The sequence below is a fragment of the Anoplophora glabripennis genome, unplaced genomic scaffold, assembly GCF_000390285.2.
Source record: "Anoplophora glabripennis isolate ALB-LARVAE unplaced genomic scaffold, Agla_2.0 scaffold51, whole genome shotgun sequence".
Lineage (NCBI taxonomy): Eukaryota > Metazoa > Arthropoda > Insecta > Coleoptera > Cerambycidae > Anoplophora > Anoplophora glabripennis.
Genome location: NW_019416324.1, coordinates 1,658,917 through 1,731,005, shown reverse-complemented (window position 1 = coordinate 1,731,005; position 72,089 = coordinate 1,658,917). Strand labels below are relative to the sequence as shown.

General features: G+C 33.8%; 4 protein-coding genes across 4 annotated transcripts; all 4 read left to right on the top strand.

Moving 5' to 3' along the window:
- The first annotated feature begins 35,743 nt into the window (after window positions 1-35,743).
- LOC108907622 (prostaglandin reductase 1) lies at window positions 35,744-39,248 on the top strand. Its single transcript, XM_018711370.1, has 6 exons — window positions 35,744-35,878; window positions 35,941-36,043; window positions 36,098-36,277; window positions 36,386-36,659; window positions 38,471-38,573; window positions 38,873-39,248. Exons 1-6 carry the CDS (start codon window positions 35,773-35,775, stop codon window positions 39,109-39,111), a joined length of 1,005 nt encoding a protein of 334 aa, XP_018566886.1. The 5' UTR covers window positions 35,744-35,772; the 3' UTR covers window positions 39,112-39,248.
- Window positions 39,249-45,232: 5,984 nt separating this feature from the next.
- LOC108907623 (prostaglandin reductase 1-like) lies at window positions 45,233-47,450 on the top strand. Its single transcript, XM_018711371.1, has 6 exons — window positions 45,233-45,395; window positions 46,067-46,169; window positions 46,222-46,410; window positions 46,469-46,742; window positions 46,935-47,037; window positions 47,188-47,450. The coding sequence occupies exons 1-6, from the start codon at window positions 45,287-45,289 to the stop codon at window positions 47,415-47,417; spliced, it is 1,008 nt and encodes a 335-aa protein (XP_018566887.1). The 5' UTR covers window positions 45,233-45,286; the 3' UTR covers window positions 47,418-47,450.
- A 7,538-nt stretch (window positions 47,451-54,988) lies between these two features.
- Window positions 54,989-59,911, top strand: LOC108907610 (prostaglandin reductase 1-like). Its single transcript, XM_018711353.1, has 6 exons — window positions 54,989-55,111; window positions 55,324-55,426; window positions 55,482-55,673; window positions 57,255-57,528; window positions 59,448-59,550; window positions 59,650-59,911. The coding sequence occupies exons 1-6, from the start codon at window positions 55,006-55,008 to the stop codon at window positions 59,877-59,879; spliced, it is 1,008 nt and encodes a 335-aa protein (XP_018566869.1). The 5' UTR covers window positions 54,989-55,005; the 3' UTR covers window positions 59,880-59,911.
- Window positions 59,912-60,999: 1,088 nt separating this feature from the next.
- Window positions 61,000-64,710, top strand: LOC108907617 (prostaglandin reductase 1). Its single transcript, XM_018711361.1, has 6 exons — window positions 61,000-61,195; window positions 61,365-61,467; window positions 61,590-61,769; window positions 63,210-63,483; window positions 63,965-64,073; window positions 64,428-64,710. Exons 1-6 carry the CDS (start codon window positions 61,090-61,092, stop codon window positions 64,655-64,657), a joined length of 1,002 nt encoding a protein of 333 aa, XP_018566877.1. The 5' UTR covers window positions 61,000-61,089; the 3' UTR covers window positions 64,658-64,710.
- The last annotated feature ends 7,379 nt before the right edge of the window (window positions 64,711-72,089 follow it).

Sequence of the window (72,089 nt, the reverse complement as noted above, 5' to 3'; positions counted from 1 at the left end):
AATTGTCCAGGATGAGAAACATGCTAGGGCTAGAATCAAGCTAGGTGATTAAATTTGAATTCTTGCAAAAAAGCTTTAATTTTGCAATGAACTATTTGTTTACATTTTGTAATCGTTTGTTACAAATAACGATTTTAGGATGGCTTCTAGTACTATCTAAAAGAAACTGTTATGAATTATGAAAACAAGTCAAGGAAGACTGATTTATCTATAAATTAATTAAAAGGAAATTAAAAATAAAATCCCAGAAGTTTGACAGGGTTAAAAGGAACTATGACACTCAAGCAATTTTATTGCATGAATCGTTAAAAGGGTCATTTTGGATAAAAAAAAACGCGGAATGCTATTACAGTAGAGGGTGGAAATTGGAGATAGAGGTGAAAATGCACACCTTTCAGTTTTTTAATTGTAGCTCGAAAACTAAGCAAAATTTCGCTATAGTTCTTTGGAAATATTTTTTAAAAAATTTAAAAGAAAAATTTTATGCAAAAAATTGTTAATAAACAATATGAAAAAAAGCAAAAATTTTTATTTTTTTAATTTTCTTACTTTTTTGCCCCTATTTTTTTTTAGTAAAGATAGGTATATGCATTGCTTCATAAAAAAAAGTAGATAAAATTTCCTTCGAAATAAGAGGTTGTAAAGTATTTTTGGATGAAAATTGACTGATATATGGCCTCTCAAACTTACAATTAGCCAATTTTCGTCGTGTTTACCCTTATACGTTTTAATTCTCATTTTTTGCAATAAAAGGAAGGAAATAAGACATTCAAGGATTTTCATCACATGACTTGTTCATTAAAAATGAAAAAACGCCGGGTGCTATTAAATTAGAGGGTTGAAATTGCAGATAGGGGTGAAAATGCACTTTTACAGTTTTTTAAATATAGCACGAAAACGATGCAAAATTTCGGTATAGTTCATAGGAAAAATTTTGTAGAGAATTGAATTTTCCATCGAAATGGCTTATTTAAAAAAATTAAAAGAAAAATTTAATGCAAACAATCGTTAATAAACAATTTAAAAAAAGGAAAATAAGATTTTTTATTTTTTTTTACTTTTTTGACTATACGTTGTGAAAATCTTTATTTATTATTAACAAATAAAACTATTTAAATAAAAAAACAATTTGTTGTAAAAATAATACATTATATTAATAAACATTATTATAATATTATTCTTTATTCTTTTTAAAAACGACGAAAATCTAAAAAATATTTAAGTTTGACCGATTATTATAACTCGGTCAATATTAGTCCAAAAACTTTTGAAAACGCATCATTTTGAAGGGAATCTCATCTAGTTTTTTTATACAGCAATTTTATTTGCCTATTTCTACTAAAAAAGAAAAATTAGTCAAAAATTTAAAAAAAAATCAAAACATCTTATTTTTTGCTTTTTTTGAAATTGTTTAACGATTTTTTGCATAAAATTTTCTTTTTAAATTTTTTAAATAAGCCATTTCGACGGGAATTTCAATTCTCTAAATAATTTTTCCTATAAACTATAGCGAAATTTTGCTTCGTTTTCGAGCTACAATTAAAAAATTGAAAGGGGTGTATTTTCACCCCTATCTCCAATTTCCACCCTCTAATTTAATAGCACTCAGCGGTTTTTTCATTTAAAATGACCATTTGAATTCTTCATATAAGATATCTTGAACGTTTCTTTTAAAATCCTATAATCAATAGCAGAGGTTGACGTTCAATCACATTCGTTGACGCATACGCTAAGGTCCTGTAGCGAAGTCCGCTCTGAGTTTGGACAATTGTTTCTTTATTTTTTGTCTGTTCGATACTGAGATAAAGTTTCTATTTTTGCAGTATGGCTGGGAGCTTTTGAGAACATTGTAGGAAATTTTCTAAACATAGTCGAGAGTGTTATTTTCCTTGCCGCGTCTTTTGCTTCTGGCAGAGGGTCCCTTCGTGGTTCCGACTGGAAAGATGAGCGAATATTTTAAATCCGCTCGGGACACAAAACCGATGAATAACTGAGACTCCAGCCACGCGTAACCGCCCGACGAAGTGACAATACGACACCTAAATTAAATTGTAACACGGATCCGTCGATAGAAATCTCGATCGAGGGCAAGAACAAAGCGGCCCTTATCTTAATCTTCATCACCTCGCGTAAGTGGACAAATATACGAGCGAGAGAGCGCCTGGCCGCCGAGATTGCCGTAGCCGACCTGGCCGATTCACCGAGCGCGTTATCTATCTCGGATTTGTTGAAATTACCGGAGCGTGCGGCTCCTAGCCACCGTATAATACAGATTACGGTAGTCACAAAGGAGGCACTATTGATTTGACAAATCAAACGCCGGCCTGGGTAATGGGAATTTACACGCAAGCAGTTTAATGAACTTTTCGTCGGTGCATTTAATCTTTAGTTCGGTCGGGACAATTAACGCAGCTATGCGCTCGCATTACCCGCTGCCTACGCCGTAATTGCACTTTAATAATAAAACTGCCGTTAATTTCGCCCGCAGCGTTGCCGAATGCGGAGGTGCGCGTGCAAAAGTCCTGTTTCAGGCGTGCTGAAGCGCAGGATGTTACGTAATTTAAGTTTCAATGAAAGTGAATGTATAAGCATTAGGGTGGCTTAAAAAACGAATTTTTTTTTTCGTGATTCTTGTGAAAGTATGTTAGTTTATCGTGTTTTAAGAGCCCCCTCAAAAAATCAGATAAAAAAAATTTTTTTAGAGGTAGCTCAAGATTTTTAAAAAATTTCCAAAATCGTCAAATATGGAATTTTTTTTCTCGTTATTTTATCATTTTCTAGGTTGAAAAAAATCTCGATTCTGAAAATTTCAAATCGATATTTTAATTTCTGAAAATTGCTCATAATTATTTTAAATTTAAAAGTAGTGTACCTAAAATGTTTTCGAGCGACCTCTAAAAATAAATATCAACGAACTGATAATTTTTTTTGTATTGAATTTGATGTAAAAAAGAATAGAAATAAATCACGAGACACTTAAATTTTAAAAAATTAAAAAATTATAAATATTTGATACAGTGCGGTGGTAAATTTTGCCTCTAGAAATTTTTTAAAAGATGAGATTCAATCTTCCAAAGCAAAATATTGAGCAAATTGTTACGTAAACCTACAACATATACATATACATTGTCGGAATCAGAAAAAAGCAGATATTCCGAAAATCGAATAATATACAGGGTGTTCCATTTAAAAAAACATAAGTTTGGTTCGTATGTTTGAAACGACCTGTACAATTTCTATTTTCAAAAACTCATTAAACTCATAGAAAGATTCCCTACAACTTTTATAATAACTATTTTTATCTAACTCAAAAAATAAAAAAGTTAAGGGGGGGGGGGTAAAATATTATATGAATAACCTGTACAGTTATTACATTTGGTAACATTTACAAAAACTGGATAATTATTCCTCTCACGTTTACTAATTGTCATATTTTCCTCAAAATGGTTTCACCGTTCCATTTCAGTCATCGGAGGCTCAATATTATCTGACTGATCCATGGCTATTTCATTTTTGTTACTTAAACTGTCAGCAACATCTTTCTGCAATTGTGGGTAATTTCCACCCACCATGTCTCTTGATTGCTAATACATCAACTCTTGTATTAATCAGTAACGTTGCCGATGTTCTTCGGAATGAATGGCCTTGTATATGTTTCAGGATGTTCTAGTTTCAAAAACTATACAATTTTATTAGGAATCATAGAAAGGGTATTCGTGCCGACTGGTTGGTTGTAACATCTACCTACTTGATGGCGCATAAAAAAGCGTGAAATTTCAGTTTTAATTTCCAATCTAATCTTGATATATTTATATAAATAAAAATTCGCAGGCAGCATTTGCTGCACTTTCTATTTGAAAATCACTCACCTAACCTTTATTTCATGAACCATAAAGGACTGTGGGAGCAAATAAAATGTTATACACCACGCAGCAGTAAAGTATAATTTACCAGTCTCGGACTCTATTGCCAGCCCTCGCTCCGCTCGGGCGCAAAATCATCCTCGACTCGATAAGTATTAGTGAACTAGGGTGTATTCAAATGAAATATGGGGGTTTAAGAGAATAGTGTGAGGTGGTAGAAATATGTGCAATAAAAGTTCACATACACTTTTTGAACCACTTCAAAACTACCAGCAATTTGTTTTAATAAAACCCAAGACGATTTTGCTGTGTTCCACAGCCTGAATTAAATTCACATTTTTGTCAGCAACGACCGACAGGAAAAAACTCACTTTCCTAGCCGTAAAAAACTAATCCACATTGCCCCATATCCCCATTTACCCCCTAATTCACTAATGAACAGAATCAAAGGAGGCTCCCCCTCCTAATGGCGACATAATCCATCACAGACTCCTAGATTTAAGAGACGCGCATTCGACACCCACGCACTACCGCGACGTCGCCCGGATCGCCCGCAATTATTTTCCCCCTGAGGAGGCGAGACGAAAAAGATGCTTAACAAAGTGGATTGATGTTCTGCGTTACACCTATCAATGTCTTTCCAGCCATTACTCAGTCGATTCCAACGACCGGCTGCAGATACGGCCCCGGATTCGGGGTAGCACCGCTTTCTCGTGAATAAAAGAGAAGGGAAAAGCATGGGAAAGATTAACTGTGTCACGTTGATTTATTTGCTCGGCTTCCACGTCGCGAGCTGTTTATGTCGCGAAATTTAATATTGCAGATAAATATTTTATTATTCCACGTCGATATGGGCATTTCAGAACCGTGCAGGTATTTTAATCCAAGTTGTATGCCGAGAGGGAGAGAAAAAGAAAAATTTCGTACCTACTGTGAAGGAATTCAGAAGATTCGATCGAACTCAAACGCTACAGCTGCAAAAATAGAAACAATTTTTTATCCATGTGCCTTCCTCTTGTGACTCCGCATAGCAATACGGGACGGATTAGTCAATCTCATTCAATCTATTCATATAGCTTGGAAAATCCGCCTAAAAACCAGCTATTTGACCTATTATTATTTTCCTGACAACATTCTAACAACTTATTCTTGGAATTCCTAAAAAGTATTGCTAAATTTTTCCGAAGGACGACGCTAAACCTACTTGAGAGCCCTTAACTTTCAATAATTAGTGTTGACTGAAATATTTTACTTTTTCGCCCATCCGTTCCGAGAATTAATAAATAAATTACCACGCATCCCGGCTTTTGTTACAATAATTTAAAAACTAGTAAGTGGAATAATTTGAAATTGGGCACATGTATTCATGTAAACATTGCCCAAAATCTGACGGCTTTTCCTAAAATTTACATGCACCAGTGATGGAGATACAGGATATCGGTGGCATATTTTTCTAAATAAATTAGTACGCCACTGCTTTACGGTAACAACCATGATATTTTCGGATTCGTCTTACTACTCTCTTATGTTTTTCAAAAAAGGCCAGATTTTCGAGTAAAACTTAAAAAACTAACTGAGAACACACTATAATATTCGTATACAAGGTGTCCACACTTATCGGCCCACTATTGCTAACTCCGTTATTATTGGAGATACGAAATCGATTAAATTAGCAAACTAGTAGCATTTTTCCTATTGATTCTAATAATGCAATCGAAAAAACAATTTCATAATTAAAAAAAACTTGTTTTTTTTAATAGAACACCCTGTATATATTTACATATTTTAAAAGAAAAAAGTATTGTGGACAAAAAGGTATTAATACATAACTCTTCAATTGAAAATAAATGAAAAATAGGCATCTGAAGTTCCAATAATAACGGAGTTAGGAACAGTGCGCTGATCAGTGTGGACACCCTGTATGGTGCTTTTTTAAATAACATAGTGGGCTCCGATAGCAACTTTGACATTCTGAGCAGTTAAAAGAAATAATGCTTTTCATCAGATTCAAGCAACAACAAATTTCGAACAAATTACATTTTCGTTACTAATGTTTGTCGTCATTTAAGGAAAAGTGTTTTCAGTTCTTTTTTTAAGTTTTACTCAAAAATCAAGCTTTTCTCGAAGAATTTAAGGGAGTAGTAATTTGTAGAAAATTGAAATACGAATCCGAAAATATCATTGCTGTTACCGTAAAGCAGTGGCGTACTATTTTATTTAGAAAAATATACCACCGATACCCTGTATCTCCGCTACTGAAGCATGTAAATTTTATGAAAAACCCTCAGATTTTGGATAATGTTTACATAAACACATGTGCCCAATTTCAAATTGTTTTACTTACTAGTTTTTAAACTATTTAAAAATTTTAAAATGTTTTTTGAAGATTATACACTAAATATAGTTCACTCATCACATAAAACTTGCATAGAGTGTTGCAGTATGTAAGCTTATTACTTTTCTTTGGATGTAATGTTTCATGTTTTCGTATTCGTCTTGCTGTCAGTTCGTTATGAAACACCCTGTGTAAGGCTCTCGAGAGTTTTCCAAACTCTTTATCAAGCATAATATCGATTCACTTGCCATATGTAGGTACTCATGGGATTCGAGAAAACTAATTTAAAATATATAAAACTTTAAAATGAGTTTCCCGAAGTTATAACTGCATTTTATAAACGACAAAATCTCGTAGGTTAGAAAAGAAATTTGTAGATTTTAGAAATTGAATTACAAGTTGCTTTTTTCGCCCTCGTTTTCCTCGCGTCGGATTCGTTCGTATCGATCTGATGCTTAGAAAAACACTGGCAGGAAAATAATAATAAAGAAGTTTTAGAATGAAAATATAAATTAATAAGATGTCATTAATTATAGAAAATCAGGTTAAGAATGAAATGTGGATAGTTTCAGCCTTTAAGTAATAGTTTTTTTAAGGTTGTGCTCTTGTCCACATCTGCGAGTGACATGACAAATTACGAATTTCTTCTGACATAGAAACAAGGTTTATTTTATGCCAGTTCTAATGGGAACATTGTAGTTAATAGTTATGTCATTAGCCTCAAACCTCTAGTGTCTAATTATTTTTTGTTTTTTGCATGTTCTTCACTGATAATTAAGATTTTACATGTATAAGGTGACGTACATACAAATATGGAAATACATTTCGTATAATTAAGTTTGGATAAATGTTTTTGGGTTCATTTTATCATTTTTAATTACTGAAAATCTTTGGCTTTTTGTATTTTAATATAAAAGGATTTACCGTACTGTCTTTCAGTTTTTCAAGCCGCCTAAACATAAACACTGGCATATTTTTTACGTTTTATCGTGTATACATGTATTTCCCCTCCCATTTCTGACGCCATCAGAATTTACGACAACAAATTTGAAGCAGTATTAATATTAATACAACTTGCTTGAACAAATTTCAGCTCATTTAGACCCCTCGTGCTTCTTCCGGAAACATCAAAATACAAAAATCATAAATATATTTCTATTTTCAGTCCGTTATAATGTTAACACATCTTTTATATGTTAATGCGAGTATGTTTACGGATTGTACCCCTCTAAAAGCACAAAGCGTGTCGACTTATAAAAATTTATTACCGTAATTTTGGAAGCGGTATTAGTACTAATTAATATGGGGCTACGTGAATAATTTCCATTTTTCAGAAAGGTGAAAATATGCCGCATAAATAATCTGCCGGAATATAAGCGGGATTTATTTTTTTAATCATTATTACCCACCATATCACTGTTACGCCAATTTTCCTGTAGATGCAAGCATTTGTCATTTGAATTTAATAATTACATTTCAAGAATCCAAAGGACGTTTCGCAAACTATATACAGGGTGTCTTTTCAGACAAAAATTGTAAGATATCAAGAAACCTGTATGCTGGTGACCTTGAATTCTTCCTAGACCATAAATTTCAAGGTTAAATTAACAGTCTAAGGAACCTTCTAGGGGGTGAAAAATAAAATATTCAAAATAACCACAGGAATCGATAAAGTAATCTATTTTAAGCAAAAAGTATCTTATGAACATTTTTCGATAAGTCAATATTTTCTTGAGTTATTGGTGATCAAAAATGTATATTTTTTATTAAAAAAAAAGACGTTTCTCAGTAGTTTTTCTCGAATAACTCGGAAAATAGACATTCTATGAAAAAAAACATCACGAAGAAAATGAAGCTTATAGAAAAAGAGAAAGATTGAGTTTTTTTTCATTTACGTAGGTTCAATAGGTGCTGAGATACGGCTGGTTGAAGATAATTAATAATAACTAAAAAAAATTATATTTTTCAAGAAAAAAAAGAAAAAAATGCAAGTAAATACTTTAAAATGAACCTCGACTTTAAGTCATTGGCATCAAAATTATCAGAGTTATGATCAATATAAAACTGTTAATTCGCTTTTTCGGAAAAAAAATCTGTACAAAATCTGATGCATTTTTCATGAGATTTAAAATTAAAGCTAATCCTTCTACAATTTAAATTTTTTATGTGTTCACAATATATTATACAAGTTTAAGCGGTTTAGAATGCAAAATATTATATTTTGATTGAAATTTTTTTTTTTAATAATTAAAGTTTAGATTTAACAGAAATGTCTGAACCTGCTAGAAGTTTGCAGTTGAGGACGAAGGTCATGTCTTTCAAACCCTTTAACCCCAAAAATCTCAAAAATAACGCCTTAAAAAATATTCAATTTTACAGTACTTTTAGCTGTCGAAATTTTCTGTAAAATCGTTTTTGAATCGTCTTAATAGCTTTAAAATTAAGAAAGTTGTTAAAAAACCAACGGTACCTTACCGCTTCAATTTTCGAAGTATATCAATATTTTGGTTATCCACAACTTTGGAACATTCATACGACACACTGTATATATTTGAAAATTTAAAATTACGAATATTCGAGAAAGTTATTACGAAAAAAAAAATTATTTTGCATTTTTATTGGATTAAAATAATGCGATAAATTATAAATTGTATTATAAACAGGTAAAAGAATCTAATTTATCCTGTTTGTACTATCAAATCATTTTAAAATATTAAAAACCATTTTTTAAATATTTTGCTATTAGGGGTTGAAATATTGTAATAAATTATTTATGATACCATAAACTATTGAAAAGATTTCTATCTATAATATATGCGCTATCAAACTATTTTAAGGTCAAACAAACTATTAATTTTATACTTTTATCACTGAGGATGGATTTTAAGGGTTGAAACAATATAAAAATAACGTAAATTATAACCCATAATATAAAACAATTATTTATTCTATATATTAAGATATTATTTTAGTATATTATAACACCTATTTTTATATTTATTCAGTTTTTTTCATCCCCTAAAAATAAGAAGCGCATATTAAGCATATATAATTTTTCAGCTACAGGGTGAAATAAGCTTAATTCCAAGTTTTCGTAAAATCGGATCTATCCGAAAGTATTCTGCGGTTTTACTCTAGTTTTCTCTTCGTTCCCTGGACTATAAGGTTGAATATATTAAAAGAAGCACCCTAATTTTATGGCAGCAATCGATTGAATATAGAACCAGAAATATTTGGAATCTTTTGCGATTTTGTAGAAATTTATTAAAAAAACGCCTAACACTAGTTTTTTTTTTTAATTAAAGTAAATCAGAATTACTTGAACCAAACTAGCAATACCAGTTTCACCTAAGACAGAATAATGCATTAGTACTGATCAAAAGCATGCATTTAATTGCCATAAGACATATTTTTTAATTGGCATAATCCAGTTATCTAAAATTACACATCGTCTTATACTAACATCGGACTTTTTATCATGCATGTTACTGATTCTCTCCACATAAAGTAAATGAAGGACCTGGAATAGCAGGTGGTTTCTCAAGCGCGGCTATGTTTATTTAGATCATATCAAAACCATAATCACAATAAATTTCTCTTTGGCAGATATATAATAACTCGCTTTCGCATGTTCCAATAAAAAGACCGTTCCATAAAACATTAATTTATGTTGTTTACAGCTAAATAAACAAGTACCATCTCGGCAAACTGCACTATGTAGCAGATCAGAGTAGCTGCTGGCTACCAAGAGCACAATCAAGTCTGTCCGTCGAGGCCCCACACACACACTGGCAACTGTTTTTTTCAGTGCCGCCCGATCACACCTGCTGTACGGGAATGCTGTACAGAGATTTTTTTTTCAGGAATATAACAAGGAGTACTGAAGCCCAGTGTGAGTCCGTAAGCACATATATCATTTTTTGATTGACGGCGGGATTGTTCTTCGTCTCCGTGCTGACAAAATAAATGGATTATCCCGTATACATTTATGAATTGCGCTTCAAGAGTATGTTTTTCGTTGAAAATCGTGTTGGACAAAGTTTGGTGTGGATTAGACATTCTGATTTTCGGTTAAAAAACTAAAATACGTAGCTGCAAGAAATTATAGCTGTTGCCTAAGTCTGATGTGACCCTAACTATCAAAAAGACACTTGTCAACTGGAACGAAAATATTTTGTGTTCTAGAACAAAAAATATTTTTCATACAACTGTTGCTTATTAATTTAATTGGATATATCGCTAGAATGGCCTACCATTTCGCCAGATCTTAATCCAATCACCTAAATATTTATATTTAGCAGTTTTAATTTGAAAACATTTGTATACAATAAATGACAACCTTTCATTTTTGTATCCACAACGGTGTATCTAAAGCGTGTGCTATCGGATGTCGAAGCCACTGATTATTATTTAGAATGCGGTTTTAATGTAATTTTTATGGCTCCCATTTATTAGGAGCAATAAAGTTCGTAGGTAATTTTTAATCAATAACTCGTAAACTTTCCACAATCGCAAAACGAAGAGATAAACGAGTTCATCCTACAGCATTTTAAACAGCAGTTTAAAGCTGGGAACGTTTTATAACAATCCCGCATTCCGTAGAAGGTATAGGAAAGATATGGAATAATATAATGTTTATTACATTATCATAATGCGGGCAAAATGTACGAGTTGATAGATTCGGGTATTGAAAGCTCCAAATTTTTATTTGTTTCGATAAAAGTGATTACAGACGACACTGCAAACCAACAAATATTCACACAAAAATCAAATTTTCTATCATCTTTCGAATACCAGCCGAAGCTGCCTATAATCACCAATGTTTCGAAATTTACAGAAACACTTTAGCTATCACTGACACACCATCATCCAGCGGTCTGAGGTAGCTGAAACCATAGAGAAAGGAAGAGAAATCCCTCTGTTCCAAAAGCGCACGAAACTGGCGAAGCCATCAAGCTATGCGATTGAACGTCGACTGTTGTTATCCTCAGATCATTAACCAGGATCAAGTACGCGTTGTACTACTCTTAGCTACCATTTTGAAGTCCAAACTTGAAGTTTTTAGTAATTTTTGATAAAAAATAGTTTTAAAAGACTGTTGCAATAAAAATCCACCTTGTTCCAGGTTCCATAAAAATTTTAAAATTCTTCCGATTTTATGCGCTGTTTTATTAACGGTAAATGCTTCAGTAAATCAGATTTAGTGGTCGCACAAAATCTATTCGTGCGCCTATTTAAAATTTCAATTAAAACTAGGAAATGAACAGCTGTCATATATGGACTGCGCCCATATAAATTACATTTTCACGTAAAAAAGTCACATAAAATTTAACTGCCTTCCAAAAGTTATTTCCTTACATTGTTCACAGCGCACTGGCGATAAATTCTAAAACGACTGTTATTAGAGCGTCAAACTAGCTTTAATAAGATACACAAAACGTGGCGACATGCAATCCGCTTACGTGTCGAATCATGCAAAGACAAGTTACTGTCTTTGTTACTTTGTCATAAACGCAACAAGGTTGAATAGGAAGGTGTAAGGCTGAATATACAAATGCAATAAAACGCAGTGCAATTTGTTGTTCGCCGAAAAGTGACCAGATGTCGGAAACCCTACCGAAGATTCACTTCAGGACTTCGTAAAGTCACGGTAGCGAGTTTGAACGTCGACTTGGTTTTCCTAGGATAAGTAACCAGAACCATTGGAAGCATATTGAACAACGAATACATTTTACTGAAAATTACTTTCAAAAAAGCTTCTACTTTTAACTGAGATAGAACAAAACTGCAGATCAAATGTCAGCCTATAAGTATAATATAATATAAACATATTTCTCATTGGCCCAACATTTCATTGATATTACTAGAAATTAATGAAGCATTTTGTAGTAAAGATATGCCAAAAAATGATACATTGTATCGAATGCCTTCCTTACAGCACACTTCTCCTAATAGCAGGCTAAATCTTCTTCAACCTGCTGATAAAAGTACAGTGGAATGTGCATTTACTACCACAATTAGTATAAAATAGTCGTAAACTAAGAACAACTTTCAGACTGAGGAATTTAACTACCTCAAGAAAATATCAAAGTAAATGAACAAATCTGTAATTTATTAGTTGACCCAAATGACCGAAAAGTTTCCAAAATAACTATTAAAAATATAATTATAGAAATTAATTATTATTTATAACAGTTTTTGGATAATACCTCATCAACAATGCATGAAATTAAATTCAAAGGTGTAGTAAAAAACACGTAGATCCTGACATATTTTTCTGTCATTGAAAATCCTTGCTCAACAAGCGGTAAAGTAAACAAGCGGTTTATATTGTAAAGATATACAGGGTGTTCCACTAAGGTCGGCGAGGTATGATATTAGGGAAAGTATAGGTCCTAGAACTTCGGGAAAAAAAATGCTCCAAATGTATTTCGAGCATTTATAAATATCTTTCCTTTTGTTTAATTTGTTTGTAAAATTTAATTGTTCTTTCTTTATAATTCTTTGTTTTATTATTGTTTTCTTATTGACTCACTTATTTGTGTGGGTTTAGGTAGGTTCTCTAATAAACGCATTTTGTTTTGGTAGTATATAATTTTCACTTTTATCTCCTTACCTAGGATTCTTATAATATTCAATTAGTGCATTTCTAACCCCGCTATTTTATTAATTTACTGCTAAAATCCATCACACTAAACTCTTTTAATAGCGTTGATTACCATTACCGTCTCATATTTGTCTCGTATAAAAAAGTTATTTATGTGCACTTTTAAAAACTTGCGTGTGTTCTCTTAAGCTAAACGTTAAAATTACTTCCTATATAACTCTTTCATGGAAGTAGCCATTAAATTTTATATTCTTTAAACACCTCCTTTGCTACTCTTACTCTAATAAATGGAGATTTATTTTCGCTAAATTATACTTTTAAGTGAGAACTAGTTTTTATTTGCATTATGTTCTACTCTGTTTACCAACGACCTAGAACGAGTTATTCATTAATTGGATAAATAAACTTGCTTCCTCTAAAAACTGCCGTGGTTATAAAAACTGGTTAGTACCTTAAGTGAAGAGGGTTATTATAGTTCTACCTTTGTTGATTGGTAATAAAATAAAGTATCTAACACTCCGTGATGATGGCATTAGTGTGGTCGTTTAGAACTGGAAGATAATCACGTTTGGTGATCCATTTATTATTTTATTCAAGATAACTTGTAAATATTATATGAGTTTGAATGCAGGGTAGTACAATACAGCCTCAACTATGTTTCCAGAAAATCTAGAGCGTTACAAGTTTATTCAAAATAACTGAAAACAAAACCTGCTCTCTCGGACGTGTCAAAAGCCAAACGGCATTCTCTTAATTAAATCCGCTTCACATGATGGTGCATACATTACTTTTATCTTTGATGTATAAACATTTACGGTCGGTTCCACGCCCATATATCTATCTATAAAAATAATATTTGCCTTTATTTTCAGTCCCGGACGGGATTATGAATATGTAAAAAGTAGTTCCCGCAATTAAGATAATGTCTGTTCCACAGCAGATTATCAATCTTACTCAGTGTGTTATCACGAACCGCAACGCAGAGCGAGGAGCAGTTTCGCGGTATCTGAATAAAATTTACATTTCGGGCTTACCTAGCCTTTGTCGGGGATTGTTGTCCGGAAAAGAAGGACGATTTTATGAATATGTTTAGTAACTTGTAAATTTGAGTTGGTAGTTATTTATGTACCAAGGCTTGCAAGTATATTTTGCAGATCGAGAATGCACGCTAAATGTTAAACGTAAAAAAATTACTGACCTACATTACTTAAAGCTTTTCTAGCATCATAATTCTTGCTGCCCAAACTTTTCGTTTTATCTTGAAATAAATATATCCAATAAGGCAGTATCTTCTACGTAGATATACATATTTATGCAGAGGTTTATTCCTTAAAACTAAATCTGTCTAAGCTATAAATTCTGAAGATTCTAAATGCTAATTAAACAAGTTATTCTCCATACTGAAGAGCTAAGTACATACATTAATCTTCCTTTGAAATAACATATATTTAAATTAATACAAATCTCATTAACATTTGTGACAAGATAATATCTTTCCGATGAATTACAGCATTGTAAGGCTTGAAATAAACTTTAATGATTCGATTAATTACAATTGTTGATAATAATTAACAGCTCATTTCTTTCCCCATTAATTTAATCATTTACAGAGTTATTTTTTGGTTGTTCTTTTGATGTTTGAAACTAAATCAAATACATCAAACGTGTACAATGTATAATTCAGTAAATAAACATAACAAAGTTCGTACAAATGCTCTGGCTTATATAGTTCTGGCATAAATTTGCTGTCTGCTGAAAGAAGTCGAAGAAAATTATTTAAATACAGTAATATCTCTGGAGATATTCCTATAGATGGTAGTTTTAATTAAGTTGAACAAGGATTTAGAAGCATTTCATAGATACTATCTATTTCAGTACTAGAAAAATATATGATATACCGCGTACTTATTTCTCACATATAAGAAAGTAGTTTGATATATCACTCCAGGAAAATGTAACGCACATCAATTTCACCATAAAGTACGTATAAAATAATACAGTACCACCAACAAGCATAAATTTTAATATCAGGATAAGTGGATAATCTTTAAAAGCCATTTATAACATTTCCTTGTCTCTCAATTTCAAACTTAACGTTAATAAAACTTCAGGAATTCAAATTTATGGTATCGGATTTATAAACGAGGACGAGTTTGTATTATATACTTACATAAAAATGCCATTATCCTAGCGTAAGCGAATCTCTTTATAACTAAGACGAGATTTACCGTCCTTCAGCATGTCATTAGTAACTTTTTAAAATATGTATGTACGTGGGCAGTTCATATTTGGAAGTATACTAAAAAGTTGGATAAACAAACTGTTATAGTTATAATGAAATGTGTGAAACAGCAAAGCGTAAATAGTTAGAGGATTAAAATATGAATAATTCATGCTGGTTTGTACATACGCCTATGAGAATACCCAGGAGATTTGTATGAGCTGAGGCTGTTCTCTATTCTAAGTTTTGTTAGGTACAACTTATTGACCATGTGGTATTCATATTTCGCTTTCTAGCCGCTTACATTATAATTTGCATTATTTAAAACGAAGGCATTCTAGAAATGTAGTACGTATAGTTTATTTTGACCTATAATTTAAAAATTCACATTTTTTGCATCAAAATTTAGTGAATATAGTCCAAATTCCAATTGAGTGTATTTCTATGCATTACTTAACATTGTTGACTGGTTAAACAGTTATATATATTGGTTTTTCTAAATATGTATTTAAAAAATTTACATCTACCAATATATTATTGGAGATTAAAAACTTTCCAAAATACAACAGTTTCTTACTACAATAACTGTTTTTAAATCTTGAATTTTGGGATCTGAATAATATTGACGGATTAATATTGGTAAATGTCAAATGTCGTTCGTGCTTTCTGTACAAGCCTTGTTTCTCTAAAGAATGCAGTAAACCTACGGTAAAAGTGCATTTCACAGTTATTGAGCAGCCTCTCTAGTGCAAAAACATTGCTCAACGATGACGCGATAAGAACTGTCAATTAATTTAATAAAATTACGTACACGCAGTATTGACCGAATACAATCCTTTCTTAAGACGATTAACGTTGTGGTTTCTGTCAATTATTATTTCAGTTCGTCATCCCTTTCAGTGAGTTATTTTAATGAGTCTTAGAGACTTGGGTCTGTAATCGTGATAAATTTATCGGAATTTTCATCAGAAATTACCAGATCGCATCTGTTTTATGCATTAGCATCAACTGTTCTTCTACCACGAATGGTAATCAATATTCTCTCTCTATGATGCAAAAGTGTAACAATGGTAACTTTTACTCTTCAAGAATATTGCGACATAGTAATTATACAGGGTGTTCCTAAATAAGTGTCGCAACGGAAAACTGTAAATTCCTCTAGAAACGAGAAACAATTTTTTCCTCTTCCATTTTTCTCTCCAGGCTTTCGTTTTCGAGATACACAGTGTCAAAACTTTTTTTCAGATATTTGCCAATATCTTAGGAACCGTTTGAACTACAGGACTGAGCTTTTGTACACACATTACCACTATCAATAGCTACTTGTTGCAAATGCTGTTAAATTCGTTAAAATTTTTAATTATTACTACCCATCTTTTAAATTACAAAAGATTTTCGAAATGTTAGCAAAATGTTTGTTTTTGTTCATAAAGTCATTTTTTTTTAAAACGGTTGACTTTAGAGCAATGAACCAAGAGAACTCTTTTTGTGTAAAATTCATTATCGCTTCAGAATTTGCTGTCAAATGTTAATTTTTCCAGTGGCGTAAAAGTTAGGGGGAAAAACCCTTACGATACCTTAAAATCTCCACCACTGGCACGTTCAATGAATTCGAGAAGGGTGCGAAAAAGTAGTTATTACTAGTGGTAATGCGTGTGCAAAAACTCAGTCCTGTAGTTCAAACGGTTCCTAAGATATTGGCAAAAAATTAAAAAAAAAATAAAGTTTTGACACCGTGTATCTCGAAAACGAAAGCCCGGAGAGAAAAATGGAAGAGGAAATGAATGTTCCTTTTTTCAAGAGGAATTTACAGTTTTCCGTTGCGACACTTATTTAGGAACACCCTGTATACGGTGCTGGTGGTTAGGCATCACATTTACCTTCCAAAGGACATAACAGACCTTACCTACTCTACGAAATCCAGATTCAAATTAATCTCATTATGGATGCTGCCTCCGCCAGAGGATAGTGGAAGCCGTTCGACCCCCACAGCAGCCTAGTTCACAAGCCACCGCTGTCCCCCCCCCCCTCCCAGATCTTGTCTGGTTGCACCTGCCAACTTGATCGGCGGGGTACTCGCCTCTCAGCTTCCCGTGGCCAGTGACTTGGCCCTTACTACGCCACCAACGAAGCGGGTGGCAGCAAATTCACCGTGTCGGAGTCAGCAGATCTCCGTTTTACGTTAATTTGTTTTTTTTGTTAATATTTAATTAATTACGTCACTATGTAGACACATAAAAATTGCGATATTTATAAATATATTACTTAATAATGGCCTCAAAGCGGAACCCTGAGGTACACCGGAGGGAGCTATTCAATTCAATGGATTTAAAGCCATTGTAAACAAAGTATCGGCTTATATTAGTTAAATATGATCTCAGTAACTACAGAGGTGATTTAGAAAGGCCTATTTCAGATATTAATGGGATGATAGTTTGCGACATTACTAAAAATTGCTTACAATGGCCTCAGTGAAGGTTTCAGTTTTTTTTATGTACTTTAGAATATCATTGTCATCAATATATTGACTACTTGTTATGTTACAGTATGCATATTTAGTAAAAACATCTCCTAAAACTCTCCTAGATATCTATAGCTAAAATTGTCGGCTTCTTCAGGCCTTTTATTTTGTAATTTCGAATTCGACAACTCGCAAAGTAGCTACTAGACGAATTTAGGAGCGTCCCCATCCAGCTGAAGATTATCGCTCGGCGCTGTAGCCTTCCCGGTGCCGATACATAACAGGTAGCTAATGATCTACGGTATTCGTTGATGCCATTGATGAATAATCAAGCTTAAGTTCTCCGCTTTATAGTTTCGTAATAACCAAGTTCATCCATTTCCCTTTCTACCGCGCGCTAGTAATTAATTACGGTGTTAACAGTCTTGGGTAAGAGATAACAGGAAAATTAAATCGCCCCACTTGTGTTTTTCAATTAGCTACACTCGATTAGGGAGAATATTTCTTTGTTGGGTGGCTCCTAAAAAGTTTGTAGTTTGCTCGGTACCAACGAGGAACGGATGAATATTAATTAGGGCCTTAAGTGTACGCCGGGATTTTGGAAATTAATCTAGAGTATTGATTAATTAATTACATTGATTTAATATACCGAGAGATCCAGAATGATTGATATTATATTTTGTGCCGCTCTCCTATTATTTTCACTCTTCCTAGTTGGCAACACTGGCAGTGATTTATTTCGCGCAGTGGCGGGTTAACTGCAGTGGCAATAGGATCACATATTCATTTTAATAAAAAAAATACAACAAAAAGCAGAATGAAGCATTAATTAATTTGAGGGGTTCAAAATACTAAATTGTAGTAATCTAACATTAGAAAACAATTATTGTTTTCATACATTTGTTTTTATTAACAAATTAATAATGCTTGTTAATATTTAAAATGTAAAAATGTATCTTATTATTCCTCGTCATTCAATACACATTAAAATCGCAGTAAAGACTAGGTTAGTGACCAAATAATACGGTAGGTCAGGATTCACTCTCGATAAACCTTTGTGGTCAACGATCAAGAGCGATAATTACTTGAAAGTACATTTTTTATGTTATGATTAAGTCTATTTCTAATAAAATGCCATTTATTCTTGCTTCATCCAGGGGATGACCCAGATCCGAATCGAATAAATAAATACAACAAACGTAATAAATCTGACTGGAGGCGCATCCTTTACTGCTCCTCGACGATATCCTCCATTTATCCTGGAAAGCCCCTCGGCCCAGGGCAACAATTCAATTTATTAAGTTGTCCATCGGGCCCGAAACATCGCAGATAACATTTGGTGAATAAATAAAAGCAAATAAAGCATGAAACAAATTTAATTTAATATCGGGTTGGTTATCTGATGAAGCGTTCAACATCCACTGGGCGGTAGTGGACTGAGGGGTGGCTACAGAGATCCGGGCCGTTCCAGCCCGATAGCCTGGTATCTTGACATCCAGGAATTGAATTCTTGATCCCGACGGTTTCCAGATAGCGGACGGCTTTAGTACAGATGGTCCACTCCAAAATAAATGGCGACCAAACTGGCCCTATATACGTCAGTTGGATAAAGCGGAATGCTTAACGCAAACGCGATATTTGTATTGGCTGCTATGCGAAACAAATGTCGATATAAATGTCCGAGAAATATGTCACCTTCAACGTTTCTTTCAGAAGTAAATGGTGGACAAGGAAAATTGAACATTCCATTGGGAGATACTTCTGAACCGCAATATCTGTTATAATAAACATAATTCACAAATTTAATCTCGGAATCATCAGGACGTCAACAGATATATGGGTGTACCAATTTACAAGAAACGTAGTAACGAATTATTAAACTAGCTTAAGCACACAAGTAGATTTAATGCGTTGGCTGCTTTAATAGACTCGGCTGCGCCTCGTCTACTAAATACCAGCCGCGACATTAAATCTGGTTGTTTTTTATTTCACATAGAGACAACACATAAAACCAAAATAACCCTTGACAAGTCCTTTTAAATGTAAAAACACACCTCTGTCATTTTTTTATAATATCCATAATGAGTTACTTGAAGTGGCTGCTTGAGGTTTTCTGAATAATCCTGTATACATCGACTGTTACATTCTTTTCCCTTTGGCTGGGCATAAAAGAAATAAAAGTACTTGTCGGTCCTATATAAAATCTTTCACTCATTGATCCACATGAAAGCTGCCAGGCTGATTGCTCCTCAACATTTGATTTCCATTCGAGGCACATTGCTCAGGGTCTTGTGAGGTTCCCGGTAATTTAGCTTTGGGAGTTCGAAGCGGACGACTTCTTCAGTTTGAGTAGCTTCAAATTGATATATTAAGTAAGTGAACAAAGGAAAAGGAGCAGGACAATCGTACTCGTTATTTGTATTTATGGTATGGGACATTTTTTCGTGTCGTTTAACTGTCTGTAATTACAGATGACTTCATTGATAATTGCAGTTTAATTTTTTGTAGAAGAAACGAAAATAAATGTTTCCAGTAGTGGTTATTGTATTTTTGACAACTTAAACATTGACAATAAATAGAACTCTCGGTTTCCTCTGGACACACTTTAACGAGAGTGGCAATATTAATGCACGAGCGGACGAAAGGTCTCGGTATCGCTGGGAATCCGACAACACGTTTTTGATCTTTCACCTCTCGACCGCAGTTATTACCTTAAGAGTATAAACGCAATTCATATTCTGCTAAATGCGCTGCTACCAGCTGACGGTTGACTGTAGAATTAATAGCACATGTGCTTCGAGGGGAAAGAATATTACACTACGATAATTGCCATGATTTAACGTATTTGTAGTGGTTTAATTCCAGCACGAATGGATAAGCCTGTCGATATAGGCGTATTTATATTGGACTGAAAAATATGAGGCATTGAATCAGTAAGTGGAGGGTAGCCAAGGTGCCCACCTAACTTACAAGGTTGCTTTATAATTGGTTGCAACAAAATTGTTAAAAAAAGGTTTTCCCTGTTAATATAATAAAATAGTTTGAGGACATAAATAATTAAAATATGTTGTTGATCAAATGAACATATAATAGAAATTTTCTACACATTATATACAAATTATTATAATTTTAGCCCTTTAACAGAAAATTTTTTTTAGGGACGCCTATGAAACTAATAAAATTTTATTGCTAGACGTTTTTATACATTCGACGACTAGTGAACTAATTTTATTAAAAGCAAATATACAGTGCCACGAGTTTGGACGAAAGGTCTCGCTCTCAAATTAACTTCCTTGTACTGCTTTCAGAACATATCCACTCGTTATAACTTGAATCGGTTCTCTAAGGTTCGGAAGGACAATAAATTCTTATCAGGTCAGCTTTGAATAATGATCTATTTGTCGACATCTCTATTACTCTGCTGTCGATGTTGGGCAAGTCAGAGCGTGTATTAAATGGTCTTTACAGCAAATCCAATTTTGTTATCATTCTTCGCACAAGTCCCTTACTGGCATTGTGTATACTTTAATCGAAATAATTGAATAATTGAAAGTTGAAGTGAGACTAATGTTATATAATTTCTAATTCATTAATAATAATAATATCAAATGCTTACAGATTTCTTTGTGTAAGGATCACACAAAGAAATCTAAGAGCATTTTTGTTTTTTTGCAAAATGTTACTCCTAATAATGTACCTAACTAAAAAAAAGCATGTGTTATTTGCCGCTAGTTAAGATAACTAGGAATACCATGACATTTGCTCACATTTCATTCTTTCCTTGCATATTTTTGTGCACACAATGACAGAAAGGGGAGTTTTTTGTATGTGAAATATTTACAACAAACTAATTTTCTTGCAAATTAGCACTTCACGAATTTAAAATAATTGTATAACATAACTGGTTAACACTAGACTATATTTTCAATACAGTTTTTATCATCAATTTGCTTTAGCTTAAACTTTTAAGCACTGGCGTTTTAAGATAAGGTTTTCCATCTTCTGGTGGTTGATTCTCTGGGAAGCATAATATTTCACAAATATTTCATTGATTAAGCCACAGGAGCGGTGCTTCCTTAATTACTACCCCAGGCAATGTGTTATCAATGACTTGACATGCTTCCAGAGCTTGTCTCAAACAGAATTTCCTCTATAAAATACTACTAGGTCTTTGAACTTAGTTCGGGAAGGTATTTTTGTCAAAATCACCCAACTCGGAAGATGAAGTGACAAACTAGGAACAACATGCTGTCAATCCTGCAGAAATGGACTTTGTTTCTTATAAAAAAAATTAAATTCAACAAATGTGATCCCAAATCCTTCATTCGCTCCGAGCCTACAATACCCCTAAAATCGATACTTTTTATAACACGAAATGGGAGTGTGGGGCCTGTCCCAGTCTATTAAAATCGCCATTCGTTATTTTAAAAATTCATTAATACACTTTATCTACATTATATCACGTCGGGATTCTGTGCAATGTACTGCGATAATTTTTAATTAAACCGGCCTGGATTTAGTTAACAAAGCCCATCACAGATAATTAATACGATTTACCAACTTATTGCCTGGATGTGTAATTAAATAATCTACATGATGTTATGTAATTAACTGATAACGATCAGGAAATAAAATGGTGTTCGTCGAATATCGATATATTTTTGTCGGGGTTTCCTTGGTATGATGGATTTACCCGTTATCATTGATTACATCTGCGTTATAATGGAATTACATTGCGTACTTCGAAAAGTAACAACATATAAATCAATCAGAGATAGATATATCTTTTCCCTGTGCAATGGTACTGTTTTTCATTCCACTCCCACATCCTGCAGCTTTCTCGTTATATCAGAAAGAAATGATTTTAGTTGATGAACCCTTCTATAACCTTTTCGTCCTAAACATTTGTCCCTTCAAAGGTTCAGAGGGTGCTGAATCGAAATATTTATCACTATCTTTCAGGTAGAAACCTGTAACAAGTGTTTGAATCCTGTAAAATAGCAATAGAGTGACTCTAGTTTGGATACCTGGTCAATCACATCTCTAGAAGAACAATGTGGCAAACTCTCTAGCTAGGGAGGCTGATAATCATCCATTTGACCGTAACCAGCTTTTGGTATAGCTTCGGCTATTACCAAAACGACGATCCTGACTCGGACGAGGAAAACATTGAAATACTGCAAGAACATTGAAAATTGCCGATTAAGAGACTGATCGAAGCGATGTTCACTGACCCTTAATAGACCACAAGGTGGCAGTGGAGATCTAGTTTCTAACCCACTCACCAGGAACTTAATTCAACCCAACCCCGAAAGCATCATTTTGTTTTTCAAACTCCATTCTTCACTCACCAAAGGAAGACAAATGAAATTTCTTCCAACGCTTTCATTTCGACATAATCTCCTTCAAAGCGTTCTCTTGACTCACTGATCTTTAACCCACAGAAACGTTCCAGAAAGAAAACTTTACCTTCCTGCATATCCTTTCCAATGCAGTGAAATATATTGAAGATTCAGTCTTCACTTTACCCGACAGGTAATTTATTATCTTCGTACGGAGCCTGTGAGGATATGGTTTGCGCTGATCTCTGAAGTTTGCACTTCTTTCTTTATGCTTTGCATTGTATTTAATTGCTTTGTTATTTCTGCTTCTAGTAATAATCTTCTATTCTTCTAAATCTGAACTGACACATTTTCAACAGCATTATATAAAATACGACTGCACGCAATACAACTATCTGCACAAATATGTGTATAAGTTGGTTGTAAATCATAGTTATTAGAGCGAATTGCTTTCGACACTTAAAAAAGGAATATAACAATAGCTACGTGCTTTTTACACGACATGTAGGCTCAAACGCTGAACATAGGAAACCGGCAATTACAGATGAAATAGATAGATATGAATTCTTATGACGGCGCGCACGATGTCTGAGTAGGAAGAGGAATCTAACAGGCCATGCTAGACACGTCGCGCCAAACAAGCTCGTCTACTGATTGTAAATGGAGGTCACGATATGTGCTTATTTCTCGCACACATCCCCCTTGAATGCATGCATGCCAACTGACGTCTTTTACAGCTCCTGTGCACTTAGTGTTGCGTTAACTATGAAAAATCAGGAAAGTTATTACTCTGCTGCCTGTCGCCAAGTACTCACGCGGTGACATACATTGTTTCGCTACCTGAATGGCGTTTAAACGGAAAATAGGGACGGTCTAGAAAGTTGCGGAGTTTTACGTGTTTCTTTGTTGCAACTAACTATTTGAGTACACTGAGAGAAACATTTGTTTGCCTTAAATCATTTCCGTTTGTCCAAACTAGTCCTAGGTCTTCCTCGCAAACTTTATTTTAGTCTTTGTGCATGAAATAACACGAGGCAAATAAATCTCGTTCAAATAAAACTAATTTGTTATTAAAATTAAACAGGTTCACTTCCTTTTAACTACTTATTAATTAATAAGTTTGCTGGTAACTGAAGGCATATTAATATTAAAATAAACATGTTCTTATTTATTTCAGTGCATTCTTAGCAATAATAGTTTATTTAATATGTACACTGTAAAAAAATCGATGTGAGTTGAAGCAATCAAAGAACGGAGTGAAATTCTGCTCCACATTAACTGACTTTAATTGTACAATCCCGGCAAGTAGTAGATCTGCGTTCTAGCGTTTCCACGAAAACATTTTGCACGTTTCGTTTAAAACTACGGCGACGGAAATAAATCTTGTTATTGGTGGCGCTTAGTAAATAGCGCTAAATATCCACGCCCATACATGTGTCGCCAGTCGACCATTAAAGTTTTTGTATAGCATTTACGTGCAATCCCTCTACAACAATCACGAGGCAATTAGAACCTTCTCGTGTACAATTTGTCAGGAATGAATGGTTTCTAAGATGCGTCTAATTTGTCTACAATTTACTACAAAGTGTACAGGGTTTATCGGTTCAACAAGGCTGAATAACGCCCAATGGCCAAAATGGAAATGAATTAAATGGAGATAAGTATATTAATATTGGTTCATAACAGGAAATATTTCCTATTGCTTTGTCTGCAAAAATAGTTAATTATTGTTCACAATTACAGTATGTCATGACAAAATGTTAACGTTTCAAAAACCTCTATTTCCATTCTTAAAACTGTCAAATACAAATACTGCAGTTACGTCAAAAGTATAAAATAAACTGTGTCCGTTGCTAAATAGTTTGTTTAACTAGGCAGGAAAGTACAAGATTTAATACCGCGGTTGGTATACAGGGTGTTAATGAACTTATATCAAAAATTTAAAGGGGGTGAAAAAGAGCAAAAACTGAGTTAACTGATGTCACAAACTTGTATCGAACGTTTAGGATCATAGAGAACAAGGCTAATTAAAAATGTGTTTAAAAAACTGTTTTGGAACTGCTGAAATACATGTATTTTCTCGCGGCGAGTACTTACAAAAAATTCTGTAACACTTTATACGAGTTTGTAGGTTTCCTATGAAGGCGGACTGTATTCGAAAGTCAGTTTGTAATACACTGTTGTAGTGATTTGTTGCCATTTCAAAAAATTTCGTTTTAGTAGCTACTGCAGAAATCTGGCAACACCGGAAAAAATGATTTGTAAATTTTCCTTAATTTAGTGTAAATGACGGTTAACTTTGATCGACTATAACTACGCAACTAATTGACCGATCGATCTGTTTTTTTTTTTTAAAGAAGCGTCTTTCCAAGAACGTTTAGAACCTATTTTAAAAAAGTTGATTTGGTTGAATATTCACAAAGTTATTCTAATTGTTTATAAGTACAAAAATTCGACCAATGTTTAAACAAGCGCCAGAGCTCTCCTAATTGACGGATTCGAATTTTTCAAAAAAAGTTTGAAAGCTTGAGAGCCCTTCTATATGTGATTAAATTTTCAAGTATCTAAGGGCCTTGGTTTTTGCTGTTTCCATTTTTTTTTCAAAATCTGGATTGCAAAATTATTATGCAAAATCTATAGAACCGATTTTGATGAAATTTGGTGTGATGATTCTACATAACATGAAGTTTTCTTGAGCCAAGTATAAAGGTCCTATACCCAATTTAAATACCCCAAAAAAATTCCCTAATAAGTATTGTTTTTTAACCCCATTTTTTGCGATTTTTTCGATTTTTACCATAATAATCATGATTCATTCGATTTGTAACTAATCATGTTTTGTAAAAAAATTAATTGGAAACATTTTTTTCCTCTTCCATTTTCGCCTAAAATCAACTCTTGAAAAGATACACAATTAAATAGGAAGAAAAATATGACATTTTTCGAATTTTTTTAACATATTGTGCCGCCAAAAGTTAAGCCCACTTTTTTTTTATGCGCATAGAAAAATTTTCATTTCTACTGATATTTGAAAGCCAAAAAGCCAAAAATCTCCGTGGATATACGATTCACCCAAATATGGCTTTTTGAAACAGATACAGTCTGGACTATTATACAAATACAGATGAAGTAGGTTTCAGTCGAAATGGTCTACGTAACGTCCACAGCACTCACCACTGGACTATCGAAAATCCACACGAAATACGTCGCGATACATTTCAGCGTGCGAGCGAATTGGATACCTCGCGCTGAAGCTTGTGTGCAAACAAATGGTGGGTACATTGAACATCTTCTATAAAAATCAGCAGCTCTCAAAAGGTGGCCGTATGTATAATATAATAGACTGTATAATAGACGAGGCGCAGCCGAGTTTATTAAAACAGCCAAAGCATTAAATTATATAAATAAACTGTATGATACTTATTTCATGAACAATAATAATTTCATCAGCTATGAGACGAGCGTTATTAAGTAAAATACTACACTAAAATATATTATAAATAAATAACAAGTTCTTCAAATTCGCTGTCAAATACATGACAGTACAGAACGTCTTCAAAATATTAAAAAAAAAAACATCAGAGAAATAAATAACCAATAAAACTTGAATGTTATGGCAAGAATGGCAACAAAATATTAAATTTTTAGTTATTATTGTGCTGATATGCGATGATACGGTTGAATGGGGCCTACTTTTAATCTCCGAAGGTAGGTAATCTACGGAGCCGTGTCGAGCAGTACATTATCCCAAGTGAGGAGGTCTCCTACTCTGAACTCCAGCAAGACTGTATAATCAACTAAAGTTCCGAACGTAGTCCGTAAACCGCGCTTCCTCTTCCTATGTGCTCTGCTAGAACGCTTCGTAATTTTACAGGAGGAATTGTATTCTAACAATGCACCAGTGATTTTGAGAAATAGTCGACACAACAAAACATTCCTATTGCTTTTCTTTGGCGCTCCGCGCTGCTGCCCTCCACAGGCGTAATACAATGGATGGAAAGCATTTTCTAATGCTCTCCTTAACTCTAATAGATTAACTGAGTAACGCTCGCGGGTTCCTGTTTAACGTGGCTCTTCAAGCCCTATTCCCTGCCAATAGCTACGCCCGGGGAATATCCGGAAGATAAATCGCCGATTCGGAAGTGAGGCGAAATCACCGATTCATTCGAAAACAGTCCAGGAGGCCATAAATTTACCCAGAATTTATGTTTGATAACAATTTTTTTGTATGTAGAAAATTATTGTCGATATTTTGAAACTAGATTGCAATAAATTCAAAAGTATACCATAATTAGTGTGCAATACTTTAGCAGTAGATTCTACAATCAAAAATAAGATTATTTTTTCCTATAGACAAAGGTCCTAGATCCATTTTCCGTTGTCCGTCCAGGTTGCCTCCGATTAGGGGACACCCTGTATAGATTTAAAAGAGAAGCTGTTTACATTTATCGTATCTCAAGAGCAAAGAAACACATTGCGCAGTGAGATTATCAATTAATTTAAGGTGGTGATTTTCAAAGGGGTGGTGCGTCGCCTGATTGAAAGGTGCTAAATTTCCCCATTAATTACCGGGCACATCGAGCCATCGACAGGATATTAATAAAAGGCGAAAAGTGCCGGCGCTTACCTGCACCCCCTTCAATATTTCAAGGCAGGTTGACGTTCCGCAGCTGTGTACATTTTAGGGTCTTTATTTACGTCGAATCAAGACGGCATCCGAATCTTAAAAAGGCAAAGTATTATGAGAGAGTCCTTGTTTGAAGTCGCTGATTTGTTTGTAGGAGAAGCGTGCGGATTTTTTTCTCGCGAAAGTCGCGTCGTCAAAGCGATCGTAATAAATTTATAGGGCGCTTCGTTAAAATTGGACGATTCGGGGGAAACACGTTCGGATGAATTGAAAGCGGTGTATGAAAGGGCATCGACTGGGGTAATAAAATTCGAACTGCGCCAGGCGAAAACATCTAATGTGAAGAGAAATACAAGGCACTCTACCTGCCGTACCTTTTTTTACCTTTCTATCTAAGAAAAATGGTAAACATCAACGATTTAGAAAATTTTCTTGGAGTTTCAAAGGTATATACAGGATGATTCACAGATACTGACCAAACCACCGATACCCTGTATCTCCGCCACCTAAGCATGTAAATTTGAGAAAAGCCCTCAGATTTTGGACAATGTTTACATAAATAAAAATTAATTAAATTAATAAAAAAAAATAAATTTCAAAAAATTAAAAAAATATTTTTTGAAGTTTCCCTGTATCTTTTTAACGAAGCGTCCTAGATTAAAATTTTATAGGAAAGTCACATTTGTGACTCACCCTGTATAAAAAAACATTTAACTCCCATTTCGAATGTAATATACTGGGTGTTCTACAAGCTCTATGACAAACTTTGATAGATGGTAAAGTAAATAATCCATCTCAAACAAATCAGTTTTGTCCAATTAGTATTTTGCCTACTATACTCCGCGGTAGAAATTATAGAGAGTGACTCATCGCTAGCTTTTGGACTAGTAAGGGGGATGAAACGTGCCGGGAACGAAAATCCATTGACGTGTCTGCGTAAAAGGCAACAAGATATATAAAATATTGAAAAAAGATAATAAAACATAACATCTAAGATTTTTTTACGGTTTGCTATAACCGGCACTTTGATCCATTTTAATTATTACAGCATTTTAAAACGTCCCAGTTGTGTTTTTTTAATTTATAAATTTATTATAGCAACGGAATTAGACCCCTCGTCTACGCTTATGCTATGACGTTTCTCAGGACGGCTAAATCACATAAATATATTCGATATCAACACAAAATCTTCATTCCAGATTGATATTAAATAAATTTAATTTCACTATTTGAATAATTATAAAAATTTGGCCATTTTAAAATTTGATAGATATTAAGATTTGAAGTAAGCTCAGTAACACATTGAGAAAGAAATTTTAAGACCAAAATTTATCGCTTAAGCTATAGGCAACCAACAATACCTCTGACATTTCACAGTTAATTTTGATTGTTATATATAAAAAAAATCTAATAAATAAATTAATTTCTAAATAATATATTTTGTGTGTTGTGTGGTTTCCTACAGAATTTGTACATCACTAGAACTCACTACTGAGAAGGGTCGAAAGCTAGCCAGGGTAAAATTGACAACCTAAATTACAGCATAAACATTTACACAGACATATTACATACTCATACATATCATTACTCATAAAAATATTGGCGCAAACACAAATACATATTTATACCCATAACAATATATTTATGTATTTTTTTTTGTAAAACGGACGGTTAGAATGCGTAGCTCTGCTAGATATCGCCGCCATTTATATTATTATGTTCAGTAATTTGTTTTATATGAAAATAAAGGCATATTATTATTATTAGATGGTAGCTGGGTTAATTTCAAGCAATTTTTCATATATAAATATAGGTCCTATGCGTTTCTGTTCAGAAGTTATAAGCGTTTAAAAAATTATAATATATTTCAATCAAAGTAGCCTGATAAATAAAAAGGATGCATGGATTTTCGTCAATAACTTTTAGTGGACAGGAAAAAACTGCAATTTTTGACACGGTCATAAATAGATGATTGTGATTGTGAATATTCAGATGCGTTTCTAATACGTGATCTTCGTCATAGGCGCGCAATATCTCGGTTTGTGTGCTTCTGCATGAGCTACCGCTTTGTCCCTGGTCCCTGTTGCGCCAAGGCCGCAATAATATCGAAAAAATCCATCAGACCCCGAAAAAAAATCCGGGATCCCTTTGATGAGATTACTTTGTTTTCGGCGGCCCTTCAAAGGAAATTTCCCAGAAACAGCCCTTACGCAAATCCTGCACTTACTGCATCTCGAAGGTAAAGGCGAAAAGGGGGCAAGATAAATTAGCATGCCATTAAAAGGGCATTAAAACCCTTAAACCCCCACTCCCTTAGGGTGACTTTGGCTTGAGGCCGCAAGACAAAGCCCTGCTGCCGGTCACAAAATCAACATGATATGAAATTTTTGTTCTCTCAACCGTGAAATACAAGACAAGCCAACCCCCGAACGCCCGCCCGCCTCCGAATCTCTCTCTATTCGGGCCGAAATCATTCCGTTTTCAAATATACGATCCCGCGCGAATCTTAAGTACATTTGGGAGATTTCAGATATCCATGTTTTTATAAAGAAGGGAATATCACATTTTGGGCCATCGAGCCCGTTCTGTTCGGCCTATTGTATAAAAGGTTCACGGAATCCTGTAAGGTTTATGAGGTATTATATATGTTATTGGATGATTTTATATCGAGACTTTATGTTTTTGCAATATGCTAAAAAATACTGCGCGTTCCGTAACGCGGAATGGTTGGGCAGAAACGCGAAATTAGGATTTATAATTCTAGAGTCCCTCTGGGTAAACAAAACTTATTGCTCCACCTACCGCTCGGAAAGTTTATTTTTATTTCTACAAAAATACACTGAAAAAAAAGTATCATTTCATCAAACTGTGTGAAATATTTGCTGTAATCTATAATTTTTCTTAAAATTTATATTATTTGTACCTAAATATATATAATTTAATTCAAATCTTTTATAGTTTTGAAATTTATTATCTCGGACCTTAGCTACAATATCTCTTACAGTTCATAATACACTGCAAATATATTTGCTTCAAAACTACCAGTTCCTTAAAATATGTATATTTAAAATTTAGTATTAATGTGGGAATTATTCAAGACAAATGTAGCATATTATAATCAAACTTAAGTTTCCTTGAAAGAAAATTGTAGCAGATCACAGAACGACGTAGCTAGGAGGTGGCACGATAGATGGAGCCACTTACGCTCTGTGTATACACATCTCCTTGTGAGTAACGACACTAAAGCAGCTGGATCGTTCTAAATTTTGCCTGCGGTGGTTTTTTTTATTGCCCACGGGCCTCACCTATTTACAATGTCACGACCCGCCACTGCTTCAAACTTAATACTTTTCTTAAACTTTCAGGTGTTCCTCAAGGCACCATGCTAGGACCTCTTCAATTTGTTATCTTTATTAACGATATTGCTGAAGACCTTTATATACAATGTCAATTATATGGGGATGCTATAGAAATACTTTCCAATATTAACTTTGTTTTGGACTGACAGTCTTCAGAGTTATCTTGCTTCGGTCAATAGCAGCAACAGAAAAAAAATATGTCTTCATATCATCAAAGAGAGGCTATAATGTCTAACATAGCACTATTCTTTAGAGCCCTGATGATGTTAAAGACATAAGCATCATTTTTTATTCTGAGTCGAGTTTGTCGACAGATTATTTCTTAGCTGACATGGTTGTTTGGTTTTTGTGAACCAATTTTTGAATGTATGTATTTATTTTAGAACATTTCATTTTGACAGCCCCTGTTATAATTGCCTCCTCACCAAAACAATTTTCTCGTGCAGTCACAAGAGCACCGTAAGCTTTATCGCATCAAACGAATCGTTCTCTCGGTGTATCAAGAACCTTTGAGCATCAACAGATAACCCCAAACGACGTAACGTGACGATAAAGCAAGTATGTATGGGGCTCGTCACCTGAAAGAGATTTATCAGTAATTTCGCGGCATGCAATATGTTGCTGATGTAGTAAGTCTGTCAAGATTTCGGTATTCTCGAGAACCATTAAATCGCTTTTGATGTATTTAATAAGACTACGTTGCACTCCGGTTAGGTATTTGTTCCGGGACGTCTAAAATAAATTTCGCCCGTCAGGGGGTTTATGCTAATTCTCGGTTTAATATCAGGTCCCCAAAATTTCAATATGTCGGCTGGGAGAGGAAGTGGAGAATCTCCCATTGCTGTTATTATCGACGTCATCTGAAAATATTTACGGAGATAGCACTTCCTTTTGTTTCGCTTAAATATAAAAAAAGAATAGCTTTTGAGACAAATGACCTTGACAGTACTAAAGACAATAGTTCGACTTATCGTCAGTAAAAATTTGGAATTTTTTATCAATCAAGAAAAAAATTACGACGAATTAAAGTGAGAGGTATCAATTTTGTAGGTAGAAAACCGTGATTTTTTCAACATTTTCATTAATAACTAAAAAATGGGATAACGAAACTAACTGAAATTTTAGCACACAATAGAGTAATAGTGAGACTATATATGGTCCAATTTTCGTTTTCTTAATATCGGTTTCCAAACTACCTCCCCTTGTCTACCTCTATTTCATTTATTTCGATAGTAGTTTGGGTCCTTTTCGAGTTGGTCCCCTCCAATATTCTTTGAGCCACCTGGTATATTGATTCATCTTGTGCTTGTTTGGGCCGCCTGGTATCTTGATTCTCCTTGCATTCAAGTGATAGCTAGATTGTCGCTAACTGTCGAACTTTCAATTTGAATTTTTATTTCAAATAAGCTTTCTCGTTTTATTTGGCGTTTGCTTGTATTATTTAAGATTCCTACCCCACTCTTCCCTAAATGTGAAACGCCCTGTTTACAATTTCAAGGAACATCCCCATCCCCCTCTTTCTGAACGTTCAAAACACGCCGATGATCCTCGTGCGTACGCCACAAGAGACAACAAAAGCGGTTCTACGTCTCTCACGTTGCAAACCACCATAGAAATAATTTCCCGCCTTGCATGCATTAACAGAATTAAAGTGTGGTCCGCGTGCCTCAAAGGAGCACCGCTTTCCCGCCGTATCCTTCATCCTTAGACAGACAGAGTGTGCCTTGAATGATTAAGATAATGGATTAAGACATTATAATCCATTCCTCGCAAGCTGATAAACTGTATCACTCGGATCTAGGTGCTTCCCAGGCAGATAACAATATTCCGAGATTTTGAATAATTACAGAGACCGACTGCCGTCTGGCACCGCGAGTCTGCACCCCCACACCCTTCCGTGTTTATGTATTCCTGTAATTAAGGGTCGTTTTCCCCCGCAAGAATATTGTAAGCGGGTATAATGGCAACGGCACTGATACGTAGGCTGTCTCGTCAACAGGGTGGCTTAAATTATGTCCTTCCTTTCTTCCGGTGTTGGAAAAGGTGACTGATGGATATAAAATTCATCCCAAATTCGATGCACGAATACTATTGGTGTGTTTCAAGTTATAGTTGTTACCATATCAATTGGAACCTGTGAATCTTAAAGCACAGGACCGTCTGCACTTCTCGTGAAATTTCTTCTTATGCTTTAGCCATGATGTGTCTCGTAATTTATACTCGAATTTATACTCGATTGGGCGAGTCCGGTATTGGTAGACCAATCCGCCTGATGTAGAATCGACGGCGACGCGCTGGTCGTCAAAGCAAACCTGTATTGGTTCACTAGGTCGTAAATAATTTTTTTGCATTGTTTTAAATATATATGAATGTTTGAAAAAAGAACAAGGTGATAAAGAAATTAGGAAACGGATTAGCGAAGTAACTAAGATATCAAAATCGACAATTTATCGCGTAATTAAAGAAAGGCGTTATTAATCATGGTACAAAGAGCAAACGGAAAAATATAAAATTAAAGAATATTGACGATTTTACCAGAGAATTAAGCGATCCTGATTATAATTATAAATCTTTAAATACTTTACGATATGTTTTATTACAATGCGGTTGTAAACATAAAAAACTTGACAATCGTATGGTAATTATGAAATCATTACGTACAGTTGCACTTCGGGAAGATTATTTACAAAAAATTAGAGAATATCGTCAACTAAATAGGAATATAGCTCGGAATATAGTATATCTAGACGAGACAAGGCAAAATTTTTCTGGACGCCTATGGATTCCGTAGAGTTTATGAGTTAAATGTTTTTATGCGGTTCCAACTGATATCGTAACGACTATACTAGCTCAATCAATATTATCCAAAAAAAACCTAAGTTTTAGTAAATCGATTAAGACAAATGGAAAAGTTTATGCAAAAGACGGTGGGTCACATATATATTTATTTATTTATTCTATTTGGGTCCTTTTTGAGTTAGTCCCTTCCAATCTTCGTAAAGCCACTTGGTATCTTGATTCACCTTATAGTTGTTTAAGTCACCTGGTAGTGCTGGCTGGCTAGACGATGACCAAATCTTCGTATAGTAATGTAAACTGCCTAATTAAAGTTGAGATTATAGTTTGACTTTTGACAACTAACTTGGACATAACCTTCAAAGATTTTTGCTTTCTTTCTTGGAACTCCTACGTCTTTTCTAATGCATTTCGAGCGTTATTAGAAATATCGATTTTTCCCTTCATCATGGGCTAAACCGTTGATACCAGATGCTAACACATAGCCCCGACGGTCTAAGTCAACTTGTTCAAAAACATTGCTAAATTTCATGAGGCCTTCTCCGAATGACGGCTTTGCAAATTTATTACTCCCGGTGTCAAAGGGCACTAGTCTCTCGACGACACTAAACCTACTTGAAAACCCTTAACTTTATATATCTGCCAAACAGGCGATATCATTAGTTAACAGAAACCACTAGACATATTTCGATTTCGAACTTATTTGGTCTCATCAGTACGTCATGGTTAAGCTATTTTTGACGTCTTAAGACATGGATGAAATATAAGATATAAAGATACAACATCTATGAATGTTCGCTGCTAGTCAACGCTTATCAGATTTTAATAAAGCCATGCTGTGGCATGGATGAGAACTAATAAGCTTGCAACCGGTATATGTATGGTGGTTTTTCCTGACGAATAGTACTACCCTTTTACCAGATATTTCGGGTCACGGAATTAGTATTAGAATTTCTCTATTAACTATTATATTTTTTCCTTGGTAGGATTAGAATCTGTTTAAATTTTTGCGGCCCATTTTTTTGTTCTAGCAGCATATCATACGTATTATTTGCGGTCAACGCTCATGTGTACCCAACACGGTATAATGATAAATGAAGATAAGGCACCTTTATACCAACTTCCGACGTCGTGAATATCGTGCCGGATAACAAATTATCTCTCCATCTATTTGCCAATATCACGATAGCAGACAGGGCTTAAACTGATTAAATCAGTTCTCCATGTATCAGCTTAGTGTAAAATATATAATATAATAATGTTGTCTTAATTAATATATGAATTTAAAAATGTTTAAGTAATTTAATTAATTTTAATCTTCAAATAAATAAAATAGTAGGTATATTTTTATATGTATAGATCCTAGAACTTAGCCCAAGAACAGACAGCAACATCATGGCGGATCTAAGGATCTAATAGCGGCGCAGCCCCCACAGTCTAGCCCGAGAACAACAAGAGCAGCTTAACCCATCGTACTCCCTGATTTTATTTAACTCATTGACAGAGATAAAGTATTTATAAATAACAAGGTTATGCAATACTTGTTATTTTTGGATGGTGCATATTTACTGAGAACTAAAGATAAATTATTATTGTTATCACGAAAGCAAATATGTTCCATTTCAGTGGCGGACAAAAATTTTTCGATCTCGAAAATTTGTAGTAATGCTTACTACAAGTTGTGAAAGATAGCCTATAAATGTTTAACCGTATAGAATGTTCCCAGATTGAGTTAACTATAGTAAAATTTTTAATTTTTCAACAAAAATTACTTTATAAAAGTGTTTGCTTACCAGAAACTTTGACAAATAATCTTACAATAAAATAAAATTTGTTATAAATATTAAGTAGCATTCAATATCGATGAATGTCTACTTTTCTGAGCCAAAAATTTTTATAAAGCGTGACTTAATCGAAATATGAAAAATATAAATTTGTTTAACCCAACCGAGGACAGACTGTATATTAAGCCAACTTGTTCATCATAAAAAATTACGATATTCAGTTAGCAATATTTCCAACTAACAAGTCTCTGAAAATAAATTTAATGAAACATCATGCCACGTCACTGGTACGACAGGGTCGAATATAACTATCTGTAATTTATAATTAAATATAAACACACGCTCCCGTCTTACTGAATAATCTTTAACGTATCGCGATGGTGAAAGCTAAAGTTTTCATTTACAATAAAGAATATGAAGGTTTACCAAAGGAAGGGGATCTCATCCTGAAGGAGGAAGACTTGCCACCAATAGAAGATGGAGGTTAGTAGGTTAGATATCTTAAAGTATTTTATTTCATGAAGAAATTCTAAATATCTTTCTAGAATTTCTGGCAAAGGCAGTGTATCTCAGTGTGGAGCCGTTCATGAGGTCTTCTGCATCAGTGGTACCTTTAGGGTCGGTCCTGATAGCCTTTCAGATCGCAAAGTAATGCCCAGATGTATTCATATTTAATCAGAAAATAAAAACGAGTATTTTCAGGATATTAGAAAGCAAAAATCCCGACTTTCCCGTTGATAGATATGTAGTAGGCTTCTTCGGATGTCGTACTTACACTGTTGCTAATGGTAAAGGAAGTATGGGGTTTCTAGCTGCTCATCTTATACCAGATTTAGAAGATGTACCTTTATCGTACTTCCTGGGCATCCTAGGAACACCGGGGTAAGTCTCTATGATTCAACAAGTCAAAGATATGTTCTCAAACTTGTTTGCACCTACCAGATAGGTATTAGAGACTAAAAATCACATCACATTATCTGTTCTCCATAGAAACACCGCCTACTTTGGCTTTTTGGAAGTATGTCAGCCGAAGAAAGGTGAAACAGTCGTTGTATCGGGTGCAGCCGGATCGATAGGATGTATCGTGGGTCAAATTGCTAAGATTAAAGGGTGCAAGGTCATAGGTATTGCGGGATCAGACGAAAAAGGAAAGTGGTTGATGGATGAACTGGGATTTGATGATTTCATAAACTACAAAACCCACGATCTAGACGAAGTTCTTACGCAAATTGCTCCAAATGGGGTCGACTGTTATTTTGATAATGTGAGTATCGTGTGGTTTTATTTAATCAAGTCTACATCTACATTTTTTAACACAAGTAATTAGAAAAATTGTACAAATTTGACAGCCAAGCTTCTACAGAATGGTCCTTAGTCAAAATGAATTTCGACTCCGAACAATTGTTTCACAATAACTTTTAAACCAAAACCAGAGATGATTTTCATAAAAAAAATCGACATTTTTTTTATCAAGGCAGCTATGAGAAAGTGTTGCTGTATCAGAATCAGTTCATCTGAACTGTTGTGTTAATTTTCACCAAAGAACTCCCTTTAGAAGTTTGGAAGTCGAATTAAGGGATGAACTATTGTAAATACAAGGTAAATCCAATTCGAGATCTAAATGACTCATTCCTTATAATTGCAAATATTTTCGGAGACAACGAAATCACTGTGAGAAAAATTTAATGATCAAACAGTAAAGAAATAAAATTAAAACCTTGTCTATATTTTTTTTTAATTGAAAACGCAGCCCCACAAAAAAAAGTATCGGATTTGGTATTCAGACCCATGTATTTCCATGTGCCTTCAGATTTGGCCCAACGGGTCTAAGTTTTCGGGAAAATTTAAAAAACAGGTCAAAATTCACAAAAAACGTCATTTACGATCGACGAAAGTCATAAAAAGTCAAATTATTCTACCAGCTCACTAGACGTATGATTTTTCACTCGTTTAATTCCAATTTATCATCATAGAGTCCCACAAACTGGAATTTCATTCAAAAACAGAAAATAGATTGAAAACGCCATTTTCATGGCATAAATCGTGTTGCAGAGTTTTGGATCTTTTTTTTTATCCACCCACTCATTTATGAATTCATACGTCTTTCTATCATCCACCTGTACCACCTATAAAACCCACCCATCCACCCATCTATCCATCTACTTTTTGTACTGAGAGACTGATGAGATGAGATAACAGCCTAAAAGATTGAGAATGCAGTAAAACATGTAGAATATTCTACTTTCTAAACAAAAAAAAAACGATATCTACAAATCATTCTTATTTTTGTTGCTATAACGTGTTCTTTTTTCTTCAAAGGATCTATGCAAAGGCTTACGCTTTCGTTTGGTCCTTCTATTCTTCGTTTCTCTTTTTAACAACCAACAAAAATCGACCATCATGTTTTCATCCCATCTTCCTTGGATATCGCTGTTCTATAACCTTCATATCCTGATGACATTGTTCGCCTTGTTCTTCGCCAAGATCCAAGATTTTCAGGAAACCAATCCAGATGTGCATGGAAGTTTTATTGCTTCTCAATCTTCTAGGCTGTTATCTCATCTCTCAGTACAAAAAGTAGATGGATAGATAGTTGGATGGGTGGGTTTTATAGGTGGTACAGGTGGATGAATAAATATACGTATTCATACACGAACGACTGGATAGAAAGATGTATGAATTCATAAATGGGTGGGTGGATAAAAAGATGGATCCAGAACTCTGCAACACGAATTATGCCATGAAAATGGCGCCGTTTTTGAATTAAATTGGACTAACTGGTCTGACTATATGATGATAAATTGGAATTAAACAAGTGAAAAATCATACGTCTAGTGAGCTGGTAGAATAATTTGATTTTTTATAACTTTCGTCTATCGTAAATTACGTTTCTTGTGAATTTTGACCTGTTTTTTGAATTTTCCCGAAAAGTCAGACCCGTTGGACCAAATCTGAAGGCAGATTCGGATTCAGCGGAAAAAATACATAGAAATACATGGGTCTGAATACCAGATCCGATACTTTTAATTTTTTTGTGGGGCTGTGAAATTAATACAAAACGAAAATTGTTTCTAGGTGGGTGGAAAGACAACAGCTATCCTTATAAAACATATGAGTGATGGTGGTCGAATTTCTGTGTGTGGTACCATGTCCACATATAACGAAAAAGATGGGAAAAGTTAGTACCTACATCACAAAGTTACGGCAATATCGGATCAGTATAAAGTCTCCAATCCCGGCTTGGCCAATATTATTTAACCATGTTGTAGAAACATACTAGCCAATAACATTTAACTATTTTCTTTGTGACAATTTTCGTCAGATTGGGTTTGTATCTGCAAACATACCGGTGTTTATTATTATTACGGGATTCTGCATAGTCAAGAATTAAAAAAAATAAATAAATATGCCGTTGCCAGGATTAGAGACTGTATTTCATTAGTGGTAGTTCTCAAATATGTTACAAAATAATTGCAGGTTTCCCAACATCACTACCATTGTTCTGTTTTGTAAGCAAGCAGATAAAAATGGAAGGCTTCCTGGTGTACAAATGGATCGATAGATTTCCAGAGAGCGTCCAGCAGAATTTGAGATGGATACAAGAAGGAAAACTTAAATACAGGGAAACTGTGACAGAAGGATTTGAAAACATGTTTCAGGCGTTCCTCGGGATGTTGCAAGGCAAAAATTTCGGAAAAGCTATTGTTAAAATATAAACTGGTAGCCTGTTAATAAAATATTTTCTCTCGATATTTAATTACAGTACTTTCACACACTTGTACAATTTAAATTTAATCAAATAATTTACTTAAACATGTTCAAAAATTCAATATATGTATATGTGACATGGTAATTTTGTTTAATGGAAATGAAATTATGTACTGAAACTACAGTAGGTATATGACGATAATATTTGGTGGTTTATACCAGGAGGAAACCCTATAAGTACTGTATGTAAGGTATAAACATTCAAAATGTTCAGTAGCGACCGCTGGGCGCAGGAGTGGTCCGATCGGAGAGATTTTGATGAAGAAAATGTTCTGCATGTTGACTATTTAATCACCCCGTACTCTTGAATCCACTTACTACCTCAAAAATCCGTTCATTGTAATGACACTGGACATGCAGATATTACAGATATATACAGATTAATAGATGCGTTCATAATTTTTGTAATAACCTACAACTACAGATTTAATACTTCATTTAAACCACTCAAAGCAATAAACAACTTATCGGCGTAGCCGATGAGATAATCTCTCATTGTGAAGTAAAAATAATAAAGAAATCGTACTCGTACGTCCTTTCCCAGGCTATAAACCCGTTCTCAGATCGACACAAATAAAAATCAAACCGCTTCTGCTCTGCCTGTAATCTTCAGAAGCGGCCTAGTACTTCAACGCATTCTGCAGTCGGTGTAGTCTTGCTTTGCCGTTCACTTTATCGGGAGGACACCGCGCGCGCTTCGCGTGCCCGAGCCTACACGGAGAAGCCCGAAAGAAATAATTATGAAGGGCCCTATTGCAAATTGTGTTGAATTTTTAGGGAATTTGTTCAGGTATTTTGTGCCGTAATTGAATAAGAAAAAGGTAACTCGTGCAACTGAAATTTATATTAAATTAATTTTCTAATATCGTTCGTGGTGTGCATGTCCCAGAATATGTGGGTAATCTCTCGGATTTATGACATGACAAGTTCCTATCAAAATTTTCCCTAGAGGGCCCTCCTACGAAAGGACGCCCCTGAAAATCGTTTTTTTTTTAATAACTTTGTGTAATTTAATTATTTTTTAGAGGAACTGTATTTACAACTGTCTACAAGTGATAAGCAACGAAATATAGTCCAAATTACTTTAATTTTTCGCTCAAGCTTTTTGCATTTAGTTTGTCATTACACCCATGCTATCAGACCTTATTTAAGTACGCCAACATGCAAGCTGTCAAATGTCCGTTGCCTTGTTTGGTCCAGTAAAGCTTGACGTAGCATATTTAATATAGAATATTAAAGTCGACTTTGATTTATTTCTAGCCCTTAACTTTATGCCAATATTTTTACCGCCTTTCAAGGCGTATACCAGATAGAACATGAATGAAAAAACATAATGCCCATGTAAACTATGATACGATAAAAATGAGGTCGTGTTTTACTCAGTATTCTGATAGATCAGAATCTAGTGTGAAAATTCAATTATACAATAACATCTTCAAGTAATATTTTTTCTTTATGTCCCTCCATTTTTCATCACAGTCTCCACATTTGCACATCTAAAATGTCTAATACAAAAGGACTGTTTCATTGTCACTAAAAATATCTTTTGGAACATAGTCCTTCAATAATGGCTATAACTTAGCTTTACAGTAACCTAATTTTGAAAGCTTACGTAAGCAGATTGACCACAAACCGTTTAAAAGGAAATTTAGTGCCTCTTGACAAAATTGTTTGCAACCAACCTCGCAACCAACTATTGGAATCTTTGAAGCAGCTAACTTTGCACTGCTTCCACTGTCCTGTTTCTTAAGTAGAAGTCCAGGTAAGGGAATATTCGTATCCCATATCTTACAGAACCAATCAAACAATGTTTCTTCAACGGCTTCAGCAGCCTTTAGGAATTTTCAAATAACAATAATCATTTAGCAATGGGAAATTAAGTAATATCTAGTTGCTAATTATCCATAAAGAAATACCAGATATACAATAATTCAACTGGTCTAGCTTCAATGTATTTCCTCTTAATTGTTGCCCGGTCTTCTTGATCCAAACTCATTTTATCTAGCCAAGGTAAAAATGTTGTCCACTGTAAGCTATAATTTGATCCAGAATAACGCTTCCACCTGAAACGAGTTTGTAGAGTCAACGCTCCTACCTCATCTCTGCACATATTATACTACTTGAACGGCAAATATTACCGGTTATTTAATATGCCGGTTAGTTAAAAACCTCGTCGCAGAGCCTGTTTATTTTTCAATTATAAACTTAGTTCCAACAGGCTGCGAATCAATATAAAGAAGATGAAATCTCGGTTGTAAACGGCGTTTATAAAATAATGTAACGGAAAGCTTGTCTCTCTGTCTGTAAATAAAATTATGTTTGCATAGGGTTTTAATAAATATGACAAATTAGGACTTTTACACAAAAAAATTGCAGTGTACAACGCGATATACATGCGATTGGAAGACACCTGCGGTGCCTGCGTGTTTACTCTACAAACACCGCAATATTTTTGAGTGATACAATTTACATTTTTCATTCATGTTCGGTAATGAGTTATTAACGTCTTAATCGATAATTTATTCGATCGTGACTCGAAGAAACATGATTGAGTTAATTGGAACATAAATGGCAACATTAACGTATATCTTAGAGAAAGTACGTGTTGAGTTTCTGGCTTTGGATTTCCTTTGAAACCTGGGCATGTTCTATTACAGTTGTCTATAACTTACTTTACATCTTCTGAAACTTTCAAATGAGCCTTTCTTCACTGATTTGTCTTGTACTTGACACTTCTAGGTGTGTTTTCCCTTTGATTTTATAGAATATATAGAATTTATAAAAATATTGCCTTGGTTAATTATGTGCAGTCGACGTACGATCACATCCCATGCCGTTTCCGCCAATTTATGTCTATCACATCGTCCGTTAGTCGACATGATTCTACGCCGATTTTTGTGAATTTCGTACTGTTTTACTATCGAGAATATTTTTGAACTCGAAGACAGCTTTGGCGGCGTTTCATTTGAGTGACAGGCTCTATGTCTTCAGGCACTAGTCCGCTGGATTGGTTTTAGAGCTACTTCGGGCGACTTGAGATACGGCACATGGGTGAAATTTGAAACTCACTTATTTATAATTTGATTACTATCGGAAAAAAAGTTTTGTGGCAAAAATACTAATCTTCAAAGAACTTTAGTCATATGTATATTTATCATGTTATTTTTGTATTAGATGACGTGGTAATTGTTTGAATTGTTGATAATAGATCATAATCAAATGCCGCTATCATCTGTTATTACTCTCGATCCTGTGTAAATTATAAACAAATCGTCGAGTCATCGTGACATCAGCAATTTTAATCGGTCTAAACATTCCATTGACGGACATATGCTACCACCATCTCAGAATTGCACGTGGTTCAACAAGGTGTATCGATAATTGCCTTTTGTATAATTTCTGGATGCAAATTGATGTAGAAATTTGATTTCCAATTTTTAATTCGGAACAAAAATTACTAAAACTAGTTTTGGGAGAGATATCTGAAACAGATGGTATTTGAGGAATTTCAAGCAAGTAAATTTATTTCATAATTCTTGCACCATATATGTATTTAAAAAATTAACTGTCATTATCTTTGTTAGTAGACGATAAAATGTACTTATTATTTCACAACAGCATCCGCATGCAATATGTTAATTGGTGCTATATTTATTATAGACACTCGTCGTGAGAGATTACGGGCTAGCTACAAAATATTTATATCTAATAAAAAGATAATATTTCAGATTGTTTTTTAAATATGTTTATAATAACACGTACGTAAATAGAAGCGGATACAGCTCTACCTTTTTTTTTCTATAGCAATCCCGATATTTCAACGTTTTAAAAAATCACCAGAATTTTCATTTTTGGACATTTTTAATATGCATAAAATTTTATTAACTCTTATTTTTAAATCTGTAGCTCGGTTTTTCTTTCTGTTTCATGTTATGGTTGTTGCTTCTTTTACTTTTTTTCAATTTCTAAACTAATGCAAAGAATTAAAGGGTCAAAAGAATTTCCGAAATTTTTCCTTGATTTTTGACAGACTGTATTTAGGTGAAAAATGATCATATCGCGAATTAAAAAGAAGCATTTTGAAGCTCTAAGTTTCTAGGTTTTAGATCTTTCGGTCGAAATTTTTTCGGAGCTACGGTTATCGTGCAATTCTAAGAAATAGCGCGACACAAAAAAATTTTGCAATTTTTTTTTTTTTTTTTTGGTGAGTCTACGGACTTGGAACAAATTTTTTCAGTTAAGCCATTGCATGGGCCAGATAGCTTATTTATTCAGCTTCAATTTTCTTTTTTTTTTAATTTCGATATGACTATTTTACATCGAAATATCGGATTTTTAATGGAAAAGAATCCTTTTGTCTTCAACCATTGATATCTCGGTGACAAATGGTCGTACAAAGAATTGAAGAGCAGTTTCGAAAACTGGAATAAATCGCCTATAACATGTTGCCGCAACTTTTCTGAAAAATTTGTTTTTTCATCTTTTACACGAATTTTAAAAAACAGGAGAAAAGGGTAATTTATGGTTTTTTAGAAAATTGGCGGCTAAATTACAAATACTCACGAAATGACTAATGTTAAGCATGACTTTTACAGTTCGATATACCCAGAAGAACCCTGTGGAGTTTGATCTCGATCTAGAGAACCGTTTCTTTGTTTCAAACAATCAAACTTTTGAAAAAAATTAAAGGGTCACGTTTTTCGAGCTTAAACACTTCATAATCATTATTAAAATGGAAAAAAATTGTTTGAGGTTTTCTCACATTTTTACCGCAATTAAATTGATGAAAAAAACAAAAAAAAAATTGAAATTTTTTTTCAGAGAAGAAAAAGGGTAGGTAGTTTTGAAAAAAAAACTGTTTTTTAAGTGATTACAGACTGCACAAAAATTAATTAGAAATTTGTCTCAAAAAACAGAATGAATCGGGGTCGAAATCTGGTTTGGGTCATCAAGTTTAATTTTAATTTAATTAAAAGTTGATGAACAGAAGCATAGGACAAGAAAGCCGAATCGTGCTGGAAATAATTGGATTTTGTTGTCTTCAATGTCCGAAAGGTTTTTCAAAAAAACGAAAAAAATTCCATTTTTTCGAAAAAAAATTTTTTTCATCAATTTAAATGTTAAATTCATTTGACCCTTTAATTTTCTGCATTAGTGTAGATGTTTACATAGAATTAGTGATTACATTAGCGGGTCGTCTTGTCTAAAATTACGTAAAAGTAAATAATAAATAAATTAAAACAAAAATTTCTTACTTACTTAATAATGGTTGACATAAGGTCATTACAGCTACATACAAGAACTGTTCAGAAAATAACCGAACTTTAGTTTTTTAAACTTTATTTGCAAAGACATGAGTTGTCTCGTCACAACTCTGATCCCTCTTTGCAGATTTTTGTACGTAAACTTTTAAATTGTGAAAACCATTCGTAAAATTGCAAATGACCCAGAGCATCATCTCCGTAAGCTTGTTTCAAAAGTTGAAACGTTTCCCTGAAAGTTTTCCCCAGCTTCAAACAAAATTTTACGTTGTATCCCTGTTCCAGAAAATCGCACATTTCAAAAATCGCCACTAACACTTAAACACGTTTTACTTAAATAACAATATCAAGGAAACTAAATGATATCAACAATAGAAGAACAACGAGGGTATACGCAACACAATGCTGCCAACCGCTTAACACTAAATATCTCTATTAGTGCCTTATTAAAAAAGTTCGGTTATTTTCTGAACAGACTTCGTATACCTACCTATTACAAACCTGAAAACAAAAACTCTCTCATATATTTTTTTGTTTGTTATTGAAACCTAATTTTATCTGCATCAGAAAATACTTCCGTGAAAATCGGAACAGAACCCATAGGAATTAAACTATACAAATAATTTATTATAATAACAGTTTTGGCAATTTCTGTACATGCAAATACAAAAAACAATAGGTAGTGGTAGTACCTCAATAAGAAATAGTATCAAAAAGAAATTTCACAATTTCAATTAAAAAAATTTCGCCACGGCACTGAGCAATACAGATCATCTGAAAATAATCTTGACAACATTAACCACTGGTATATAAAGGTTTTGAACCAGTTATACCGATATAAATTCAACAGTGTTCAATTTTCATGATGGTGAAAGCTAAAGTTTTTATCTATAATAAAGAGTTCGATGGTTTGCCAAAAGAAGGCGATCTCATAATAAAGGAGGAAGATTTGCCGCCGTTAAAAGATGGAGGTTAGTAGATAAATATTTTTATTTTACGTCGAGTATTCAGAGTGACTTGTATGTTGTATAAATATACCAATACCCAAGATACACTTAACTGATAACTGACAACATGTATCTTTTAAGATTATTGTAATCGGGATATAATTAAAACACTTACAATTAGCCAAACTTTAATAGCGGTTTCTACTTTACGAAACAACAAACAATTTCATATTAGCATACCTCTACAAACGTTCCGTGTGTTTGTTTACAGGGTGTTTATGGTTTCTTTCAATTTGTAACTAATAAGTTAGATAGTTTTAAATGGAATTATTTGCTGTAAATGTTATTTTATTCTATGCGTCAAGCTATGTGAAATATTTGCTGTAATGTATAATTTTTCTTAGAATTTACATTATTTGTAAATGCATATAATTTAATTCATATGTTTTATAGTTTTGAAACTTATTATCTCGGATTTTAGCTACAATATCTCTTACAGTTCATCACAAACTGCAAACATATTTGTTTCAAAACTACCAGTTCCTTAAAATATATATGTATATTTAAAATTTAGTATTAACGTAGGAATTATTCAAGACAAATATAGCATATTATAATCAAACTTATGCTTTCTTGAAAGAAAATTGTAGCAAAATCTAGAATTTTTTTGCGTGTAATTGAAAATCTGCTTCCAGAATATTTGGCAGAGGCTGTCTACCTCAGCGTGGACCCGTACATGAGGGCCTACGCACCTTCAATACCCTTGGGTTCGGTCTACATAGGTTCCCAAATTGCAAAGTAAGAATCACATACCCTGCTCACCGCAAGATAAATATTAACGAATTTCCAGGATTTTAGAAAGCAAGAATAGCGACTACCCAGTAGGCCGGTACGTGGTGGGGTACTTTGGATGGCGAAGTCATACGGTACATGATGGTAGAACACCGGAAGCACCTGCGAATTTCCCAGCACCTTTTCTAATACCCGATTTGGGCGACGTTCCTCTGTCATACTTCCTTAGTATCCTCGGAATGCCTGGGTAAGAATTATGGTGAAGAAACTGATAACGATGACAAATTATTTTCTCTTCCGTACAGGAATACAGCCTATTTCGGCTTTTTGGAAATCTGTCAGCCGAAGAAAGGCGAAACTGTCGTCGTGTCAGGGGCTGCTGGAGCAGTAGGAAACATCGTCGGTCAAATTGCTAAAATTAAAGGATGTAAGGTCATAGGGATCGCGGGGTCGGAGGAGAAAGGGAAGTGGTTGGTGGATGAACTGGGATTCGATCATTTCATAAACTACAAAACTGATGATCTAGATGAAACTCTTTCTCAGGTTGCTCCGAAAGGAGTCGATTGCTATTTTGATAACGTAAGTCTTGTATCAAATCATCGATTTGTTTTTTAATGCACGTTCATTTTTAAAACAAACTATTTCTCAAGTCTGTCAACGTTCAAAAAGGAAGTTATACAATATTTGATTCAAAATTTTCACTTTGCATTGTCGTCAACTATATTACCATTACTACGAGTATCATTGAATCAAGTTGGTGCTTATATCCAGGTGGGTGGAGAGACAACTGCTACCGTCATACAACACATGAATGAATATGGCAGAATCTCTTTGTGTGGTTCCGTTTCCTCATATAACAAAAAAGATCGATCAGGTGAGTACATCAATACTCGAGATTTAAACAATTTTAAGATAGTAGAGAGTACTATTGCTTCCCGATCTCTGACTAAGATCAAAGTGTAGCAGATAGCACTTGTATCAACATCTTATAATAACGCCTAATATATTTCCTTTTTTTTTCCAGTACGAATACCATTGTTCCTCTTGGTAGCTAAGCAGATAAAAGCGGAAGGCTTTCTATTTTATAGATGGGTCGACAGGTCCTTGGAAGGAGTCCAACAAAACCTGAAGTGGTTGCAGGAAGGAAAACTGAAGTACAGAGAAACTGTAACTGAAGGATTTGGGAATACGTTCAAGGCGTTTGTGGAGATGTTGGAGGGCAAAAATGTTGGCAAAGCTGTTGTTAAAGTGTAGACAGGTGGTGTGAAATAAAATATTTCCAAAATATTAATAGTTTTGTTTAATTGGTTACAAATATATATTCGTAGATTTAAAGAGATGATAACTTATCCTGAGTTATATCCCAATGGGATACAGCTTCTGTACGGAAATGAAAATTAAAAAAATTAAATGAAAATCTTTACATAGGAAAGGGATTATAAAAAATGTATATACAGCTATCACTAAGCACATATAATTTGGTAAAATATAAAGCCTTTGAAGAAACGGTCTAATTATCAAAAACTACGGTATGGAAAATTATGAATAGCTCCATTACCGAAAGCAAAAAATATAGATGACTCGTCACTTATAGATTAGTTAAATTGACTGCACATTACAAATTTAACATTTCCTTTTTAATGTTTTTTATATAGCTAATCTATTTAATTATGTAGATAACATTGTAAAATACATTTTAAACCCAATTTTTTTTTACTATGATAATTTCTAGGGGGTGGTAACGACCCAGAGCCCCCCACACCAGCCGCCACTGATATATTGTCGGATAGCAAGCATGTATGATAATTTAAAATTACCTCTAGAGTTACTTACAAAGAAATGTCACCTTTTTTTAATCAGTAATAATAGACCAAGAAAGGAAACGTTTAAAAATTTATTAATTACTGGGCGTGATTTTATTGTTGGAAAGTCTTGGGAATGATAATACAAAGGGCGTCTCATCAAATGGGTCATGAAAAAAGTGCAGCGTCATTGTTCTTTATCAACAAATAGGTCAAAAATTCTTCATTTTTCGTTCTACGCGTTATTGTAAAAAAACTATTAATCTTGGCAAAAAAGTTCAACAGACGATTTGATCTAGAGAAACTCATCTTTAAAAAAAATTCTTCATAAGTTAAAATTGCTTTATAAACAAAAAAGTTATTGCAAAATTAAATGGAAAAAGTGCTTTTTCTTTAATTATTAATAACTTTTAAAATAATTAATAAAATCTTACCAAACTTTCCCAAAATGTGAGTTTTTATATCCTTAAGAGATGTGCAAAAGGTGGGCTCGATCGGTCAAATAGTTTTTGGAAAATTCCATTTATTTATCCCATTTTTGCAAAAAAGGGCCATTTTCAAATGACTATTATGACTAAAACATTATTTTTGGGCTCATTTTCTTCGAAGGGACACCAAGTATCCTTTAGTTAAATAAAAATTGTTTTTTTTTCAAATTTAGTTGTAATACTTAATTGTTACCTAATAGAAGGCACTTTTTCCCCTAATAAACAAATAAAATAACTCCGCGATTTTTAATTTTTGAAAGAAGTTACATACACCATTCGAAATCTAGTAAAAAACCTACAAATTGAAAAAAAACAAGTTTCTACGACCAATAGGCCCGGAGTTAGCATTTTTTTTTACTCACAGAGCAATTTGTTATAAACATTAAAACCTGAAATTTTAACATTTTGTAAATGAAGGTTTAAACTTTATGCCCTGTTAATTTTAAATGAATTTGCCCATAATTGATCAATCCACAGCCCGTCAAAATAAGGATATGCGGCAGTAGCCCTTCAGGGAGTGGTGGTGGGGGGATCTTCCTCCCAACCAGGAAAAAACTGACAATGTTAAATTTGTAATATCTCAGCTTCTATGTAACGTAGAACCTTCTTTTCTATTAATTTGGGGTAGCTCGACGAAGAAATTACTTCTGGATTATTTCCACACTTGTAAAACCACCCCCTACCCCCCTAAAAATGAATTTAAAAAAATTTTTTTTTGCATTTTTTTTTATTTGAAATGTTTTAGACAATAAGTTCTCAATAAAAAAAAGTTGTCAAAATTATTTTAACTCTTCAAAATTAATCTAACCTTCTCAACCCGCAAATTGAAGTTGAAATTTATAATGAATTGTAAAAAAAATTTCTACTGTCAGTATCTATGGAAATATTTTACATATTTTTATACTAATTATAAATAAATATATTAATAATTATTTTACAAAATAATTACTCCTTTAATCGATATACAAAATCCATAATTATATAAAAAGTATGAAAAAATAAAAAAAATAAAAATATTTATTTTTTGGGGGTTGAGGGGGTTAAATTGATTTTGAAGGGTTAAAATAATTTTGACAATTTTTTTTTATTGAGAACGTTGTCTAAAATATCACAAATAAAAAAAAAATACAATTTTTTTTAAATTAATTTTTAGGAGGGCAGGGGGTAATTTTACAAGAGTGGAAATAATCCAGAAGTAATTTTTTTCGTCGAGCTACCCCAAATTAAAAAAAAAGTTACATAGAAGCTGATATATAATTTGTCAGTTTTTTTCCAGCTGAGAGGAAGATCCCCCCACCACCACTCCCTGAAGGGCTACTGCCACATATCCTTATTTTGACGGGCTGTGGATTGATCAATTATGGGCAAATTCATTTAAAATTAACAGGGCATAAAGTTTAAACCTTCATTTACAAAATGTTAAAATTTCAGGTCTTAATGTTTATAACAAATTGCTCTGTGAGTAAAAAAAATGCTAACTCCGGGCCTATTGGTCGTAGAAACTTGTTTTTTTTTCAATTTGTAGGTTTTTTACGAGCTTTCGAATAACATATTTCAAAAGCTAAAAACCGCGGAGTTATTTTACTTGTTTATTAGGAAAAAAGTGTCTTCTATTTGGTAACAATTATATACAACTAAATTTGAAAAACAATTAATTTTTTTTTAACTAGAGGATACTTGGTGTCCCTTCGAAGAAAATGAGTCCAAAAAGAATGTTTTAATCATAACCCTGCCTCCGGAATAGTCATTTGAAAATGGGCCTCTTTTGTAAAAATGGGATAAATAAATGGAATTTTGCAAAAACTATTTGACCGATCGAGCCCACCTTTTGCAAATCTCTTAAGGATATACAAACCCACATTTTGGGAAAGTTTGGTAAGATTTTATTAATTATTTAAAAAGTTATTAACAATTAAAGAAAAAGCACTGTTTCCGTTTAATTTTGCAATAACTTTTTTGTTTATAAAGCAATTTTAACTTAACAAGTCTCATTTTACAGACGAGTTTCTCTAGATCAAATCAAACATTTTTTGCTAAGATTAATAGTTTCTTTACAATAACGCGTAGAACAAAAAATGACGAATTTTTGACAAATTTGTTGATAAAAACAATGACGTTATACTTTTTACATGACCCATTTGATGAGACGCCTCTTGTATTATCATTCCCAAGACTTTCCAACAATAAAATCACGCCCAGTAATTTTTACAAGTTCTCCATGATTTTTCACCTTCATTTCTTGGTCTATAATTGTTCTTTTTCGGTACTCGGGGAAGCAATAAATTTTATTAAAGAAAATACCCATTACCGAATTTGTAGCGGGCCGCTGAACGTAAGAATCAATGGAACCTTTGTTTAAGAGCGGTTGATAAACTGCCACGGATATTTTTTATGGCCCGACCTGTCTAAAATCTATTTCGGCTGCCGAGTTGACCGACGAAATATCGAAGGGAATTTTTTACGTCCTTAATGGCCGGTCTGTAATGTATTTTCTCAAGAACAAATCCGAAAGTGGATTTACGTCTTTTTACAACTCATCGACGCACATTTCACAAGGCGGCTATATACATAAAAAGTAATTAGGAAGTTATGTAAGTGCCCTAAACAATCCGCGGGCTCTTTCACTTAATTCGTTTACGCGATGCCTTCGCATGCTCGTCAGTAATTAGAGGATATCCTTTCGCTGCAATAAAGTTACTGTAATAATACACAAAAGCAACAATTTCCCGTCGGGATGGGGCGAAAAGTTGGGACGTGTAAGAAGACGTTTACTGGAGACCGGTCTCGATCTGCTTCCCCTGGATTGCCACAGTGCTGAAGTGTTCTGACAATCAGCTGTTTCAGAGAAATGCTCCTGAAATATCAGATACTAAAAACCTGAAATCCCTTATAGTCCAGGAAATATAGAGTTGGACGCAACTTTTTGTTTCGGCAAGCTGAATTTATCACCATAGATGCTAAATATTATGTACAATGGTAAAGGTAAAAAATATTTATTGTGCATAGTTATAAGACAATATACAACCTATACACAAAAGGACTAGACACAGATAACTGATAATTAGCCTACCCCACAGAAAGTCAAGTAACTTACACATATTAAAAGCAATAATATAAATAAATTATAAAGTGTTATTAAAACAATGTAAAAAAAAACAGTATAACTTACATATACATACACAACACTCATACATGCTTGTGCAATACACATACAAATACGTAGTATAGTCAGACTCACACTCGCACACACACGCATATTATATTAATACTAATATTAAGTCAAAAATTAAAAAGCTAAAACTAAAAAACAGCAGCATTCGTGGAGTTATCGTTTTCCATGACCAACTCACGAATGCGTTTCTTAATCAGAGCTGCATTACGGAGTGTTAAGTCTTGAGGCACCAGTACATTATTTAATATCATACCTGCTAAATAGGTAAATGAACATCTAAAATATTCAGTTCGATGACGCATTATTTGCAAATCGTGTAAATTACGAAGCTGACGATCATGTACATCATGTCGCCAAACCAACTTCTCATAAAGATAGTCAGGAGTTGTATTACACAGTATCTTATTTACAAAAACACAATAATGAACATAACGTCTTTCACTGAGTCTTAATTTACCGAACTGTCTAATAAAGGGAGTAACATGGTGAAGAAAGGGTATATATGTGACAAAACGCATGCACCAATTTTGAATTTTTTGCAGTTTAAATTTATCAGCATTTGTAAGTAAAGGACCATAAACATAATCACAGTAATTTAGATGAGACAGAACTAAGGATTCGACCAATACTAATTTAATGTCAGAGCTCAAATAACGTTTTAAAGGCGCTATTTGCTTAAAGGAGATGAACGCCTTCTTACATAATTCACTAACATGTTGTGAGAATTTCAGGTCATTATCAAATACAAGACCCAGATTCTTTACTGAACTACAGTTTTCCAAAGGACAATTGTCAATATAAACAGCAAAATCCCCCAACTGTCTAGTTTTTTGATAAGTACCGATAACCAGGTTTTTACATTTATTTGGGTTAAGCATTAGAGCATTTTTATCGCATAACTCCTTAATCCGATGCAAGTCAGAATTAATAAGATCAACAGCAGTTTGTTTATTGTCAATTTCAAAGCTGTACAAAATTTGTAAGTCATCTGCATACATGTGCAAAGTAGTATGCACTACTGACGACACAATAACATATTAGTTTCCACAGTCAAAAAATGGGGGGAAGATTGTTTACAGGGTGGTTAATTGTATAATTTTTACATAAATTCACGTTTTTCGCTTATAACTTTAGAAAACAGTAAAGTACTTTTTTTTTCGTCTACAAAAGACCTACAAAACTAGCCCTCGAGCGTCAAAAAATATTGATTAGATCAAAAGTTATAAACAGAAGAAGTTTATATATGACTTTTGAATTAAACATTTATAAACTGCGTTATTATTACCAGAACGTTTTGGCATCGCATCCTCTCATTCCTTATCACTATCTAATAACTCACACGAAATCTGGAATCGGTAAGTTGAATAGTTTACAAGTTATGGCCTTATAAACAAATTAACTAATTTATTAGTCTGGACGATCCCGAGGTTTTCATGGTAGATTTCATAATAATACACTGAAATCTATAATTTTTTTTTAATTTCAAATTTGCAACCTGGATTTTTTTTTATTTTTTAGCCTTAGTTGCAAAATGAAATATACGATGCACGAGCGCGATATAGTTATATATTATTACATATCCGGAAAGCTTATGAAGAGAGCTTTAAGTTAAAAAAAAATCGTCAAGATTCATTGAAAAACAACGGAGTTACAGCAAATATATTATGAGAAGATGCAATGTCACAAATTGAAAATGAAACGAACAAATGTCTCATTCATGGGAAGCAGATTCATACAGAGTGTTACACAGAATCCTCAGACGATAAATACAGAAGAATGTGATGTGTAGAAGTAATTTTGTTATGTACAAGGTGTCCCAAAGTTCGTGTCTCGAACCCATAACAGACAAACGAAAATCGACCGTTTTGCATTTGAAAAACATTTTTTCAAAATTCGGAAAATAAAAAAAAATTATTTTTTTTTTCGACGAACATACCCATTTTTTATAACTAAAATTATCTATTTTTTTATGAACATTTTTTGTGCAGAAATTTTTTCTCTATCTTTTTTTCCTTAAAAAGTTAAATAACAAACATTATATAAAAATTTATTCTATTGTATTGGCATTAGTCATGATTTAATCAATATTGCCGTGAAAACAATGGCTGAATCTGCTGTCATATTTACCGAATTTTCAAAAAAATGTCTTTCAAGTGCAAAACGGACCTTACCGACTCCCGATTCACGCCATCTGAACAGATTTTTACTGTCGTTTTTCGTTTGTCTGTTACGGACCCGAGACGCGAATTTTGAGACACCCTGTACATAAATTTTAGATTTCTTTCATAAAATAGGTACTCCAAAACAAATATATCCAAACACTTGTAGTTATCAGTACTTTTACCGCATAATGCATATCTATCGATTGTTTAGTTTATCTAAAGAATAAGTCAATTAATGGCTTTGGATGATCTTATCGTAGGTACCATGTCCCTGATACAGATGATTAATAGCATTGTTTGGTCAAAGTCCAATAGATAATTAAAAATGCCAGAACGAAATGATATCGTATTCTCTAAAGCTATTTATTTGTAACATAGTTTTAGTTTTTTCTGTATACGTAAGTACCTACTTTGTACATGTGAAATTAATAAAAAAAAATTATAAACCAGTGGGCAAAAGGTATCAGTTAAGAGGGGCGTTCGTCTGTACAATTTTTTGTCCAGCATTTTAGAAAATATAAACAAATTAGAAATAATATCTCTTCACCGTACGAGTTATATAACATTTCCTCAGGGTATAAGATTAATATATTCAAAATAAGAAAAACAGAGCATATTTTTACCTAGTACATTTAGCTTACTTTCCTGAATTTTACGAACCTGTTGAGCATACAACAAATCGCATAAGGTACTATAATCACACCGCGGAGAATGTTTTTAGGAATCTACTAATACATATATTCATCACAATTATTGGGAACTTTTTAAAATTTGCAGAACAAAACGGGAAAGGTACATTTTCTGATGTTTGCATGTTCTCCATGATCTTTCAATGCGAAAAATTAAAGGAAGTTGCTCTAGTGTACCATTATCAAATCAAATCTTAACAAATCCTAGCCTTAAAAAAGTTGTGACAAAATATTCAACAAAACGAGATATTTTTTGTTCAAAGAGACAAAGTTCGTAAAGGAATAACTGTAACTAATTAAGCTCTTTTATTTCTACTCCTAATTAACAAATAGTCTTGTATATACCCATAATATTTTAGGAATTTTTTATTTATATTTTACGCATTAAAATTTTCAACGAGTTAAAAGTTAGTGAAACGCCACTGCTTCGTTATAAATAAATCTAACCTGACCCTGAAGATACTATCGAATATAAAAACAGCATACAGCTCCGTTTGTTTCATTTTATTCAGTTGTTGACACCCATACGATGGTGAAATCCAAAGTGTACATCTACACCAAAACGTTTGATGGTTTACCAAAAGAAGGGGACCTTGTAATAAAGGAGGAAGATTTGCCACCGATAAAAGATGGAGGTTAGTATCAGGCGTTTTAACTTGACAGTAGTTGACATGGAAATGTAATAAATACAGTTTTTGTATAATATTTTAACCTATTCTTTTTTGCATCCTCTAAACGTTTTTATTTCCTGTTAGTTACTGTTAATTAATGGTTTGAATGTTAAATACACTATCTTAATATTGTAAAAATACAATTCTGCTACACTCTGCTATGTTTTGGTTTGTAGAATTTCTAGCAGAGGCCATCTACCTCAGTGTGGATCCCTACATGAGAGCCTATGCCTCAAGGGTACCATTAGGTGCACCTTACATAGGATCACAAGTAGCAAAGTGAGAATTATTTATTCGCACTGACAAAAAGCCGACTAAAGATGTGTCCTTTCAGGATTATAGAAAGCAAAAATCCAGACTATCCAATGGGAAGACACGTATCAGGCTATTTTGGATGGAGAAGTCACACCGTGTCTAATGGTAAACCAGTTACTCTGGGATTTTCCTCAACTCCAGCTCCTATTCTTCTACCAGTTGTTAAGGATGTACCCCCGTCGTACTTCCTTGGAATCCTAGGCATGCCAGGGTAAGGATTTGTATACAGGCATTAATAAATTATTACACTACTAGCACTGCCAACTAAAAATCTCTAAATATTATCCGAGGGGTGGACAACTCCCTTAAATCCGTGTACATTCTTAGCTCAGATCAAATTAAATCTCTATAAATTTTATTAAATCAATACAGTTGTCTATAAATCAATTTATATAATTTTAGATCTATTTAAATCACCTTTGGAGGCGTTAAATCTATTAAAATTCCTTTAAATTCCTATAAATCATTATAAATCGCCAAAAAATATTTATAAATCTATTAAATCGTGATTTAAATTTTCATAAGACTATAAACTTCCTCCTTAATTCGCAATAGCCAAAACATGCATAAGCAAAGCTAACGAAATTCGCTAGCTTTAAGTGCATTTTATTAAGGTAATGTAATGAAATGCTTAAATCAATTTTTCTCGGAAATGGAGCATTTTATCGAAAGAAATAAAGAGTACCTTTTTTGTAGAGGAAGTGAAGTTCATTATACGTTGGCATCTGAATTTGAACATTTCGACAAGTAAAAAAATTGGGGCAAATTTTAGCCAACGACCCTCCCAATTGAGACGCCCCTGACTAATATTTTTCAAAAATTTTATCATAATCTATTTCGACTTTTAATGCGCGTTGATGGTGTCAGAATGCATAATTATCCTTCAACCTGTTTCGGAAATATTTTAAAAAATTTAATTTCTTGAGGTCCCATTTAGGGGTTATCTTTGGAAGCATTTATCGTCCCATGTTTGTATGTATGAAAACATATTTTTATTGTTGGCAATAGAATTAAGTAGTAAATTATTGGACACTAATTATGAGACACCCTGTATATGGCCAAAAAAGAAGATGTTCAGGACGTAGAGAGATTTTATTTTTTATGGACCAATTCTCATATGTGGAAACGAACCTTTTACAAATAAAAGATATGATACAGTACAGATTGAGAACATGTATAAAGATTTTAAAAATATATAGAAATATAACAAACTTTTATTAAACATTATTTTATATTTGCAGCTTATTTTCACGCGTATAGTGTAAGTAAGCAAATATCAAAAAAAAAAACATTGGTAATTGGAAGTTGCTTCCACTTTGGTAATTTACATTAGTAAAATCATTTTAACTGAGGCAAAAACAATGTCAGTAATATTGACTTGTGTTAAATTTCTGGTCCAATCACTTTTAAATCAATATAAATCACCATCCAGTACCTTAAATCTAACTAAATCTCCTTAAATCCAAAGAAATGTCCTTAAATCAAATTTAATAAGTTTTTAAATCTCAATTTAAATCTCTTAATTTCTCAATTAAATCATGTTAAATCTGGATAATTGAAAAATAGTACTTAAATCAGTCCTAATTAATTGGGATTTAAAATCTGTGTACAAATTTTTATTGAGTTATCCACCCCTCGATATTATCATTACAATGACAATTCTTTAAATCAATTATTTTTAATTTTATCAAAATTTAATTCTCAGAGGGCTCTGTACTGTCAAGAATGTGGTTTTATTTAACCTGGTACATTGACTTAGAATTTTGTATCTTAAATTACCTTATTCCTATAGAAATACGGCCTATTTCGGCTTTTTGGAAATCTGCCAGCCGAAGAAAGGCGAAACCGTAGTCGTATCGGGTGCTGCCGGGGCAGTGGGTAGCGTCGTCGGTCAAATCGCTAAGATCAAAGGATGCACCGTTATAGGAATCGCAGGATCGGAAGAGAAAGGGAAGTGGTTGCTGGATGAACTGGGATTCGATCACTTTATCAACTATAAAACTGCTGATCTGGACAAGGCTCTTTCGCAAGTTGCTCCAAAAGGGGTCGATTGTTATTTTGATAATGTAAGTGTAATAAAAGTGAATCAAACCAGGACCAGGGCGGATCTGTTGAAATATTCCTCTTCTTGGATGTAAGAGGAGGCAAGCTAATTTTTGCTGGAATACCTTCAGGACAACTCACATGATGAAAGTGTAGATCCCTAGATCTGGGCGAGGTCCGGAACATTTTCAAAATTGCAAAAATATACTGTAAGTTAAAAATGTTTAAATTTATCACCGCTGCACACTGGGATTTTTGAAGGTTTCCTTTTCAAAATTCCAGAAGATGGCCAAATTTCAGCCGAATTTCATACATATTTTTCTAAAATACTCGTAAATACTTGTACCTTCATGCCCAGGTGCTATAAATTTGATTTGGGTCATATCGATTGAGTTTTGAGGTTAGGTTGCCAAATTTCAATTTTTTTTGCGTTTTCAGAGAATAAAACGTTGAAAGTTAATGGTGAGAGAACCCCTTAGAAATCAGTCGATATGAACTTTTACTACTCTTTTACCCTTAATATTTATTTATTTATTTATTTAGATTGTTTGTCCAACAGTGAAAATCACCAATTACAGGAGTACAATATACAAATATATAATATTTACAAACATGTAAGCATACAGAACAAAATGTAAAGAATAAATATAACAAACATGCCGGTAAAATAATGTAACAAAAGAAAAAGAAAAATAAGAAGAAAGAATATTCAACGTGGAATAACGGAAATCGGCAACCTAATCTCTCAAAACTCAATCGATATGACCCAAATCAAATTTATAGCATTTGGGCATGAAAGTACAAGTCTTTACGAGTATTTTAGAAAAAAATGTATGAAGATCAGCTGAAATCTGGCCATCTTCTGGACTTTTGAAGAAAAAACCTTAAAAAATCCCAGTGTACGACGTTGCAAAATAGCTGCAATATAATAATAATATAATTACTTATATCGTGGAACCTATGCATTTTGGAAGAATATTGAAGAGGAAAAAAAGTTTTAGAATTGAATTTTGCACAATATATTGCAAGTTAAGAATGTTTAAATTTATTACCGATGTTGCAAAATAGCAAAAATTTATGAAAAAATGCAAAATAATTTTTGTTTTTTGGATAAATTTTTAAAATATTTTAATTGTTCCGAGGGCATTCTAATTTTGGTAGAAAAAATTTTAGAGTATAATAAAACAACACACCAAATTTCATTAAAATCGGTACTATAGTTTTCGCAAAATAATTTTTTGAAGAAAATTTTGAAAAAAAATTTCTAATTTTCAAATTGTTGCACAGCCTCAAATAAAGCATCTAGATTATTGAAAATTTTTTTATATAGAAAAGACCGCTCAACCTTTCAAATGGTTTTTGAAAAATTGAAATCGGTTGATCAGGACGGCCACAATAAATCTAGACGCTTTATTTGAGGCTGTGCAACGTTTTGAAAACTCGAAAAAATTTTTCAAAATTTTTTTCAAAAAATTATTTTGCGAAAACTATCGAACCAATTGTAATGAAATTTGGTGTGTTGTTTTATTATACTCTAAAGTTTTTTTTACTAAAATTAGAATGCCCTCGGAGCAATTAAAATATTTTAAAACAATTATCCAAAAAACATTATTTTGCTTTTTTTCATCAATTATTGCTATTTTGTAACATCGGTAATAAACTTAAAAAATTTTTACTTACAGTATATTGTGCAAAATTCAATTCTAACCCTTTTTTCCTCTTCAATATTCTTCCAAAATGCATAGGCTCCAAGATATAAGTAAAAAACTCAGATAAAATAGATGTTTTTTTTAATTTCTTAAACATTTTTGCAATTTTGAGAATGGGATCTACACTTTTATTATTATTTATTTAAAAAAATTGCTTGCCCCCTCTCACTAAAGCTATTTTCTAAATCTATGGCTATGCATAAGTGAGGTGCTTTCAAATATACCTTTTTTAGGTAGGTGGCGAGACAACCATCACTATATTAAAACATATGAATGAATTGGGACGTATTTCTGTATGTGGAACTATTTCCAGTTATAACGAGAAAGACGGTAGAAGTACGTTCGAACATTTAAGAATAATAATCTTGTTAAATTGTTGTTTTTATTGTAAACGCGTTTTGAAAATAATGTTGCTTAATATTTTCTTTTTTCCAGTACTATTTGAGCTGTTCTCATTAGTATCTAAGCAGATAAAAATGGAAGGCTTCTTGGTGCATAGATGGAGTGACAGATACACGGAAGGCGTCCAGCAAAATTTGAAGTGGCTGCAGGAAGGAAAACTTAAGACCAGGGAAACCGTGACGGAAGGATTTGAAAATATGATCAAAGCTTTCGTAGAAATGTTGCAAGGGAAAAACTTTGGAAAGGCTGTTGTTAAAGTGTAGATTTCGTTACTTATTAAACTTCTCTTGTTTGACATCTTTTATTTCTCTAATTCTTTGATATTAATAAAAGGAAACGCAGGCGCGGCGATTTGGTACAGCAATCAGTGCGCATATGTGGGCGGAACTCTCTCAGACGCAAACTTATTTATGTCGATCTACATATTAGCCCAACAATATTCAAAACTCCTGACTTGGTTCAAGCGTATGATAATAAAATGTGTAACAGAGGCTTGCATGTGCCCCCCTTGATAGGTATTACTCATATTTTTCAGGTGGAATCTGTCAAAGTTATGATGGATCGTATGTCCCACCGGATTTATACCCGGGATTTAGGAGAAACTTTTATTATTTATAAAAACTTGCCGAAACAAAACCTAAATGCTCGAATACCTCCTAATAAGTATAATAATGAAAATTAAATGTTTGCTGCGGATATTTACGGAGAAAATCGATTAAGATCCCTTGGATGAAGTCAAATTTATAAATGATTTGTACGAAACAACCCCCTGAGGAATAAACGTTGTCAGGAAATGCGATAAAAGTTTTAATAAACGTAAAGAATAGCGAAATTTTAATACGACTGGAATGGTTCATTATCTAAAGCTACTGGTTCGTTTCAGAAAAAAAAATAATTGCTCAACGCCCTCTAAATTAAACATTTTTGGGACCGCTGATTTAAATTTTTAAAAAGAGTCGTGTACTGCAACTGTAGAAAGAGATAAATAAAATAAAATCAATGAAATTCTTTATGCCCTTTTTAGTCCAATTTAATGGGCCTTTAAATCGCAATTTTGGTCAACTTGCTTGAATTTTTTATATAAGTTAGTTTGAGGTATAAATTAACAGTGACAGTATTTTTTCAACTCCCGGCCAGGGGTGAAAAAGGATAAAATAAAAGGGTTTTTGAAGATACGTTATCTACCGAGTTATCTACTCATTCTTAGTAAAATAAATATATTATTATTATTATTAGAACTCGTCATAAGAACGTTGAAAGCACCTTATGCAACCGAATATACTCATACTTCGACCTTTAAACACAACATGTCGTTATCATTTTATCCACACTTGGGAGTACAAATAATAAAAATAACATTTTTACTGATTACCGCAAGTCATTGCTGATAAAGCAACGACACGCATACGCACGTATATTGCCATTAAATCGACAACGTATCTTAAAGCAACTGAACAAAATTTGACGGTAGCAATGGTGGTGGCAAAGGCCTTCATATTCGAGAAGCAGTTTAATGGATTTCCGCAGGAAACGGATTTGAAACTGGTAGAGGAGGAACTACCCGACATCAAGGATGGAGGTATTGCTTCGTATTAATAAAAATTAACCGTATTATGCATGACATTTATCAAATATAGGTTGATCGTGTTATCTGAAAGGATTTATTTTCCGTATTATCTAACGAGATTTACTAAATTGCAACATATAACAGAAAGGTTTTGTTTTAATTGATATTTGGTCTCGTTTAGAATTTTTAGCAGAAGCTGTCTACCTTAGCGTCGACCCTTATATGAGGGCGTATGCCCCAAGATTACCTCTAGGAGATACTTTCGTAGGAGGACAAATTGCCAAGTAAGTTTTTGCTTTTATAATTTTTGTTTTACGTACTAACATAAATGGAATAAAGTGGAGCTCTGTACCCTGATTAACAATTGTTTCTTATGGATTAAAATGCAATCTATATTCGTTTCTAGAATAATTGAGAGTAAAAACCCAAAATACCCGGTTGGAAAATATGTGGAAGCACGTTTTGGGTGGAGGACACATACCATATCGGATGGTAAGAGGATATCGGAATGGAGTAGCCCTATGATACTCCCAGATTTTGGGGACCTTCCTATTTCTCTAGGATTGGGGGTTTTAGGTATGCCTGGGTAAGTAAAGAACCTATGAGGAAGCCAACATTTATACAGGGTGATTCACAATTTATCAAAAAAAATTTGGGAATAGATGCGGCATGAGAAATGGAGTCAATATCGTAAAAAAAATTTAGTTGTAGTACTTTCAACCATTACATAGCTGGACGAGTAGCTGGACAACTGTAGTCTCTAGCGTCACTAGTAATACGCGTGGAAAGCCACGTGGCCTCAGCGACTCCGAATACTGAAATCCGATTTTACAGTCGTCGTTTCCATAGTGTTTACAATAGTTTTTTAGTAGTTAGTGTTAAAAATGGCTTGCGTGTATAGCAACTCGGAGTTGATGGATATCGTTTTAATTTATAGTGAAGCAAAAAAACATTATGAAGCATTTGTATTATGGTGAAACAAGAGACAGTATTTGTGTTAGTTCGTAGAAACTGAGTAAGACAGCTCCATATGTGTTTAGACGTCGGTGGACAAAATTTTGAACAGTTGTAACATGAGATATGTCAAATTATTTTATTGTTTAAAAGTTTTAAAACCACAAATTAATTTTATTAATTAATAATGACAGTAACGGCAAAATCAGTTGAATTTGCTGATATAAAATAGGACCAGTTTCCAGTGTCGTGCAGAGGTGTATTTTTAAATCATTTTCGAACTGCCTTTTTTGATTTTTTCTTTGCAAAATTGTATTTGTAAGAGTCCCTTGTATATCCAGAATTTTTTTTGGGTAAGTTCTGAATCACCCTGTATAAGTTAGCAGCATTTTAATCTAATTATACTCCATTATTTTCGATAAATTTATAGTTATATTAAAAAAACTTTTACTACGTAGAGCAACTCGCCTCACAATCACAAGCAACGAAACAACATTTTAGGGCCTATATTTTAACAGCAAAAGTAGGTTAATGTAAATCGCAAATTCAAATTTAGCAAAAGGGTGAAGTTTAGTCAAACTGACATGTCAACGAATGCAAGACTTTCCGTAACTGATAATTGCGAAAATCCTTGTTTACAATATAAAGTTTGTTATTTCCTGAAACACTTGTGTTTTCTCAGATTTCTACCAGTAACAAAAAAAAATACTAGTTCACAAATGCTCCTATACTAAGAGTGAGTAGTGTAGTCATGTTTAAAAAATTGAAATAAAAATAAATAGTTTTACGGGATCTGTTTTTATGCTAAAATGGAAGTATGTACGAAATAGTGTATTTAATTTACATGATTGGATGACGAAATCTGTAAGAATTTGATCATTAAAACGAGCTCTAATAGCTATAAAGGCAAGGGTAGATTTACATTTAAACAACTAACCGCTGTTGGTATAGCCGAGTTAAAGCAATTACACACCTAACAATAAATCCGGTATTACGGTACTCAACGATTAAAGTAGGAGTAAAAATCAAAGCATACGGAAAATTTCACCCGCCGCGCGCTCTTTATTTCCAGAATCACGGCCTACTTCGGAGTCACCGACATCTTGCTTCCCGAGATCGGACAAACGGTGATAGTGACCGGAGCTGCCGGAGCGGTGGGCAGCCATGTTGGACAGATCGCCAAACTGAAAGGATGCAAAGTTATTGGTGTGGTCGGATCGGACGAAAAGGGGAAATGGTTAGTGGATGAGCTGGGTTTCGACCATTTCATTAATTATAAGACCGACGATATAAGCAAAGTACTCCAGGAGATAGCTCCCCAAGGGATTGATCGCTATTTTGATAATGTAAGTGAATATTTATTGTTAATCTAGGGCCAGATTGAGATGGGAGTCATTTCGCTGTTATACCCGCAAGTAATGGCGGTATTTAATTAGAATTTAGGGCACTAGTTTAATGTCTTAATGTGTCACAAATATTCAATTAACAATTAGGCAACTGACGGGACTATTAACAATGTGACTAAAAGTTTATAGTTCACACAAGTCATAAATGACATCGTTTAATGGGTATTCATCCGGAAAAGGAAAGTTTAATAATTTTACCTATCTTTCCAATTTCACAAATTAATATCACAAATTCATAGAAAAGTTTGAGACAAATATTTTATATACATCTATCTGTACAGAATTTTTTAAAATAATTCCAAATATTTCTTTGATATTAAAATTCGGATGTTTTCTTCATTTTTTTTTATCATTTGCTTATCCATATAATATGCATACGTTGTATACACGAAGCCCAAGAAAATATAATACATATGTTTAGGTTGGTGGTGAAATTAGCAGTACAATTATCAACAACCACATGAAGAATTTTGGACGAATCGCCGTATGTGGTTGCATATCAGGCTACAACGAAAAGTCACTTCCTACAGGTAAGTAACCAATGAATTTATACAGATTGACGAATTTTTTGGTACTAGAGTAACAAATAAAACATTCTATGCTGTACATTTTGATTTATCCTAAAGTTTCATTGTTACAATTTCTCTGCAATTTAAATCATATACAGGGTCGGAAAGTCCCCATGGTTCCCCTATTACAGAAAAGGCAAACGACGAAAACAAAGATGACCACCGGTCGCTGAATTACAAGTGGAAGTGGATCTTATTTCTTAACTATACAAAATTATAAAGATTTGTAATTAATTTTCGGTTAACTTTTTACCTCTTTATCAACAACCTCACAAATTCAAAATCATGTTTACACAAGATGACATATTTTTCCAGCTACACCAGTTCAGGGGGGTCTGGTTACACGCCAACTCAGGATGCAAGGACTGCATTGCAGCAGATGGGAAGACAGATGGATGGAAAGCATCTTACAGAACAGGAAGTGGGTCGAGGACGGTAGAATTAAATACAGAGAGACCATAACTGAAGGTTTTGAGAACATGTTCAACGCCTTCACTGACATGTTGAGGGGAGGAAACTTCGGTAAAGCTCTTGTAAAAGTGTAACCAACAAAAATATACATTAATTTGACAAAATTAAAAGCATTTCATTGGTCCAATTTGCTGTGTTACTTTTATTTGACACGAGCCCTATCATCCCACATACAAGAAAATTTAATTCATTTAAATAAACAACAGTATCTAAGTAATCTATCAGAAATCTTAAACAGTAGGTAATAAATAAATAATGATAAAAGAAATGCATAAAAATGAGCAAATGATCTATTTTCTCGCCTGATTGTGACCAATCTTCAGGTGCTGATACCAGAATCCACGGCATCTGAAATGTCTGGTTCTAAGTTTCTCACTCTCTGTGTTTGTTCCCGTGTAATATTAGCGTATTGGCGTCCAAAGCCACCATACCCACTTAAATGATGAACCAATCTTACAAACATCGGTCGGAATAATCCATCTAATATCGTCGTCTTGCAACAACATCGTTTTCTCCTGACAAAAAGTAGGTTCTGATTACACCAGCTCTTTCTTGATTCGCACACATACTTTTTCATAATATCTGCACTGTGTTGAGTCAATCATGCCTTAAGATCAAGGTCATATCGATTGCCGGCTATTTGTGGCACGTTCCCATAATTTGCTAAACTAGCACGCATCTCAAACACAGCCCCCTCGATCCCAAATATCCAACAACAGTCCTCCCTCGCTCGGTACCGTGGCGGCTCTAGTTAATTCCTGCCAATAAGGGTAACGGTAATTACCGAACTGTTGCGTCATCAATTTTTATTATCCCCGATTGTTTTCGGTGTTCTCGTGATGGCTGGCGATTACTCAGGAGACCGCCTACTTTGGTCCTAATTATTCCTCCTCTGAGGTCGTAAATCATGTTAGAATTGTCTCGCGCCAGTCGCGGCGGATCATCAACAACAAAACCAGACTAATCGTAGTAAAATCTTCGCCCGTCCCGCTTCCGAAGCAACTAACAGATTTGCTGATGGGCACGATGAATGGCGCGAGGTAAACAGACGGTTAATTTGTCATCCACTCTGTAAATTTTATCATTTTATGTCCCCCGTAAAATGAACGATACTGTTAATACTGTTTTCACTGTACGGGGTGCGACTTTGAATAGTGGTCACATTTATACCGAGGCTACGTTTAACTTTTAGAAACACATAAAATCTTTAAAATTTTTGTGTCTAAGTTTCTCCTTCTCTGAGTTTGTTCTCGTCCAACACTGAAGCTCAAAGTTCCCGTACTCTCTCAACCCTCAAAGGTCACAGTAGTGCGAATTCGCACCACCGTTTTTTTTTAACAGGTAGCAGCTACCGAGGGTTTCCCCACCACGATAATGCCTTCTAGAGCCCAAACATACGAGCCGTACCACAGTCTGTTATTGTCGGCCAAACTAGACTGAAAAGTTCGATCGGTGCGAATTCGCACTAGTGTGGGCAAAAGTGTGGCTGAATTTATATCATATAGGTAATAACTTGAAATGAATTCGTTCGATTCGTCCGTGCTTTGGCTGTGATTTAGAATCTTTTTTTTCGTAACACCACAGGCACTGAACATAATTTTTTGAAAAATTTACAAAACTACATTTTGCAGACGCGGAAAATTGTGAACATTGCAAAGCAGCAAGGAAAGCCCATTAGAATTAACTTTATCACCTGAGTTTCCATTTTCCAGCTCATTATCAATGAAGAATTGTTACTTAAATATGCTACACTAGCACCCAATTAGTTAAAAGCTATAAAAAATTTCGATTTTTTTACCTAATAACAGATTTCCATTAAAAACTCGAATGGGTCGTTATCTTCTCGAAGCAATCTATTTTTCAAACTGTCGCCGGTGCGAAAGATCTCGGTAATGTATCTTTTACCTTGACTACCTGTTCGCCTAATAACAGACGTCCGTACGCGGTATATTTTTCAGTAATCCATTACCACAGATTTTAATTATTGCTCATTAATATCTGCCGGCAGAGAAAGCGCCACCTAGGGTGTTATTAATTTAATTGGTGTAATTAAATTACTTGAGCTGTAACATTTGTTTCTGTCAGGAGTCGTAGCTCAGTTTCAGTGTGTGAATTTTCAGTTACGATCCTACATGTAGGCACATACAGCTTTAAAATATCATTAGACATAAAGCGTCAGGTTCAAACCTCAGTTCAAACCAGAACAGGATTAGATTCTGGGAATTATGTAGAATTAAATCCATTATATTGAGGGTTGCTTTCGCTGTACAGCAAAAATAAAACGCTCTCTCAACGGTAGAAATAAACTACTTTTATTGAAAACTAAGCTTGTGGAAAAAGACGTGCTGTCGGTTCGAATGTTTGCTGGAGAGTCCCTCTTGGCGTGGAGTCGCTCGCAGAAGTACCTGGTCCTTGGCGCCAATCTGCCGGGGTCGTCTTCCGGGAACCCTGGTGCGTCCGGGCGGCGCACAGTGTGCCCATTTGGACAAAATTCTGCCGACAGTACAAGACTAAACCGATTTTCATTAAACATTTTTTGCATGTTTGTTATACCTTAAAAATGACCTATGGGTGCGATAAATTTAATTTGTTACCCTTTGACCTTGATAAAATTCGAATTCGTGGGACACTCAGCCTGTTGTGCATAAAATACGTTTTTAAAATAACTTCACAGACATTTTGGACCATACAGTGCTCACGGAAAATTGTTCAAAGTTTTTTTCTGATTTTATATTATCTTTGTGACTTCAAGCCATATCACCAAGGTCATTTGAAGGTCAAAGGCATATTTTATAGGCTAAATACTGTATATTCATAAAATAAAGTTTGAATTCATCAAAAATTATTATGAAACGATATGAGTATCAGCCAGCTGCGACTCTACATTCTTACCTCAACGTACAGTGTGTCCACGGATTGAGTGCACGTGGGGTGTAAATGACAAAAATTCCAGTTGAAATTTGAGCTTCTGGGCATCATCTCTGCTTGGCCTTCAACTTAGAAGTCGAAAAAATTAGTCCAATTAATTAATGTACAGGGTGTTTTTACGATGAATTTTCAAAAATTGTGAAGAGTAAAGTACCTTTGTTTTTAAAAATATCAAAAATATTTACTTAAGAAAGTTATTGACAAGTAAAAGTTATGACAGATTGTCAATTTTCAATTTGATGGGTCAACTTTGTTTTCAACGCGAATCATTCGAGAATGGCTAGATGGTCAATTTCCTGGCCGGTAGATTGGGCGAAATGGCCCAATTTCTTGGCCTCCTAGAAGTCCTCATTTAACTCTAATGGACTTTTATTTATGAGTTTATCTCAAGCATAAAGTTTATGGGTCCCCGTTGAATAACGATTTATTTGAATTGAAACGAAGAATAAAAGGTACACGAAATTCAAAACGCCTACATATAATTTACCAAGTGCGCTGAGCGATGTGTAATGGTTGGTTGCAGCACATTTGAATAACCATTATATTATTTGTTTATTTATCTTTATTATATTAGTTAAGTTTGTTTTCTAATAAATAATTAGGAATTTGCACTTTGTGGTTGTGAAAAATAAAAAAAAACAAAGTTGGCCGATCAAATTGAAAATTGATAATATGTCATAACATTTAGTTCTCAATAACTTTCTTAAGTAAATATTTTTGATATTTTTAAAAACAAAGGTACTTTACTCTTGACAATTTTTGAAAGTTTATCGTAAAAACACCCTGTACATTAATTAATTATTAGACTAATTTTTTCAACTTCCTAGTTTAAGGCCAAGCAGAGATGATGCTCAAAAGCTCAAATTTCAACTCGAAATTTTTTTATCATTTACACCCCACGTTAATTCAATCCGTGGACACACTGTATGTTGAGATACGAACGTAGAGTCGCAGCTGGCTGATACTCATATCGTTTCATAATAATTTTTTATGAATTCAAACCTTATCTTATGAATATACAGTATTTAGCCTATAAAATACGCCTTTGACCTTCAAATGACCTTGGTGATATGGCTTGAAGTCACAAAGATAATAAGAACTGAGAAAAAACTTTGAACAATTTTTCGTGAGCATTATATGGTCCAAAATGTCTGTGAAGTTATTTTAAAAATGTATTTTATGCACAACAGGCTGGGTGTCCCACAAATTCGAATTTTATCAAGGTCAAAAGGTCACAAATTAAATTTATCGCACCCATAGGTCATTTTTCAAGGTATAACAAACACGCAAAAAAATTTTCATGAAAATCGGTTTAGTTTTGTACTGTCGGCAGAATTTTGTCCAAATGGGCACACTGTGCGGCGTCTCGTTGTACTTAAAAATGGGTCACTTGCGAACACGTGTACCCACAAGATATTTTAATCGTCCCTGTATTATTATATCCGTTGTGCGAACAGAGTAGGTCGTAACAATATTACTGAAATCTGATTAGCAGAAAACATCATTTAATTTGCATTAATATTGCTTTCCTCAGCCACACACAAAGGCAAACTCAAACAGCGTGAGGAAAGAAGTAGACCCGTCTCTTTACCTACCCACGCATCCGTCTGTTGTGTACAAATCCCGATCGACTGGAGAAACAATGGTGACGACGAATGAAAGGAAACTTTTGCAAAAATAATATATTTCCCGTGACAGGAGGTGAATCAATGTCTGGGGTGGATTCTTGCCATTGAACGCTCTAGATATTAATAAGCGAATTGTCACGTAATTGCAGGAAATCGCGGACTATTATTAAAATACTTATAATCCTTAAGACTTCCTTCGGTGCACCGGCTGCTCAGGTGGAAAATCAAAGGCGCGATTCCAGCACTATTTACGCTATTGTATACGTGCCTATAGAAGTAAAGCAGATAAAGGCAAAATGAATATTCAGATTGTACATTGCTCCATTTTCAACGGAAATGAATTAACTGACGTTCTAAGAGTGACTTTATACAGGGTGTGGAGAGTATAATCTATAAAATTTAAATTACAGCTTCCTGATGATATTTGTAATAGAAAAGTCTTATACGAAAAAATTCTATCTTCGCGTTTTTTTTTTGTAAATTAAAGTTCATTTATTCAACGAAAATGAAGGCCGTCCCTGTGTTATTTATTAAAAACTTTGGAAATGTTTTTATGCGACCCGAGATGCAACCTTATAATTTAAGTCGGTATAATCTAATACTAGTAATTCTAAAAGAAGGTTAGGTTTCATTGTCAAAAAATTTGTGCAGTCAACTAATTTTGAATTCATTATTCACTTAATTATTAAATATTAAGCATCGTCCATCGACCTATCAGTGTTAAAAAATGAAAGATTCCAGAAAAAGTGTTTATTTTGTAATTCCACGATAGATATGCTGACTTTTTGGAGAACCGGTTTCCTGAATTATTCGACGATGTGGCTTTACAAGTTCGGGCACGCATGTTTTATCTTCAAGATGGAGCTCCTCCACACAGTACTCGAGAAGTAACGACACTTTTGAATGAAATGTTTCCTCAGCGATGGATTGGACGCTTTGGTCCTGTCTCGTGGCCACCTGGGTCACCCGATCTAACTCCAATGGAAAAAATATTTTGATCCATAATTGAACTTTAATTTACGAAAAAAAAAGCAAAAACAGAACTTTTTCGTATAAGACTTTTCTATTACAAATATCGTTAGGAAGCTGTAGTTTAATTTTTATAGATTATACACGCCACACCCTGTAGAGGCAAATTCACATTAGAAATTTGTCGTCAATTTAATTGTTATCACTTCTTTCAGATCTTCTCAAATGAAACATCGAGAAATTTTAAGAATGGCCATATTCTGGTTGATCTGGTTGACTTTGGGGCAATCGAGTTTTATTCAAAACCGATGCATTTTTGACGATTTTAAAAAGAGTACCGTTTTTGCGTATAATAAAATTTTACATTGTTATACAAGACATGCACTGTACAAGAACCTAACCTCAAAAAAATTGTCATAAAATTGCACTGGGAGAGAGAGAGAGAGTAGGTAGCGACCTCTAGCAGACTGTCAAAAAACTAACAACACTGACGTATGTTAGCATCCTCAAATCCATATTTCAATAATAATTAAATACGTCTTATTTTTTAAATGTTTTGTGCAATGTGTAACCACAATATTTTTTTGATGATTCGGTAGTCGCAATTGCTAACATTTTCAATTTTAACGTCTACAATCCGTTACTTTGCTGAAATACCTCGCCTAGAGAAAACCTGTGGACACGCATCAAAACTTAAACCTTTATTACCGATTCCAAGCTTCACACGTTTAGTCGGGTGCTTATTTATTTGAAAATGCAACATCCCAGGAATTTTGCTACATTCTGCTCCGAAACAAATTCTTCTTTTGTCACTTATTTCACTCGCCTGTCAACTAGAAAACTCGTTTAAATATATTTGCTGCAGTTTCGAATAGTAAACCGGGAAAGATATGAAGGCGCTTGTTACAAACCATACAGTGAGAATAGTTGTCACTTAAGCAAAGTAATTTAAAAAATACAACGAAAATAAACAAAGTTAAAGAATTTTTTCGGAATTTCTGTAAATTTTCATATTAATATTTCGCCAAGTTCGTAATTAACCGCGTCAACCGAAACGTTTTTAATAGAAGGTATTTTTTCAGTACATTTAAAGAAAAATTTTGCAATATCGCAATTTTCTTATAAATATCAGTGTGCATCTCTTTTTTATCACATTGGCTCAACCAACAGAGAAAGGTTACAAAAATATTTGCTTATTTTTTGTATTTGGGTATGATTAAATATTGATTTCTATGTATTTTTAAAGAATGGAACAACAATGTTAATAATGCTAGCAAAACAAACTCAACAACCTGCACGCGGTAGCATCCTATTAACTGACGTACCCTGCCTTCATATTCCTGCTGTTAGGAGCTCGTTATAATACGGAACTGTATCGATAAAATAACGTATCATTTGAAGACAAACCATCCGGTAGGGAATCGGATCATATTCTCGAATTCCAATTATGAGCTGCCATCCTCAGGACCTATGTTATTAAAAATGTTTGCTTGGATGCTTGGTCCCGGCACGATATGGCAAAAACCGTAATAGCCGAAAAAATATTAATATTTACATTTCCCTTTTGAAATCGAATCGCGATTTCCGCACTATGCATCCCTGTTTATACTTTACCCAAGATTCTAACCAAAAACATTGTATTTTACAAATTTTGGTACAGTTCACTTGCAAGTTTTAAACTTTTTTCGTCTTTTATATGCCTATTTCATTTTGGCTTCCGTGAAATTTTTAGTTAAACAAAGCAGCCTCATGAAACAGTAATAATCCGCTAGATCACGTCGACTTTGCAATACTGCACAAGTGCCGAGTAGGTTTCTAATAATTTAGATGCTTTTTAGAAATATGTGATGTTGTAAGCTGTATTATGTACAAAAATTGTTACATACATTTGTGGATTTAACATGAAATGTGGGGACAGGAGTCGTTTGTATATTATTACAGTTATAAATCCACAAAAAAAAAGTGATTAGGTACTCACGAT

Coding starts and splice junctions, on each gene's coding strand:
- LOC108907622 (XM_018711370.1), top strand. CDS start 35,773: ATGGTGAAAGCTAAAGTTTTCATTTACAATAAAGAATATGAAGGTTTA. Junction 35,879..35,940: donor GCCACCAATAGAAGATGGAG/GTTAGTAGGTTA, acceptor ATATCTTTCTAG/AATTTCTGGCAAAGGCAGTG. Junction 36,278..36,385: donor GGCATCCTAGGAACACCGGG/GTAAGTCTCTAT, acceptor TGTTCTCCATAG/AAACACCGCCTACTTTGGCT.
- LOC108907623 (XM_018711371.1), top strand. CDS start 45,287: ATGATGGTGAAAGCTAAAGTTTTTATCTATAATAAAGAGTTCGATGGT. Junction 46,411..46,468: donor AGTATCCTCGGAATGCCTGG/GTAAGAATTATG, acceptor TCTTCCGTACAG/GAATACAGCCTATTTCGGCT. Junction 46,743..46,934: donor TCGATTGCTATTTTGATAAC/GTAAGTCTTGTA, acceptor GCTTATATCCAG/GTGGGTGGAGAGACAACTGC.
- LOC108907610 (XM_018711353.1), top strand. CDS start 55,006: ATGGTGAAATCCAAAGTGTACATCTACACCAAAACGTTTGATGGTTTA. Junction 55,674..57,254: donor GGAATCCTAGGCATGCCAGG/GTAAGGATTTGT, acceptor TTATTCCTATAG/AAATACGGCCTATTTCGGCT. Junction 59,551..59,649: donor TAACGAGAAAGACGGTAGAA/GTACGTTCGAAC, acceptor TCTTTTTTCCAG/TACTATTTGAGCTGTTCTCA.
- LOC108907617 (XM_018711361.1), top strand. CDS start 61,090: ATGGTGGTGGCAAAGGCCTTCATATTCGAGAAGCAGTTTAATGGATTT. Junction 61,468..61,589: donor GTAGGAGGACAAATTGCCAA/GTAAGTTTTTGC, acceptor ATTCGTTTCTAG/AATAATTGAGAGTAAAAACC. Junction 64,074..64,427: donor CGAAAAGTCACTTCCTACAG/GTAAGTAACCAA, acceptor ATATTTTTCCAG/CTACACCAGTTCAGGGGGGT.